At 44.1% G+C, this 72,089-nt stretch overlaps 2 long non-coding RNA genes across 3 annotated transcripts; one reads left to right on the forward strand and one right to left on the reverse strand.

Moving 5' to 3' along the window:
• The first annotated feature begins 17,512 nt into the window (after positions 1-17,512).
• Positions 17,513-45,777, forward strand: LOC138822109 (uncharacterized). Of its 2 annotated transcripts, none has more exons than XR_011370355.1 (3): positions 17,513-17,674; positions 18,061-18,126; positions 45,394-45,777. It is a non-coding gene; the product is annotated as an uncharacterized lncRNA (long non-coding RNA). The 2 variants fall into 2 exon arrangements; XR_011370356.1 differs by having other exon boundaries at positions 17,513-17,646.
• A 2,129-nt stretch (positions 45,778-47,906) lies between these two features.
• On the reverse strand, positions 47,907-56,242 carry LOC138822108 (uncharacterized). The gene is made up of 4 exons (XR_011370354.1): positions 56,107-56,242; positions 55,897-55,965; positions 50,583-50,693; positions 47,907-48,056 (listed from the first exon to the last, which is right to left on the reverse strand). It is a non-coding gene; the product is annotated as an uncharacterized lncRNA (long non-coding RNA).
• Between the last annotated feature and the right edge of the window lie 15,847 nt (positions 56,243-72,089).

Here is a 72,089-nt window from a genome sequence, read left to right on the forward strand (position 1 = left end):
CATAGTGATGAGTAGGTTTTATCCAGGTTGACAAATGAGAAAGGTCAACTCCCAGGAAGAAGGAGGCCCAGGGGCATTGGGAGACCAGGACAGAGCACATGGGGTGGAGGGCTCTGGAGAGAACAGGTGAACACTGTTGTCAGGTGAATTGCAGTGTTTTGTTGATGTTGTTCTTCCCACTGACCTTGGATATACTCTCTAGAACACCAAGTAGATTGAGCATGACTCAGAGAATGGGCAATGACTCTAATGCATGGCTCTTTCAACTCTTCCATTTTTCCAGGGAGCTCACTGCAAACCCAAGCTTTACTTACTTGTTATGACAGGGGCTTTCATCTTTGGGGATGGTACTCAAATCTGAGCCTGAGTTTTTATCATGCATCTTTTCATCTGATTAGTTTTGACCTGATATTTCCAATATGCCAGAATCTTTTAACAACCTGATTCAGTTATCTGATTTTTTTTTCTTATCTCAGTCTGCCTAGTAGCATTTGTAATTTCATCATGAAATCCTCTGGCTTGTCTGCATCCAACTCTGTGATAAAAGTATTAATAGTAGCCAGGCTCAGTATAGAAACTGCAGCCTCAGTTTTATTAAGATCTGGGGTTAACGCTTCCTAGGATGATCTTGGATCACGTTTGTGAAATGGACAAAAAGTATTAGTCACTGATTTGTGAACAGCTAGCTGTGGGCTCTTTCTCATGAGCATTAGGATTTCAGTGAATAAAGAAGTTATCTGTCCTTGGCATGAAGATGGATAGATGCATTTAAAGGAATACATTGGTGAAATGACGTCAGGGAGAATTTTAGTGCATTTTATTTTTTAAAAAAAAATCCTTAATCTCTGACATCATCCCCTGGGAGGTGGCCGAAGTCCGAGCGAGACACAGCTTCGCCTCTGGCCAGGGTGTCTGCCTGCCTCCAGCACTGTGACCATGTTAGTCACTGCTATATCTGGAGAGTGACGGTGCTGGCTGCATGGAGGGACTGAGCTCATCCCCAGTGACAACACCTCTGTCCCCGTCAGACTCAGAGCGCAAGTCTGAGGGCTGACTCACAGCTCCATTCGCACACTCTGCAGCTCTGAATTCACACTGGGTAGATGGGCTGGAGACGTGCCGAGGAAGGTGTGTGAAACACACATTTACCCAGTCATCGCTCGTCTCTCTCTCGCTCAGTATTTACCTGACAAACATGGCTACCACGCTCGGCCTATTCTCATGCGGCTCTGAGCTATTCGGGATTTAAAGACCATTATTGTTACTTTAATGGTTATAGAGTTATTAAACACCATTATTTTTAAAGGAGCAGTAAATGGCACATTTCCCCCTCTGCTTAGTGAATGTGAATGATTTGTTTATTAGACATCCTTTTTTGAAATTACCATTCATGATTTCTGTGAGAGTCTGGATTACTATCTAGTTTACTATCCCAAGTCTTCTTTCCTGGCACCTGAGGTTGTTCTAGATCTTTCTAAAGTTTGACCATATCATGATTGCATGCTACTGAGCGTTCTTATATTAATGTTCATGTAAAAATATACCACGAAGTCTTTGTCTTGCTTATTTAAAAAATAATGTCTCCCAATTGCTACAACTTTCTTGCTTATAATGGTAACAAGGATAGCTGTTTTAAAAACAAAGATTTTTTTGGGGGGGGGTCTGGTTGTGGGGCCTGAACTCTGGGCCTGGGCACTATCCCTCAGCTCTTCAGCTCAAGGCTATTACTCTACCGCTTGAGCCACAGCACCACTTCCGGCTTTTTTCTTTTTGTTTATGTGGTGCTGAGGAATTGAACCTAGGGCCTCAAGCATGCAAGGCAAGTGCTCCACCACTGAGCCACCTTCCCAGCCCCCCAAAGATTTTTTTTCTGATTATCAAAAGCAAACATGGTCATTGTTGAAAATATTTTAAACTTAGAAATATAAAAAAAAATCTATTATTAATTATATCATTCCAACACAGTTCCAACACTGTGATGTAGCTTAATTGAATCTTCCCCATGGAACACTTAGTTTTCACAGCTGTCATCATCTGTACAATTTTATATCCTCTTCTCATTTATCATTATATGTTACCTGATTTATGTCATTACATGATCATCAAAATAAAAATTGCTATGTGGATATAACTTTTTATTGATCATTTATGATGTTTCTTATAAATAATACCATGATGAATAGTTCTGCTATAAAGATATTTACTCTCTATCTCTCTTGGGTAATTTTCTAAGGATAAAGAAGTTATATTATTGTACCAAGGGGACATTTTTTAGGGTTTTTGATACATACTTCCAAATTGCTTTCTGTAATGGCTGAATCTCTTTATACTCCTACTAGCAATATGTGACAGTATTTATTGGCATGATTTAGCCTACGAAAACCATAGTTACACATTCTAAGGGAGGAAAATAGAACTCTATATTAGGACGATGGTGGAAGCATTTTCAGAATTGAAGCAGCTCTGGGACAGGTTCCACGTGCTCCTGGTGTGGAGTGCTTAGTGAATCCCTAGCCCATTCTCCCTGTTGGGACAAACCTCCCAGCAACACATCACTCAGATGAGTATTTTGTGAATGAACGACTTGCTCTGGTCAACTTTCCCAATGGCTCGCCACCGTTCCTGTTACTAGAAAACTACAATCATGTGGAAAGTGCAATGTCCTAGGTAGATAGGAAAGGCCCACAGAGGGTAGAGAAGACTTCTTCCAGTGAGCTAGCGGTCTTTTGCCTGTTGCAGCAATGAGAGTTGGTGTTATCTGGCGGACACAAGGCCATAGGACGGCCCAGGATAGTAGGTAGTTGTTATTAGAATCCAGTGCGGATACACCTCTGAGAATGCTTTCAGGACAAAGTGATATTTGAGTTGAGTGGCAGCCTGAAGAACAGGAGACACAGCCCTAAGAACTCTATGAGGAAACTGGGTGCCCGTGGCTCACGCCTGTCATCCTATCTACTCAGGATGCTGAGATCTGAGGATCACAGTTCAAAGCCAGGCTGGGCAGGAAAGTCTGTGGGACTCTTATCTCTAGTTAACCACCAGAAAACTGGAAGTGGTGCTGTCGCTCAAGTGGTAGAGCGCTTGCCTTGAGCTGAAGAGCCGAGGGACAGCGCCCAGGCCGAGAGTTCAAGCCTCATGACTGACAAAAAATAAATGAATAAATAAAATAAAAATAAAAAGAACTCCGCGAGGAGAAGTGGACGTGACAGGACAGGCGTGGTAGTCCGGAACTCACGAGCACTGTAGAGATTTCAGAAGAGTCAGTGTGACTCCCTGCTGGGATGCGGCAGGAAGTGAGGTGAGCAGAGTCCAGGGCAGGGACCCTGGGCCAGCGTAAGTAATTGAAGCAAATCTAGGCATCTAGGACCCCTAGTCCTTGTGAACAGCTACAAGTTTGAGTGAGACTTGTTTGTAGCCAGAAAGCCTTGTGTGAGATTTGGAAGGCAACTCCCTCCCCCAGTACTGAAAGCGAGGTGCTCCAAAGTGGTGTTTTTTGAGTCTCACACTGCCTGTGTTTCCGCGAGAACCCGTGCTTGAGTCAGCAGTGGCTTTCTCCGTTCTGGCTGGCAGCTGTAACTGTGCCGAAAGCTCAGCTGCAGCTCTTCGTTTTTGCACCTGTAGTCTTTCCAGAGACTTTCTAGGCACTTGTTTCCTTGTATCAAAACTTTTTGTGTTCTAATTACTTGGGACAACTGCTCTATCTCACTGTGTAACCTCTCACAACACAGAGGAGAGCGACCGGGTAGCTCCTAAAGAATGGGATGAAGAAGATGATGAGGCACCTAATCACAGCATATAGTAACCTCTTCCCACCCCCTACCTCATTTTACCTTTCACATGGTAGGGTTTGAAAAACACAGGCTAGAAGATGTCTGCTTTCTTTCCCTTCTGCACTGTGTCATTGAGAATGTAAGCATGCATTCAGCCCTGTGCTAAGACCTCTGCTGTGGACATCACTCTCTGCTCTTCGCAACATGGGCATACCTACTGCAGGTGTGGATGGGTCCAGAACCCAGGATACAACCACAGATCATGGAACTGACTCTTTAAAGTTGTGAAATCAGCTTCAGAATCTGTGGATTGTAACATAAGACAGAACATGACAGCTTGTGACACCTGGCTTGTCTCAGGCAGGAAAAGAATAATGGAAAAGTCATACTTGAGTTAAATTTAGATTTAATAGTAGTATCGACGAGCATGGTCTGTCCCTGGGCATCATCTGAATGCACGATGATGTTATAGAAAAGGATACAAAGGCATTGTCATGGGACACATCCTATAGCTTACTCTTCTTTCCCTCTACCACCCCTGACCACAACATTGACATTTGTCTCCTTTCTGAGCTTGTTACAAAAGCATCCAGGCAGAATCAAGGGGTCTGAATCCCAGGTACGTGGGAAGAAAGAGGCCAGGACCACAGTGTATTAAGGCGGCGAGGAAGAGGAAAACTGAAGGCAAAGATGGCTGCACCTGGTGGTGCAGGGGGGGCCAGGCCGTGCCTGGCACAGGCCTGGTAAGGAGAGTGAAAATGGTCCTGATACATAGGAGCCTAAAGAGGGGAAAGAAAATCAGTAAGAACCGTGAGAAATTGTGCACCTGAGACAATGTGAAATATTTTTGGGTTACATTTCTTTGCACGGTGATGTTCTTAGCGATGCTCAGACATCCTTAATGATGCTTTGATAGGGGTTTCAGGTAAAAAGATCTGTCTTATAAGAGATTTTAGTATGGGATTTTTTTAAATGAAAAAGAGGCAAAAAAGAAAAAAATAGAGGAGGAAACTATCCAGACAGTATACATTTTCTTGAACACCTGTTCTGTTATAGGCCTGGTCCTGAATCCTGGGGGAAAAAATGAGAAGATTAATGTCATAGTTGTTGCTGGACAGTGCACAAAAAATGGAGTTTCAAATGGGTTTGCATCAGGAACTGCTAGGCTTAAGTGCAAGAAGAAGTGTTCTTGAAGATTCAGAAGCTTTGAGGACCGCAGCCGTGTCTGGCATCACGCACACAGCCAAGAAGGACATCTGCACAGGGAAGCTGAGAAAGCGTGGGGGAACAAACCCCACTCATCTTGGGGAACAGTGGCATGAACAGACCGGCTGCGGTATAATAATAATGCGACAATCACAGACACGTGAAGCCATACATACTTACCTATTTCTGGAATTCCATAAATAGTTTCATAACCACGTACCTATTGTTTTTATATAAATATTGATCCAAATGTTGGAAAAGTGTTACCGCACTCAATCCTACCACTGACCCAGGTGTCTCCATTAACTACTGTGTCTCTTCTCACTTAATAGAAGACACTGAGCTGCCGTGAGAGGAAGTGATATCCTTGAGGGAGTCCCTCAGCGGCCCAGCACAGGTCTGGGGGGAGGTGGAGATGGTACCCCCAACTCATGCTGTGAGGCTCCAGAGAACGTGGAAGTAGACCTGCTGGGAGAGAGGCAGGGTCAGGTGGGGCTGGTAGCCAGGCAAGCGATTTTCACTGCACTAGGACTTTGGGGTCCGTGGACAGGCTGCAGTGAAGAGCAAGAAGGCGCTCATCTTGAAATCTCCATCAGAGCCTTTGTGAGGGACAGCGGAGTGGTATTGGTATGACAGGAAAAGGTGAATGCTTCTCTGTCCTTTATTTGGGGCTGTGTGTCCTGTGCATGTGCATATGTCCACAGGTGTATTAACACACAATGTTCAATTTCTAATATTCATAACCCACTAGCTTGTGGGGGGGGAGGGGAGATGTATGCTGATGAAGGCCCACGTAACAGAGCAGGTCGCCCAGATCCCCTCTACTACTTCAAGGCCTGCAATAATCAGGTGGGTTGTTAATAAAATGATAGATACTATTAAAAGGTGGTAGTGTTTCATTGTTGAAATTGACAGTGTTTAAGAGATGTATAAAAATTCCTTAAAATCTTTATGAATCTAGCCTAAAAGAAAAATAGTCAAAAATAATACAGTTTCAGTAGCTAATACGTTTTGATGTTTATGTGTTTATGGTAATCCAAATCAGGACTGCAGTGAGATGATCTTATGCCATTCAGTAAGAAACAATTTAAAAGTTGGATTTGGAGATAGCTTTGGGCATTATTGCCATTTTCACAACGTAATCCTCCCAACCCAGGGCATGGGTTTTTTCACTTCATAAATCTGCTTTAATTTCCTTTTTTAGGTTTTTAAAGTTTTCATTATAAAGGTTCTTCACCTCTTTGGTTAAGTTAATTCCTAGATATTTTCTTTCTTTCTTTTTTTTGAGTCTACTACAGCAGGAGTTGCTTTTCAGTGCAATACCCGTCAATATCCCAACAACATTCTTTAATGAAATAGAAGAAATGATCCAAAAATTCATATGGAATAATAGAAGATCCCAAATAGCAAAAACAATCCTTAGCAGGAAAAAACACTGCTGTAGGAATATCAATACCAAACTTCAAACTGTATTACAAAGCCAGAGTTATAAAAACAGCTTGGTACTGGCACATGAACAGGCCTGAGGACCAATGGAATAGAATTGAAGACCCAGACATGGTCCCACAGACATATGGCCACCTAATCTTTGATAAGGGAGCCAAAATTATCAGATGGAAGAAAGACAGCCTCTTCAACAAATGGTGCTGGCAGAACTGGCTATACACATGCAGAAAACTGAAGTTAGATCCTTATATATCACCCAGAATCAACTCCAAATGGATCAAGGTAAGAGTAGATTCCTTGAAAATATTACAGAAAGGGATAAGGGATATGCTAGGGCTCCTTGGCACAGGTCAAAACTTCCTAATCAAGATCCAGAAACACAACAAATCAAAGAAAGGCTGGATAAATGGGACTGCATTGAAGTGCAGAACGTTAGCATGGCTAAGGACATACATAGCTAGGAAGATAAGGAGAAATCCCACAGATTGGGAGATCTTTACTAACTATACAACAGACAAAGACCACATAAAAATATACCTAGAGCTCAAAAATTAACCTCCCCCCCAAAAAAAACAATCCTCAAGGAAATAACCACCCAATTAATAAATGGGCTAAAGAATTAAAAGAGACTTTTCTGGGGAGTAAATAAGAATGCCAATAGACACATGAAGAAATGTTCAACGACTCTGGCCATAAAAGAAGTGCAAATCAAAATAACGTTGAGATTCCACCTCACCCCAGTTAGAAAGGCTGTAGTCAAGAAAACAAATAATAGTACATGCTGGCAAGGATGCGGCCAAAAGGGAACACTACTACACTGTTGGTGGGAATGTAAACTGATTCAATCACTCTGGAAAGCAATATGGAGATTCCTCACAAGACTAAACATAGAACTCCCCTGTGACCTAGCAATCCCACTCCTGGGCATTTATCCAAATGAACAAAAACAAGGCCATGCTAAAGCTACCAGCACAACTGTGTTCATTACAGCATTATTTACCATACTTAAGATATGGAACCAACCCAGATGCCCCTCAGTAGATGAATGGATCAAGAAAATGTGGCATATATACAGAATGGAATTCTATGCTTCCATCAGAAAGAATGACATTCCCCTATTTGTAAGGAAATGGAAAGTGAAGTAGGCCAGACCCAAAGAAACATAGGCTCCATGGTTTCCCTCATTTGTTATAATTAGTATATGTCTAGGATAGTCTTAGCAAAGGATCACAATAGCTCAATAGCTATGTACATATGACCATATAAAATGATGTTAATTGAAATGAGCTCTGAGATATGGAAACAAGAGGGGTTTTTCATTATTGTTGTAGTTTTTAGTGTACTGTGTAAAGTTATTTCTTTTTTCTTTGATTTTTTTCCTTTGGTTTATCTCCTATTGTCACTGTTTTTGATTTTAGTACCCTATGCCTTGTATATACATTTACCCTATGTCTTGTATATACATTTACAACAAAACGGTGAGACAAATGATAAAAGGTGAACCAATGGAACAGTGATACTCACAAGACAATATGTTGGAAATGAACTTTATAACTTGGGGATGGGGAGGGATAAGAGTCAGAGAAAGGGATAGTGGGAGACAGATGAGGGAAGGGGTAACAGTATTTGACAAGAAATGTACTCATTACCTTATTTATATAACTGTAACCTCTCTGTACGTCACCTTTACAATACAATAAAATAATTTTAGAAAACAGTTGACAAGACAATGTGGCAGAGAGATCCACATCCTGGAGGGTTCTTCTAGTTTGCCTTTATGTGGACAAAGAAAAAAATCCAGTAAGCTGAAGAAAGTGCCAGCATCCCTTGGAATAGGCTCCCAGGCTCTCCTTGACCGACTGTGCTCAGCTCATTCTAGAAACTTGATGTGCTCAGCTCATTCTGCAAGACCTTTCATCACTTGACGAATAAGAAAGTCAGCTGAATGATGCTGCCACAGCCAGCACATGCCAGTATCAAGGGTGAGTTCACAAAGAATAGAGTGTTGGACATAAGTTCATCAGTTTGACACCACAGATAACTACAATCCCTATGAGCCACTTGACAAGGAGATGTGTCAGAATTTTGTCTGAGACTTGCCCTCATTATGACAGATAGTCTGAATTGTGAGGAGAGAGCCACAGAGCCCTTACTAATGCTAGGTAGTGAGGCCATAACACCTGTCCCAAATATCTCTTACCTGGGAAGGCGATGAACTTGCCTTGGGGTGAAACACTCCAGTCAGAGCAATTCATGTTTTCCTGCCCCGCGTCCCCTCATTTGGGTTTTTCTGAAAGTGTCTGGAACATTCTTGCTGCTGCTGCTTCCTGGCCATCATTTGGTCTTTTCTGTAGCTGTGGAGTGCTTTACCTCTCATCTTACCCTTGCTCTATAGCTTTCCTTTGACTCTGTCTAACTTCTTAGTATGTACAATCCTTGAGTTTCTGCACTGGCCTTGATTTCTTTTAGCTTATTTTCCCATTTTTTACTTCTCCTAAAGTTCCTTCTATTATTTACATGATTGAATTAAAAAAATTCTGTTTCCCTGATCCATCCTTCTACTTTAACCCAAAAATTTCAGGCCCTGGTTTGCTGTAACTTGAAATTCTCCCTAAAAACTCAAACTTGCAAGTATGACATCCAGCTCAATGCCCTTCTCATCCTGATCCCTTCCCTAAACCTCTTTCTTTGGTCAGTGAAACTCATTCCAGGTGGGATCAATATTTCAGTACAATGTCTGAAAGTTTTCCTACAGTTCCATTCTCAAGTCAGTTCTCAGTTAATCATTAGTTAATCATCAGTCAATCATCAGCACCAGATAAACCCACTGCTGTTTACCAAACAAAGCCAACAAGTGTAATGAAACCCACAGCACCTCTTCACACAGTGGCTAGAAGTCTTAAGAAAGACTCACCCTTGGGCAATCAGATGTCAAGTAGCAATGATTAATGTGTTCTTGTAAACCTCTTTGGTATCCTTTTATTTGTTCCTACTTAATGTTTTTGAGTTTTCAAAACTATCAGTAGAAATAGGCAAAGTGGACTGGGTAACTTGTTGATTGAAAGCCATCACTGAACTCTACAGACTAGGCTCTAAACTCTGAAAGGTAGGAAGTCTTTTCCAGAGTTCCCCTGAAGGAGATCTTTGGGCACTAAAATCAGAGCAAGAGTGAAGGAAACATGGAAGAAGAAAATGATTCCATGACAGACAGATAGAAACGATTTACACTTCACTCCCAGTAACAGGGGAGCTATTTGTCATGGATGGGTGAAAAATGAAAACACTTCTGAAATTCAAATGTCATGACACACTGTCTGCACTCAGTAGAGGTTCACTCTTCTTTCTGTAGTAAGATCTACAGAGAGAAAAAAAATCTGAAGAATAAATGTCAGGTGATCAAGGAAATTCAGTGGTTTTGAGGACAGGGAGGGGAAAGTAAGAAACATGTACAAGAACCAATCAGGAGGGAAACTCAAGCAAAGGAGAGCATTTAATGCTGTTTGTGAACCAGGGCTTGTGGCTTTATCAAGTGCTGGTTTCATTCTCTAAAAGATAAAGTGTCTGGGATGTGTGTGCCCTGGGAGACCACACCATGGCTATTTTAGAAGGAGATTGTTATCATAGCTCAGTGCCAAGGACAGACTCCATAGTCCAGTCAGTAGTCTGGGAAGATGAGTCAGTGTTCTAAAACATCACTAAAATAGCCTTCCATTTTATATGTATTGATTTGGGTCATAATTTAAAAATTAGCTATTAATTGCAGCTGAAATTAGTATCTGCTGAAATAAAATTAACCTATTGAAACACAGTGGATGTGTATAACAAATATATTTAATTAAAAGGAATGAAGGATTTTCATCTATACCTATCTCCTTGATTTAATATTGTTAACATCTTCATGTATTTTCTTCCATCTTTGATACTTTCATTGTACATGGTTGGAATTATACTGTATAGGTTATACTGGTTTTGTCTTTTCACAGTACATAGTTCAACAATTGCTAATTACTAGGCCACCAATTATGGTTGCAGATATTCCATTGAATATGTAGACAGATTATTTCATTACTCTCCTGCAGCTGATATCTGAGGACATTTCACTTCTATTTTGTGATAACAATAAATAATATAAGTACTATTCTGTGTAAAGGTTACTTTATTACAATTTTTTGAATTCTGTTTTGCTCATTACAATGTATATATACAAAACACATTATATATATACATATAATTTTTTTTGATCGGTCGCAGGGCTTGAACTCTGGGCCTGGGTGCTGTCCCTCAGCTCTTCAGCTGTAAGCCACTTGAGCCACAGTGCCACTTCTGAATTTTTCTGTTTATGTGGTGCTGAGGAATCGAACCCAGGCCTCATGCATGCAAGGCAAGCACTCTACCACTGAGCCACCTTCCCAGCCCCTTATTATGTATTCTTAAAAATTGGAGTTACCAGGTTAAAGGGTGTTAGTATTTTAAGACTTGGATATTGTCTTTTCTCTCTCTCCCTCATGTATGCATGTGTGTGTGTGTGTATGTGTGTGTGTGTGTCTGTGTAAGTATATGTATGTGTTTGTGTCTATATCATTTTCTTAAGCTTTGTCCCACTGTTCACTCCCAAGAGTATCTGCAAATTGGCCATATGTAGTTAGTCTTTAGATGCTGTTTGATACATTTGAATATTCTAGGCAGATTCATAGCAAACAAAGGCTATTTTTCCACCTGATGTCTGTGGAGTCATGTAACTTCTACCTAGCCAAGAAGCTCTGCAAAATGATAAAGCAGACGATTTCAATGAGTAGCAGCTTCAAAACACAGCGTGCAAGGGCTCACAGGAGGTGCAGACATTGTCACTTGAGGTGATGGGAGGTGTTAGGAGAGATGCAGTAGAGCGATGGAAGAGGTGATACTAGTCAAGATGCACTATACCCATAGATTGCAATGTTAAATTGAAACCCCTTTGAACAACTACTTACAGAAAATAAATAAATAAATAAATAGCCAATAAAGAGCTTGATCAAGAAATTAGAAAAATAAAACCGGTTTGAAACTTATTTAGCTTGGTGCCAGTGTCTCATGACTATAATCCTAGCTACTCAGGAGTTTGAGATCTGAGGATCGTGGTTTAAAGCCAGCCTGGGCAGGAAAGATCGTGTGACTCTTATCTCCAACAAACTACTCAGAAAAAGCCAGAAATGGTGCTGTGGCTCAAGTGGTAGAGCACTACCCTTGAGCAAAAAGAAGCTCAGGGATAGTTCCCAGGTTAAGTTCTAGCCCCAGGACTGATCTCACACACACACACACACACACACACACACACACACACACACACACACACACACACACACACACACACACACACACACACACACACACACACACACACAAACTAAAGACTAAATGAATAAATTATTGAAATGTCCACGGAGAAAGACTGGCCTTCTTTAGAAGGAAGCCTGAGCACTTGAGTGGATTTGAAGTGGGACACGAGCCGTTCTTATGCTGCCATTATTGTTTTACTTTTCCTTTGTCTACCAGCTACTTCCATAACCCCATCAACTAATTTCTACTGTTTTCACATTTAATCTGCCACGTTCTATGCCTCTGTACATTGTTGCTTATATGAAGAGTCAGCTCTCTCTTCTCCAAATGCTAGGCAGGGTGCAAACCCCATTAAGCCAGAGAATGTATGTTGTAAGCCCTTTGTTCTATAAAGCACACACATACACATGTTTTAAGATCCCACCCTGAAAAATATGGCCTTTGCTTAAAAAAATAAGAGAAGAAGACAGTTTACACTGCTATGTAGCAAAGACCATATTTTCTCGTATTTAGGAACAAAGACATGTCAGGCTTTATTGAGCACATCACTAACTATATAACTAGCGTTAAACACTCTATTTGCAACTGTTGCTGTGTATTTTCTGTGTGATTATCACCCCTAGATCTGCATCCTATAAAAAGATATTTCTGTTTGCTTAATTATAAAGCTCTTTATGAACAGGCTCCTCTGTAAATAGCCTGGTGCAGCTGAAATAGAAATATAATTATAATGAAGGCAGATGTTTGTGAGATACTGGCTCATGAAACTTGTTCAGAATCTACAAAGGAGAAACGTCGCGGAGTGTGTGTTTACTGTGGGCCAAAGCTGGGAGCAAAGAGTGTTTGCCTCTGTGCTTATTTTAGAGTGAGCTTATTTCCTTCCCCACAGCCAGGTCTCTAATTGGGAAGAGGAGTGGCTTACCTCACCTCCTCTTATTACTGAGCAGCCTAGGGGATTGATTTTGAAAAGAGACAGAACAAACCAAGACGAATAATGTCTCTGAACTAGTTTCAGAGGGACAAGGCCAACATTTTGACCTGGGCTGAACCATTTGTACAGCTTAGTTTGAGTTTTAGGTACATCAGGGGTGAGATATTTTGGTGTTGTGGTTAGGCTGACATGTTCAGGGATGGGAATTTCTTTCCTCCAAATATAAATCTTCTGGAAGTTAAAGAAATAAAAACTACTGTATGGACAGGAGAAGGTTAACAACAATGCTGACATATCAAGCTTTCCTCTCATAGGTAAATGATCTGATAAATGATTCTGAGAATCAAGGGAGAATGCACTAGTTCAAATGAGGTTTTAAAATTAACCAAAAAATCCCCCAGAAAATATCTGAGCAAAGCATTGTTTGTAGGCTGATAATCAGTTGTTTTATTTTAGACGTCTTTGATTCAATTCTTTCCAAATTCCTTTGTAAGGGGCCATGGTATTAAAGTCACATTTCTGTTTTTACATCTGTAGTCTGAGTCATTTGTGTGTTGGGTTTTTTAAGGACTTTGAAAATGTTTGCTTCATGTTTGAGATTCTGATAAATGAATGAACCAAAAAGTAGATGAATCTCCCTACAGTAACCTACCTATGGGTATATTCTTTGTGCTCACATTTTCAAAGACATTTACCAATGTGTACTGATATTTCAAAATTTATATCAGAAGATTAGTAGGCATTAATAACGAGGACTGTCAGATGTAAGTATGAACTCTTTTCTACATACACCCCATGTGATGACATATATGCACCTCTGAGATGCTGAATGCAAATATACTTTGAAATACCTTAGCGGTTCCAATTTTACTACTGGATAAAGTTGAGAATCTGATTAAAGAGAGTGGCTTATTTCCTCATACCTACTTAGGTTCTCGTATGCATTTGTTATGCCCTATTAATTCATTATATGTTTATAATTAATATAAAGTATGTACTATTGGCCAGGAACCATGTTTTACCTTCCAGCTACTTGGGAGGTAGAAATTGGGAGGATCACAGTTTAAGCCCAGCCTGGGTGAAACGTAGTGAGACCCCCATCACAATCAATCAGCGGGGTACCACAGCTGTGGTTTCAGCTACTTGGGAGGCAGAAGAAAGAGCTCGTAGTCTGAGACTGGCCCTGGAGGGGTGGGGGGATGGAAGAACTTGAAAAATAACTAAAGCAAAAACAGAGAAAGAGTTGGTGACATGGCTCGAATGGTAGTGTATCTGTCACTCAAGCAGGAATGAATTAAACAGTAAGTTGCATCCTTACAATAATTTACCTATGGCCAGATTCTATGTTCAAAACCACAGTACTGCCAAAAAATAAAACAGTATGTAGGTATATATTTATGAATTCATAATCTATAATCTATTACGTGTTTATACACACATACATATTCCGAACCTTTACATGACTCCTTCCTGTGCGTATATCATTTGCAAAATTATTTGCCGTGTGTACTGGGAACTAGACATGAGCAATTATGACCGCAAATATCCATGCTAAGAAGCAAGCTTCCGCGATCTTGATGAAGCAGGCTCAACTGGAGAACTGTCGTGCGCACACTCAAATGTCCACAATGGCCAGCACTGGGGAGAGAGTGGCTTTGGTACATCTGCTGGTAGCTGCAAGACCACGGGCAGCAGGTGTCCTTGGCAGGAAGAGCAGCATCAAAAACAGTGAGATGTTGTTCTCAGACTCTCCCAGGTGCAAGGCGGGTGGAGAGTCAGCTTTGTAGGAAGTGTGGACTGTGTGCTAAGTCTTATTATGCGTGGTCTGTGTGCATCATTTGTCCACCAAGTATGTTGTTAATTCTAGTTTTCAGCTGAGAAAGGGAGGCTCAGAAATATCAAGCATTGCCTATTTCTTGTGATAAATGTTGAAGACAAGGCTTCAGTATGGACATAATAAAATTAGAATCTGGATGTGAGTAGGATGTGGCCTCTTGCAAGATTCTTGATACAATGTTCCCAGTTTTTCTCCTGAGGGCGGACACCTGCGTGCTGCTGGTACCACACACTGCTCCCTGCTAACACACGAGCTGAATCTCTCTTCAAATGTATTGCCTCTGGTGATAGTCCTGTGACTTGTCTCTTGACTCATCCTCATCTACTTAAGAAAGAAAGTGTTTAGCCGTTTTATTGCTGATGACAAACTACTTTTCACTATGTGTTACGGGTACTGATTTTGTGTCATCTGCTTTATTATGTGGTGTTATGTCAGTTGTTGCATCATTCAAACTTTCCAGTAATATTTTTTTTTGGTTTTGTTTTCTATCATTTCAATGCTCAGGGCATCCATTCTCTAAAGATCCATGGAAGATTCACTTACATTTTCCTCCTTTATAATTTCTTTCTAGGCTGGGTGTAATGGCTCAAACCTGTAATCCCTGCTTTTGGGGAAGCAGATGTGGGGAGAATCATGGCTCATGGCAACCCCAATACTAGGGAAACCCATCTCAACCCCACCAAAAAGAAGCTGGAAATATATATAAGAGGCATGTACACGGGATTGTATCTGAAATGTAACTAAAGCAAAAATGGACTGAAGCCATGGCTCAGTGGCAGAGATAGCCCAAGTACTTAAAAAAAAGAAAGAAAAGGAAACAAAGAAGGAAGGAAGAAGTGACAGAAGGAAGGAAGAAAGGAGGCAAAGAAGGAATAGAAAACATATTTACATAATGCCAAAAGTACGAATCTCTGTTGTAAGGTATGAGGTGAAGATCAAATGTCGGTATAGTTGCTCTTCAGTTTTCTTGAACATGAATCACCCAGAATAATCCACCTCCCTCTGTGATGCAAGGTGGTGGTTGTGCTGAAGACGTTATGTACAAATCTTAGGACAGGGAAGGGTATGCTTTCTGTAGCTGTCTGGCCTCTCCTATTGTTTTAAATCGATTACACTGTGTGCACGAATACCACAATGCCTTTTGCTTGATTTAGTTTAAAAGTCGTTTTAATATTTAGTTAGATCACCTCTTCCCACGTTATCCACGCACACATATATTCCTCATTATGAATTTAGAATCATTGTGTGAAGATACCAAGCATTCTTGGTGGCGGTTTTATTGTGACATAGGCCTCGGAGGATCATCATCTTACTGACATTTTCAGTGAAATCTGACAGACCTAATGTGTTAGGACCCTCAAGGCAGCTTGGGGAAATTGCTGTGTTTTGTGGGGATCGATGACAAACCATCTGAGTCCCAGAAGCAAATGGGTCCTGCCTCCCTCCTGTCGCCAGGCACACAGGCTTTCTGAAAGCTCCTGCCTGGCTATGGATGAGTCTTCCTCCAAACCCCCTTCCCGGCTCAGGGTTATTTGACACAGCGAAGGCAGCTGGCAGTCTGGATCTGCAACAAGAAGGCAACGCTGCTGTCAGAATGTCAACGACCAGCTCCTGGAGATGGCTAAGCATCAACTCTGGATTCCCAAGTGAGGCAGGATTACAGATTGACCTTTCCCTTCTCCAAGGTCTCCTTTCCTCCTCCCTTGTGCTTTCTTGTCTTTAGCTTTTTCCTAATGGTACCCAGCTTTGAACTCAAGCTCATGTTATCGACCACTTGAGTCATGCTTTGAAGGTAGTTTTGCTTTCTTCATTTATTTTTCCAACAGACTCTCATATGTGATTTTCCCCCTGGCCAGCCTCAGACCATGATCCTTCAACCTATCCTTCCTGTGTAGCTGGGATTACAGATGTGTGTTACTGCACTGGTCCCTTTTGATCTCTCTCTCTCTCTCTTTTTTTTAAGAACAGCACCAGCACACACGTGGTATTCAGGTAAGGGGTCAGTAGACCTGCTGGGACCAGGCAAGGTTGGCACTCTACGTGGCTGGGAAAGGCCTGGGAAAGAGAGAGAGGAAAGAGCTAGAGTAGAGAGAAATCAGAGAGAGCTAGAAAAGAGCAGTGAGGGAGATAGGTAGCAGAGAGAGCTAGAATAGAGCAGTGAGAGAGCAGAGAGCTAGAAACGAACAGAGAGAGAGCTAGAATAGAACAGAGAGAGGGCTTTTGATCTCTTAACAGCTGGTTTTGTTCCACTCCCCCGGTGGAGTAACTGCTGGCAGGGTCTGAGCTGCTCCATGTGGCCATTCAGCAACAATCACCACCCAGCAACAGGCTAGTGTCTAAAGCTTGGGACCCACCCCGGTCTGCCCGCCATGCCCAATGTCTCCAGGGCACCCATTCTCCAGAGTTCTGGTCACAGGAGCTCCTCACCTTCCTGTGGATTGTTGAGAGCCCCCGAGGATAAGTGTTGCTCTGGGTTGTACCTCCTAACATTTACTGCATTCAGACTTACAACGTGCTCACAGTGGGCAGAGCACAAGCACCTGCCGCAGAGCCGCAGAGCGATGATGTGTGATGTTCTCCGCCCACAGCCTTTTTGAACATCTATGGGGAAAATGAGAGTGAGAACAAGGAATGGGGTGTGTTGGTGCCACTTAAAAAATGGAAATCTTTGGGTCCCCCGGAAAGTGGGGGGCCCCAGGGACGCCGGGCAGTACTCTGATTACAGCTGGGGTTCCTGCCCCCTCTGCCTCCCTGTGAATTTCACCCCCCCCCCCAGGAGCGGCTGAGGGGACAGCGACGGTCTAGCTTCTTTAGTTTTCGGATTTGTTTTCTCCAAGTTCTAAGACAACAGCGACCTAAAGGACGCAGAGGGGCGTGTGCTGTGGACAGGATTCAGGGCTGGCACTGTGACACTTGTCCTCAGCAGAGGGCACTGTGCTCCCCAGCCCAGGCCACAGGCAGGGGACAGCTTGCTCGCCTGCAGAGAGCCCCGGCTGGACGGGAAGGCGAAACAGCCTGATGCCAGCCCAGGCATGGCCCAGAGGGCAGGGAAGCCAGGGAAAGAGCAGCTCCGCTCCGCGGGCCTCGGGGGCTCCCCAGAGACAGCCATGGCCAAGCAACTTTTCAGACGGCAGCTGGAGGTCAGCTGGCCAGGCGCGCATCTGTGTGGTAATGGTGATGGGAGGGCAGCCAGAGCCAGCCAGGGGAGTGGGAAGGAGCAAACTCCAAAGATCATGAGGGTCCTGATGGTTCGGGTGGCCACAAGTCTGGTGCACAGAAGGGAGAGGAAGAGAGGAGAGAGGGTGGTAGACGGGGAGAGGAGGAGAGGAGAGTGGGTGGTAGACAGGGAGAAGAGAGAGGGTAGTAGAGGGGAGAGGAGAGGACAGTGGGTGGCAGAGGTCCAGACTCTCAAAGGCTGTGGGTGCTGGGAAAAGATCCAGCCCCTCCTGGGCAGAGTGGGGCAGGTGCACAGGTTTTAACAGCCCGGGTGAGTGGGCAAGTGAGTTTCCTGTTCTAGCCTCTTCCTTTTTAATGTTGAAATCTCCTCCTTCCAGGAACAACGAGGACTCTTTGAACCTTAACAGGACCTGTGACAGAAAAGCTGATGCAATCAACTTAAGGTAGGAAAGATTGATTGGTTGCTGATTCCAGATGTTGAGTCCATGGTCTCAGCTCCAGCACTGTGGGCCTGGGGTGAGGCAGAGCCTGAGGCTGGGAGGGGCCGGCAGAAGGTGGCTGTGAGCTTCCTGGCAGTCAGGGAGAGAGGGAGGGAGTGGGGGAGAGAGAGGGAGAGGGAGGGAGGGAGAAGGAGAGGGAGAAGAGAGAAGGACAGAGAGAGGGAGAGGGAGACAGACAGACATACAGACAGACAGATGGAGAGCAAAAGGGTCCAGGGTCAAGATATAACTTTCAAAAGCATGGCCCAATGTGTGTGTGTGTGTGTGTGTGTGTGTGTGTGTGTGTGTGTGTGTGTGTGTGTGTGTGTGTGTGTGATACATGTGTAGGAGGCATTGAGTATAGAGGTGTGTGTGGGTATAAGAGGTGTAGTTCTGTGGTATGATGACATGTGTACTTTGTGTAGGACTGCAGTATGTGTTTGTAGGAGGTGGAGTGGGTGACGTGGGCATGAGTGTTCCAGGCAGTGGAGTTGTGTGTATGTCTGTGTGTTGTGTGTGTGGCTGTACTGCTTGAGTTAAATACTGGGCCTAGGACACTGACCTCATGTATGGTGCTTAGGTGATAGACTTGTGTGCTTGTGTAGTTCATATGACACTTATGCATCTCTCAGGTTTACTTAACACACAAACAACCTTAATGGACTTAACTTACATCCTGTAAAAGGGTCTCGCACTGTTAACTAGTTTTGCTCCCACTTGAAGCCACTTGAGAAACGAAGCTGGCCAGCGAGCCCAGTTTCAGAAAGAAGTAAAGGAGCTCTCGTCTAGGAGAGAATGTCGCAGAGAGACAGAAGGTCGTAAGTGAGGCTCATGGTCTCCTTCAGAAGTCGAGATGCCTCCTCCTGTCTTCCTGGTCCACAGAGCGGAGGCAGGGAAGCGTTGGTTGATGGCCAGGCATGCTTGCCCGCTGTCCTTGGGTCTCACAGAGGTGCAAGGCCTCAGTTCTCATCTGAGCCCTCCTGTGCCCGACTTCCTACAGCCTGATTCTCAGGATGCAGTCAGGGGAGCAGGGGACTGGAGGGATGCGCAGACTTGGAGAGATCATGTGGGGAATTCCTGAGAGAGGAAGCTGTGGGTGGCTAACCAACAGCGCCCAGGGACTTCTCACGTGCCACAAACTCCCCATGTTCCATCTGTGAGGTTGCGCACAGTTCGGGGTTGTAGCATTGGCCCCTGGTGGCTACTTGGGTTAAAGCCATTTACACCCCACATCGTTGGAGTTCAGTTTTTCAGCTTCAAGGACCGCATATTTGATGCTCAATGACCAAGGGAGTCTAAGGGTGTTATTTTGGAAGCGTAAATATATTTTCCTCTCCGCAGGAAATAGTAGTGGACAGAACTGACTAAGCTCTCACCCCATGATTTTATCAGTGATCAACTTAGTCATTGATGAAACTGACCAATCGTTATACAGTGAATTCATTGGAATCATGTGACTGAACTTCTCTAGGATTAGGCTTGACCAAGAGTCCAGAGACTGATTGGAAGGTAACTTGCGTTAGACTGGTGGAGCTGGCTTCCTTTCTGTGTCACCGCCAAGTTGTAAGATGCTTTGGAATTTAAGTGCCTCACACCTGTCAGTGGAATCTCCGTGAAACTGTTGACTGAAAAAGTGACTCTCTAGGGCCTTCTCAAACCCTCTCTGGACAGCGTCTTTGGAAAGCCTTGCTCTTGCCTAATGCACGTGCTTTAAGCTTATTCTGAGGCTGATGAGAAAATCCTATGGTTTCCAAACCTGAGTGGCTTTCAGAGGCCAGCTGAACAAGCACTGCTGTCACCTGTGAGGAACATTAGGTAATGCTGGAGACATCAGCTTTCCCTCTCACAGGTCACCCAGTGGGAAAACATCAACTGTTATAAGACCTCTCAGTTCCTGGTTACTGCTAATATGACATGTTGATTGCTAAGATTAAATATATACAGCATCGTTCCATCATTCAAATACATTTTTATTAAATATCTACCTGTGCACTCGGTATAGTGACAAATAAATGAATTCAGACATATTTCCCCCCTTGATGAGGTGATAGCTCATAATTAAATAGCAGACAACAGATGGAGAATTGAAACTATCATGAAAAAGAAGCCCAGAGTTTAGCCAGTGTCTTCAACCTGGGTAGGACAGAGCCTGCATCCCTTAGGAAAATGGACTGTGAGCTGAGAGATGACGGGTGGAGGTAGTTTTCCCAGGGGAGGTGGAGAAAACACCACCATGGCATTTCTGTCTGTAGAAAGAGCTGGAGGGATGATCAAGGAGAGGTTCCAGCAGGCCTAGGCTTGAGAGGGTGCTGGGGGCCTGGGAATGGGGAGAGCCGGGGTGACCTGAAGTACTGGGCAGGTTGGGCTCATATCATGTGGAGCCTTTAACTATGCTGCCTTCTTGTAAGAGCTGTGAGTGGGAAGGGCAGGGGAGAGGAGATGGAACTTTCTAGCAGGTGGCAGAGGTGGATGTGGAGGTGGGAAAGGGGGCCCACAAGGCTCAGCCCCACAGCCCAGGCGGGAGAGATGACATCAGTGGAATTCTATGCTAGTGTAGGCATAGAGAATGAAGGAAAGGAATGTCTGAAAGGTTACATCTGGGTTTCCCAAGATAGCTGGTGATGCTTCAGCACGGTGAAATACTACATGAGGATGACATTCGTGGGGAATATCATCCTCTGCACACTGTCTCTGCAGATTGAATTCAAGGTGAAGCTGAAGCATTTTTCTGTGGCAAAGGGATGTCTGGGTTTTGAGGAGAGACCTGAGCCAGTGCTGGGAGGACTTGGGCCTTTGACATACCTGCAAAATCTGAACATAAGAGGAACAAACAGTTCCCAAATGCCATGCTTCTGCCGAGAACAAGTCTCTAAACCAGGGGAGGGGGGAAGTTCATCATGGAAGCCCCAGTAATAACTTATTTTAAGGTGTTCAATCATAAACGCTGCTGAGAGCTCTGAGGAGCTCCTGAATCTAGCTCCATGGAGGTAGCTGGATGCCTTTGTATCAGTTGGGTAAGTGTGGAGATGGAGGCAGACGCCAGACTGTATCTGAGTGGCAGGAAGCACAAACACAGCATGCCTGGACCTCGACACTCACCTCAGCGACACATGCCCACGGTCTTCAGGGAGGGAAACTGAGGTCCAGTAAGAAAAGTAGAGGCATGCTTAAAGTGTGAGGAAAGCAGCCAGGACATGTCTTCATGGGGTGGAAGCAATGGTGGGGAGCTGCTCGTTTCTGCGCTGGTTTGGTACAGAGAAGACAGTGGAACTTGACCTGATGCACCTGTGACCGCAATGGCCAGGCTCTAGCTCTGTGATGGCCCACAGTGTGGTTCAAGACTCATTCCACTTGTCTGCCTGGTAGCTCATCCAATCCCGGAGGCAAATGCCCACCCCTGCTCTCCTGCCTTTCCTTAGAGTTTGCAATAGATGGTTATACTGAGCCTTCAGCTCTCTGATAGGTTCAGGAAATGTGAACATGTAGGTTTTCTGATTTTTTTTTTTGTTGGATATAGAACGGAAGCAATGCTCTTTCCAGCTTTTTATTTACACAGTGTTAACCACAAGTTCCCTAACCTTATAACCTATTGTTATAAACAGATCATTGTTGTTTTTCTAATTTGAGCTAAAAATTTCTATCTTTTCTTTTGGAAAACCTGATTTTATTGTGTCACATCCTGAGTTACAAGTTTCTTTAAAAAATTATTATTATTATTATTATAAAAGTGATGTACAGAAGGGTTATGATTATTTAAGTGAAGTAAAAAATACATTCCTTTTTGGACAATGTCACCCTTTCTGTTGCTCTCTCAATCTTTATTATTTAATGTGTTTAGACCATTTACATTTAGTGTATTATTCATTTATTCGTTTATTTTTGTTGTTACTTCAGACCTGATTTTTTGTTGTTTAATTTGGAGGTAGAGTCTTTCAGACACTTATGTCCTTACCTGGCTTGAACTACAGTTCTCAGGATCTCAGCCTCCTGAGGAGCTAGGATTATAGACATAAACCACAGGCACTCTGCCTAATGAAATTATTCATGGCTTAGTGGTAAAGTGCTTACCTAGCATGCATGCAGCCTTGGGTTCGATTCCTCAGTACCACATACACAGAAGAAGCCAGAAGTGGCACTGTGGCTCAGGTGGTAGAGTGCTGGCCTTGAGCAAAAGAAGCTCAGGGACAGCACCCAGGCCCTGAGTTCAAGCCCTAGGACTGGCAAAAAAAAAAAGAATAAAAAAAATAGAGGAATTCTGGTTGCCAAGGAGGCACATGTTCTCATAAAAAACCCACTAGACCTGATGGCAGGTCTCTTGTCACACTAGGTTCTTATTAAAAGGCAGAAACAGTTCATCTATTTCAGCATACCCATGCCTTGCAGTATTCCTGGCCTATGGCATAGGCTGAGTCGTGGATTGTGGAAATCACACCCCTTATTAAAACCTTCACTCTGGAGTAGCATGCACCCGTCTAAGCACAGCATACTTCCCTGGCTAACGGTAGCTCAGCCTTTGAGCCCCTGGACAACTTCCCAAGCTCCTGTTCCTGTTCCTAGAGGGCAGCTGCCCTCGACACTGCCTGAGCAGCCGAAGGCCCCAGTCAACCTAGCTTCTGCAGTTGCATCACGGGTTTTCACAACCTTCTTTCTGAAACACACGTGAGGCTTGGCTGTCAGGCCACCACGAGCTGCTCACAGAACTACGTGTGTGGTCAAGTTTGGAAACTGTGGGTGACTGGTCTCTGAGCTGCGGGAACTGTCACCTTTGGGAGCCCTTTCTTGGCATTACCCCCATAGCACCCCAGGTTAATATGGTGAGTGTTAAGTGGGGCTTTTCAAACTTCTTCTTAAGCTTTGCCTTTTGTGTCCACATTCATGAAAGATCCTTCCCTTCTCCCAACCAAGAACCACTGGCGCCCTCTCCACTACTTCGGTGGAGTTTTATGGTTTCGTGGGGGGCATGCCTGAGTTTGGAGTAGCTCTTGATTTCCTTCTGCTTCTGAATACAGAGGCTCATCCTGGTTCTAGACAAGAACAAATTCACAAGGCCCCTGTCAGAAATGTAACCTTCTCCCCTATCTCCCATGTCTATCTCTGGGGCAAAGCCTGAATATTCTGGCTGCTTCAGACTTACCTCAGCCTCATCAAGTTGTCCGACCTTGCCCATCCTCTGTACACACAATGGAGCATCAACTACTTTCTAATCAGGTGTGTGTCCTCTTGCATTCTATGGTGGTGTTCTCACAGATTACAACCTCCTATGGGCAAAACATTCTTTGCCTTATAACTTTTGGCTTCTTAGTAAGCATTGGTTAACACTGCGCTGACCTCCACTCAGAGGCACTGCAAGCTTCCCACTTAGAGATTATATCACGGTGAAAAATATCTATGAAGTCAAGATCCAGTGACACCCCAGACATATTTTCAGGCACAATAGTGAATTCTTCCTCTGAAAAATACTGCCACAGAGCGTCTCCAAGTCTTAATACTTAATACTAGGAACAGGGAAGGATCCAAATGGGAATATATGTGACCTAATCAGCCATGAGTGCATTTAAGGGAGTTGAGGCAAAGGGAAGCTGTTAATGGCTAAATGAAGACTACACGAACTGCTTCAAGATGATATCCATTAGCTACAAGAATTAACAACAAGGCCAGCAGCAGCTAGAAGTTAAACACAGAGTCTTTGGGCAGGTGTTCCTGTAGAAGTACTGTCTGGGTGAAGTTGTGGTGGCCTTTATGGAATGCTGTGGTTCTAGGAGTGTCTTTTGTGAATATTTTGTTATTGGGCCTACAGATGTGCTATTGCCTTCTTCACAACATCTGGGCATTTTTCAAATGATGTTCTATGTTAGGCCACAATGATTTCATTTTGATTCTGACAATTTTCACCTGAAGTTGATCGTGGCAAGCTGGGAGAAGTGGTTTCAGAGGACAATGGAAAAGAATCTGACCCACCAGTCACGGCTGGTCTGGATCTCGATACAAGCTCTGGGCTGGGATTATCTTATTTGTAGCATAGGCCTAATAATTTTCTCTGCTTTAACCCTCTGCTTAACTGTCTGTTTGTGGGGAAATTTCTGAGATAATTTTAGTGTCTGATTAACCAACATTCATCTAGTCCTGAGCTCTTTGAAGACCTGGATTGCTTCTTGAGGGGACCTATGGTCTTAATGTTGCTATTTACAGAAGAGGTTGGCTTCTTCTGATTTCAGAGAAGGGGCTTATTAGAAGCAAGTCAAACTTGCTGGCCACAGTGGATTTGCATCCTTGGAAGGTAGACCTATGTCTTGTTATTATTTTTCCTTCTAGCATAATTGGCAATTAGAAAATATTTTGGGAACATAAAGAATATCTTAGTAGTAGGGAGATGGGGTCTTACTGTCCGTGACAGACTCAATGTCACGTTGCAGTGCAATCCTGAGGCAGAGGTCTGAGGTTTTACCTTACCTTTACATGCTCTGGTTTCCTTAGTCCTGAGGGTTAACTTAGCCAAGTGGGGCTGTGTCCCCAACCTCACTCACTGTTCAGAGAGGCTGTCTGTGTATCATCACAGCTTGAGTGAGGGAGAGAAGCTGGCCTGTTAGCCACTGTCTGCCATGCTCTGGGCTCCAGAGATGAAAACATGTCTATGCAGTATCACAAAGAAAGTTAGATCACCAGTGTCTTACTCTTAACCATGGGAATTCTTTTTGCCCCCAGCTGGCTTCAGGGTCCCTGGCAGCCTCACCACACCAGAATTCTGACAGTCCCAAGCTTTGTTCTATGCCTTCTGCCCGTGGTGAATTGCATCCTGCTTCTAGGTGACTCGGGGCTGACGCCGCTGTCTGTGGATCATTCTGCCTCCCTGAATTAAAGCATCCTTTGCTATAGGGTTTGTGTTTCCCTGCTCCATAGTTTATGATAAGATGGGAGCACCATTTTCCTTTCATTTGGAATTTGAGTGGTGCTTCTATTGCTCCACAAAGGAGACATAGATGCGTTGAACACAGTATCAGCTCTGCAGTATTCCTCCTCACTCCATGCCAAGCTATGTGTGCAAGGGTACTCAGTGTTCTTGAAGATCTAACTTCGCCCAGTACTTTATGTCCTTGGCTGTTCCCTCATTGAGCCTTTCCACCTCACCTTTAGGAAGTTTGGCATTATCATTTTCACCTATGGATATGGATTAAAAAAGGAAATTTGGGTTCAGGATAGTTGAAGAACACACCAGAACACCTTGCACAGAGAAGGAAAGTCCTCAAGGACACTGAAATAGTGATTGGTGAGCCAGGGCCTAAACACCAACTTCTGGGATGCCACAGTGATAGTCACTAATGTATAATGATTTCTGAGTTGTTCTGGAAATGCAAGAATGGATAATCATATGTCATGGCTTGGATGACTTAGTAATGTATTTGAGGAGACAAGATATTTGGACCTTAACAGGGAAGGATAGACCATAATCAATTACCAAAGAAGATCAAAGATGATGGATTGATGTTCCAAAAAGACTTTGTGATCCAGTCCAATACCATTATCTTCATATAATCCACGAGGAAACTCAAATTTATTAAAGTATTAAACATTGGCCAAAGCCACAGAAAAGCTATAAGAAAGCCAAGCCAACAAGCAATTCTTGACTACCTTAACTCCAATCTATCAACTATGTTGATACATCGTGTTACCTTATGGCTTATCAAAATCAAACATTGTTAGTATTTTAATATGTTATGGAATAAAGTAGCTTTTGCTTCAAAAGTGTCCTGTAAGTACTTTTCTATCCAGAGGAACAAAGCTGGCTTATTTATGGGAGTAGAGGTTTTTCCTCATCCTAAATTACACAGCAATATCTGAATGAGTCCACCAAGCTCAATGTCGTACCCAAATTTGTAATGTCAGTCTGAACTGGTATTTACAAATGAAGAGATGTTATTAGTGATGTAATTTGGTTAAATGAATATTGTGCCAAATTATCTCAAATTTATAACACTTATAACAATTTTATGGAAAATTGCTTACAAAATTATACCCTTATAAAGTGTACACATTAATAACACACCATCAGGACACATAAATTATATAAGAGTCATATCCTTTTGCAGTTGTATACATTGAATAATGTAATGTTTTTGCAAGAGCAAAAGGCATACTATGCTATTAAAACATACTGTCACTTTTAAATGGTACATTAAAATAACCATGGACAACCAGGACATATAAAGATAACAAAGATGATGTTTTTGTGCAAGATGAGTTTTTTCCTCTAAAGGGGAAAATAAAGAAAAGAATGGCCTATGTATATAAAGAGAATAAGAGATAAGCAATATATAAAGAGATAAGCAATAAGAATGGGAAATGCCATCTGTCATTGTTAGGAATATGTCTTTACTCTGGAATGAAACTAAGCACCCAAAGCACAAGCAGTCCCATTATCCAGCAAAATGCAGAAACCCTTCTGTCCATTAACTCCTTTCCTCAGGGTAGAGGTGAGTGCCATTCACACAGCTGGAGGTGAGGGGTCTACACACACTCGGGTAGTGAAGACATACTGCCTGGCCACAGTTCTATCAGAGCACCATATTATTTCATGCATCTCCCTCTGCTGTACTTGTTTGCTCTGATTCTTTAATGCATTTTCCTCCTTGCCTCTTATTCTTTCATCCTCTGAAGACTGTGGTGAATATCACTTTATCCTCCACGACTTTATGTGTGAGTTGCGATCACTATGATGCCTTTTCTGGTCCAAGTCATGGAATTACTGTTTCTGCACTTCACACATCAGTCACCCCCTTTAGTTAACCTGATGCCCACATTTGCCTGCCCAGTGTACTGTGAACCTCTATGAATCTAAACATTGTCACTATTACTCAAAATGGTGCACATTTGTCAAAAATTAATTTGTTAATTAAAGAAAGTAAACAAAATCTAAACAAGAAGCCAATGGGTACACATTTTATGAACCTTAGCATGAATGCTACCAATGGCACTCATTATGCACATGTAAGCTGGAACATTGCATATGTGTGTGTGTATACACACATGTATATATATATAGTGTGTGTGTGTGTGTGTGTGTGTGTGTGTGTGTGTGTGTGTGTGTGTGGTAGACCAGATGTCATTTTTTATATCTGCTAACATTTTATTTTCTATGAGTTAAAGACCTTTAAATGGGCTTTAATTGTTGATTACTTGTCTTCCTTTATTAGGATGGAAGTAGTAACTCCTGCAGTCAGATTTTCATTATTTTTTTTTATTGTGAAAATACTGTACAGAGGGGTTACAATTACATGGGTGAGATAATGAGTACATTTCTTATAAAGCATTGTAGCCTCCTCCTTTGTTTCTCCTTCTCATCCCATCCTCCCCCATCCCCCACCAACCCTCCTCACCCCCTACCAAAGTTGTAAAGTTTGTTTTCGACATAACGACTTGTACATCTCATTGTTGCAATGGGTATACCTATATCCCTATTTAAAATATTTGTTTTTTCCCTTCCCCTCCACAAATTATACTAACATCAAATACAGTGAAAGCAGGGGTTATACCGTGGGGGAGGGACATACAAAGCAACAAAGAAATAATCTTATAAATGTGTTAGAAACAATCGCATGAAAGAAAAAAAAACATTTGAATACATATCTTAGGGTTCATTTCCCTAACATCAACTTAACTGACCTTTTCTGGTTGACTCAAACATATACTAGATATTGCAAATAAGGGAAACCATGGGACCTATGTTTCTTTGGGCCTGGCTTACTTCACTTAATATAATTTTTTCCAAGTCTTTCCATTTCCTCACAAATGGGGCAATGTCATTCTTTCTGATGGAGGCATAGAATTCCATTGCGTATATATACCACATTTTCTTGATCCATTCATCTACTGAGGGGCATCTGTATTGGTTCCATATCTTACTTATGGTAAATAAGGCTGCAATAAACATAGTCATGCTGGTAGCTTTAGTGTGGTCTTGTTTGTGATCATTTGGGTAAATGCCCAAAAGTGGGATTGCTGGGTTATAGGGGAGCTCTTTGTGGAGTCTTTTGAGGAACCTCTATACTACTTTCCAAAGTGGTTGAACAAGTTTACACTCCCACCAACAATGCAGTAAGGTTCCCTTCTGTCCACATCCTCTCCAGCATCTGTTGTTATTAGAGTTCTTGATTATAGCCATTCTAACTGGGGTGAGGTGGTATCTTAATGTTGTTTTTTTTTTAAATATTATTTTATTTTATTTGAGAACATACTGTACAGAGGGGCTACAATTACATGGGCAGGATAATGCATACATTTCTTACCAAGCATTGCAGCCTCCTCCTTTGTTTACCCTTCACCTCCCTTCCCAGCCTCCCCCCCCACCCAATTATACCCCCCTCCCCCCCGACATTGTAAAGCTGGTTTTGACATGACATTTTGTACTTCTCATTGTTGCAACAGGTCCACCTGAATCCTTAAACGATTTGTTTGCCCCCATCTCCTCCACATGTTATACTGACATCAAATATAGTGAAAGCGGGGGTTACACTGTGGGGGAGGGACATACAAAGCAACAAAGAAATAATCTTATAAATGCGTTAGAAACATATGCATGAAAGAAACGAAAACATTAAAATACATATTTAAGGGTTCATTTTCCTAACATCACATGATCTGACCTTTTCTGCTTGACTCATACCTATACTAGATATTGCAAATAAGGGAAACCATGGGACCTATGCTTCTTTGGGCCTGGCTTACTTCACTTAATATAACATTTCTTTTATGGCTAGAGAGGTTGAGCATTTCTTCATGTGTCTATTGGCCATCCTTCTTTCCTCTTCAGAGAAGTTTCTCTTTAAGTCTTTAGCCCACTTATTTATTGGGCAGTTGTTTCTTTGAAGATTTGTTGTAGGGGGATTTAATTTTTTGAGTTCCAGGTATATTTTAGATATGAGACCCTTGTCTGTTGCATGGCTAGTAAAGATCTTCTCCCAATCTGTGGGCTAGATTTTCATTATTTGTTAAAGAAACTTTGTAGGAAAAGTCACTCAAATCATATTGTGACTTGAGTCATTGACAGTTGAAAACTCAACTTCACTCTGATCAAAACACATGCCTCTCTTTCAATCCTTCCTTTTCCTTCCTTCCTTCTCAAAGATAATTGAGTGCATTCCAGTCACAGGGGTAAATTATACACAGACAGACACACACCTCTACACACACACACACACACACACTCATATCCATAGATGTATATATATATTCAATGAAACAACAACTAGAAAATTTTCTTCTTTGACAGAGAAAGCAGATGCTCACGACTACTTACACTTCTTTCCTTGTAGGCTACACAGATAGACAAAAATTCATTTTCCCTGGCTGCTTTAGGGGCAAATGATGGTATTTGGGTAGAAGTGATATATGCTATATTCAAGTGCTACTTAGATCGTTCTGCAACTTCACCTGAGTTTTCTCTCCTTGCTGCCTGCTGAGTGGATTTAGCAGATTTAGGAAAGGACTGTCTTTTCCAGTCCTACCTTTTCACAGCAGAAGACCTGCTGGGAGAATTTGCCTGCATGATCAGAGAGGGCAGCAAGGCCCAGTTCTCGAGGGACTGTTCAGAGTCGTGGAAGTCAAGATGGCACCATCTGGTCTCACTGCTTCTAGCTTCATTGTTTTGCATCTTCCTTCAGGGTGATCAGTTACATGGAGGCCATGGTTCTGGCCCAGGTGGCTTAGATCAGCCTGTGAGCATGCATGGACCTGGGGCCATGTAAGCAGACCAGGCCCATTGGAACTGTGCAGCGTCAGCCCTCAGTGTGAGCTGTGTGCAGAGGTACCCCAACGGTGCCATACACAGTCTAAAAACAGGATAAAGGCGACTCTCTGGCAGTAAGGCTGGGACAAGCCCAGCCATCCTAGAGGGTAATACCCTGAGCTGGTGGGGGCCTGCAGAACAGGAGCACTGCTGAGCCACTCATCAAATTCGAGCATCCCAATGTGAGACACATTTCTACACTTTAAAGCTGGACAACCTGTTGTGTCAGTATTACCCATTGCTGAATCTGCAGAAATTGTCTATGGCTATGTAACCAATCACTCTGATGGGTCATGTTGGAAAACATCGAACACTTACTGGGAATGACTCATGCTGGCCATTGGAATGACTTAGGCCTTCAAGGCTGGGGGTCTCTCATGGGGCCACAAGCTCACTCTTGCTGCTTGGTTGGGTTCTTTTTGGCTATTGATGAAAGAGAAAGAGACAGAGGGAGAGAGAGAGAACAGTATCTTGACTCATGTGCCTCTTTACAACGCTGTTCACAGCATGGTAGCTTGCCTCTCCTCAGTAAGGAGAGGGAGAGAGAGGAAGAGAGAATGGAGAGTGCTAGCATCCAAGATGGAAGACACCATCTCGTCTATAAATTGAGATGGCTTCCATGCTCGGGGACTGGTCTTCGACTCCCTCTTTCATTCCATCACTTCTGCCATGTTAATCTCTGTCAGAGAAAGTAAGGAAGTTCTACCCATACTTTGGGAGAGGGGACCACATGGAGGCACGAAGGCCTTGTGGTGCGTGGGGCACTCGGAGCAGAGCACACGTATGAGGGACGACGCTTATTCCTGAGGATGAGAGCTGACATGGAGCAAAGACTCAAGGGGTGCAATCAGACTTTCCTTGGCGAGAGCCTGTCCACATGGCCATGGAAGCCACAGAAGCCTGGTCCCCGCAGCATCAACCCTGGCAGGGGTAGCCCTGACTCAGGGGCTCTCATTCAAACACCAAGAACCCAGCCCCCGAGTTGTTGCTGCAGGACTGAGAAATGAAAGAGCTAACATTTCCTTCCCATGTCCTACGGGGCGATATTCTGTTTGCTTTAAAACCAGCTCTCTTGATTGTGGTTTGAGTGTATGGTGTAAACAAAATCATGGCAGGCAATTGTACCCGGCCTGACTTTTGCAAACTACTTTTGTATAGGTGAACACTATCCTGTTTCACCCAGACAAGCACTCTTCTGATCTGAAGCATATTGTTCTAATCATATTAAGTATGCCATAAAATAATCACAAAGAAATTAATATGAAGTTAATCAAGGGCAGAACTCAAATACCTTCAAATCCAGGATTCCAGAAAAGGGGAAGTGGACAGAAGGAAGAGGGTGTAGATGGGAATTACAGAGCTCAGAGCTGGTCTGAACTGGCCATTGTTAAGTACAATATGGCATTGGCATTGACTAACCACATTTGCCAACCCAATGGTCTCCAGTTCGTGAGTCCCAATTCTAATTCATCATATTTTATGCATTCTACTTCTGCCCATCTGGAGTGACCCAAAACTTTACTGTTACTCCCTGTCCCCCATATCTTAGGAAATTGATCTGACCCCAGAGATACAGCATCACCAGCTACACAGTCCCCATGAAGCACAGCTGGCCACCAGAGCAGCAGCGGGGGCTGGAGGGTCCACAGGTCTGAAGACTAAACTGATCATAGGAACACAGAAGTGAGTGAGGCTGTCCAAAGCTGGCTTTCCTTTCTTCCATTGGTGGGACTTCCAGTCAAAGATCTTCACCTCTCCCAGCCTCAGACCCATGGTGGAGGGACTCCGTGGGATGTTGAGGAGTTGAAAGGCTGGTAAGGTCACTCACGAGTCCATTTCCAAAAGGGATCAAACATAGAGATACATACGTGATGCGTATACACACATGCACACACATACATGGACACACATACACATGAAAGCACACATTCATTCTTACTTACATACCTGCTTCTTGATTGGCAAATTGATCATTGATTTTGAGACTGGAAATAGCAGCAGATCTTTATGGGTCTCCAGTTTGCCAATTGCAGAAATTCTAGAAGTCTTGCCCTAAGGTGGCTGTGAAGTAAAATGTCACCAATTTCTTGTTCAGTTCCACAGACTAAGCCAAATGGGATCCTTGATAGGTCTACGGCGAGCAACAGTGAGGACACGGGGATGTTTGCAGCTCTCCCTAGCCCCAGGGGCACTCCATGGTGTGGATGCGTGATGCGTGTTCTGTGTAAACTGCACTCATGGCTGAACCATGTCTCTGTGCTGGAATGTTATTTGCACAGCACACAAGTGGGTAGTGGAATGAAACCTAATTACACATGTCCTTCTCTTCTGATCCAGTCCTGTCCCTGCCCCGCTGCACCCCTCTACATAGTATCCAGAGGGGGTATCGGGCAGCCAGGCTGCCTGCCTTGCATCTGCGATGTCTGTGAAGGGGCTGGGGGTGTGATTCCTCTCAGGAAGGCCCCGGGGGGTCTGCACTCTGTGCTGGTGGCTAGCTTTGTCCTGCACTGTCAGGGTAAAACCCTCTTTCTGCTCCTTGCAGATCTTTTGAGTTCAATCAAGCGGAAGCTCATTTTTTCCCCCCTCTCTCCCCGTTTCAATTGCCAACTCCCAAGCCAAGTCTTACCTCATTTGAATAACAGAATCCCTGGACCCTCCATTTACTCCTGGGTGAGCCAGCGGTGCCTCATTTCTCGCTGCGTCTCAATTGTAGGGTAGCATCCTCTGGCCACAAACTCCCATCCCGACTCCAGCCCTCTTCCTGGGAGGCGCACATGAGCTCCACCAACTTCAAATAATTACTTCTCCTATTCGGTAGGGATTCCGTCTATGAGCTGTGATGCCCTTTCGCCTTGTAAAATGGAGGCTGAGCAACTGGGCTCAAGGGAGGTGAGAGGTTTGCTCCTCTGTCATTGCTGTGTCAGCCAGGACATGAGAGGTGACTTAGTTCCCTGAAAGTCCCACCTGGGTCCCTGGGGGGGGGGGCCCAGTTCCATTTGTACCAGTCATAAGTATTTTTTTTTAAATCTCACATCCTTTTGGCCTTCACATAGAATTTTTACCTTATTTTTGTTGCCAAAGCTTTTGATATCACTTGTAAGATCACAACCCAAATACAATGGCAATGCAGAGATGGATTTCCCAAGACAGCCTGAAGGGTCCAATACAGAAAACACGCATGATGAAACTAGAGGGAGAGTCAGTCAGTAGTGTGTGCCAGAAAAGCCCGTTCGCTGAATGAAACTGAACTGCTTGTTACAATGTGAGCATTCTTGCAATCAGAGCAGAAAGGGCATATGGACAGTAGAAGATTTGTATCAGCTATAAGAGAAAATACCAATTCCAAGTCCCATGTTGTCTAAACTTCTGTCTTGGTTTCTTTTCTCTAAGAACATCCGCGGGCATGCACGGAAGGCTGTTCTTCTCCCTCTCCTCACATACAGGTTGCTGAACTTCCCTGGCTTCTTGCCAGACCCAGGCCACTCTCCCTGGATGGCCGATGGGTACGTTCTCATCGCAGTTTTCCTTGTTTTTCTCCCACCCTGCTCCTACCCAGGGCTTCTTCCTTCCACAGAATCAGGTGGAGAGGACCCAGCCAGGAGCAGCTGTGAGTTTGGGATGTTTGCTGTGGTTTCTGTACATTCGCCCAGCGCTGAGCAGCTGGTCGCACAGGCAAAGCTCCCCGACTGGGCCAGTGTGCCGATGCCACTCGCTGGCAGCTGTGGAGGAAGACAAGGTGGGGAATTGAGGTCTCCCGTCACATCCACCTCCTGCCACCACCAGAGCTGCAGGGGCAGCCTCGGCTCCCTGCTCAGCCCCCAGCAGCCCCGGAATCTGCCAGGGCTGAATGGGAATGGCAGCTCAGGGGCCAGGGCTGGAACTCATCCTGTCCTATGGACACGGGAGCAGGGTTGCTGCTTTGAAATTTTCATATACCATCTCCTTTTATTGTCCCAATGCCTACTTGTCATCCACCTGTGCATCTCCTGCCAGTGCGCATAAGATAGTTTGGAGTGAAATAAAATTTCGGGCAATGCTGAAGGAAGGAGGGAGTCGAGAGTCGAAGCCATGCTTTCCATGGGACCTTTGGGGCGAAGGTGTTCCATGGCCCGGAGGAGGAGGATGACCTCAGCTCCGACCTTTCCTGTCTCCTGGATCAAGCATCAACAATGCCAAGGGCTCTAGCCCAGCACGTGCAATAATAGGACAACCTTGTGCTAATGTTTCAATGAGCTAATTGAATCCCAGGAGGAAAGGCTCACTCCTGTTCTAGGAGATGTGTGTGTTTTGTGTTGTTTTCAGACCCCTCTGCCCAGGCCACTGAATCGGTGAGTGGAAGATTTTAGAATTTAACATCATTGTTTATGGCTCTGATTTTCTCTTAGGTTTCCTATTCTTTTGGAGAGGGTGTTTAGAAGTCTGAGGAGTGGAGTTAAGAAAAACCCCCATACCAAGGAAAGAACTAGGAGCCAGCCTAGAGCAGGTGTACCCTCAGCAAGTAGCATGCTGGGTGATCTCAGTGAGCTTGTGCACCTCTCTGTGCCTGGATGAAGAGCTCCAAGAGTGTGACATTGAATGACTGAATTCCTGATGTGCCTCTGAGCGGAAACATTTAGAAATCCATGTCATCCTGACAAAAGCTTTCCTGAGACAACCCCTTGAGTGGTCCAGCCTGCAAATCTCAGATTCTCTCTCCGCCGGGATTCTTGTCTCCTCAGCCTCTCACTCCTGAATAGCCTGTTACAAAAGCGGAAAGGGTAAAAACAAAGATAATGAAAGACGATGGAAAGAGTGAATCAGTCAATAAATCCCTCACTCCATACACCGAAAATTATCACCAGCTGTTGCCCAATTAAATGCAACAATCTGGCGGTGTCCCAGCGCTCGCAGGAGAATGATGATGCGCACGGTGTCTGGCTCAGCCTCTTCCACGGGAGCCCGGAGAACTGCAACAGAAAAGCACCCTTCCCCATAAGCTTCACTTGTTTTTTGCCAGAAGCATTCCGACACAAAGGTTTGGCCACCAGGCAGCTGGTCCTGTTTGCAAGTCGTGCCCTGGCTTGTGTGTACACGGGCCTCTGACTTCATGTAGAAAGGAGTTCCCAAGGGTTCCACGGGGCCACGTGCAGGAAGACAACCTCAGGCTCTTATGAACGCTCCTCCTAACTAGCAGACAAAGGCCACACCATCAGGTCCATCCGTCCATTTCCTTCAATTCGCCATGTATTTACTGAACATCTGTCTGCCAGGTAGATTGCTCTATTTCCAAGAATAAAAAATTAATAATCCTGCCACAAGGGAACTCAAACTCATGTCATTGACATTACAATAGAAGGATGTGTCAGCCAGCTCTATGTCACTGTGGCAAGATGGCTGAGGTACCCGGCTTTAAAAGAGAGTAGGTTTATTAGGGCTCATGGTTTCAGTCCTTGGTTGGCCCTGTGGTTCAGGGCCTGGGGCGCCACCTAACTGTGGGAGCTTGTGCTGCACCTCTCAGTGCATGCTCCCAAAGACCTAACTTCCTCCCACTTGGCCCCGCTTCTAAAGGCTCCCGTGTTCCTCACAGTGCCAAGGCTGGTGATCAGCCTTCCATACACAAGTCTTCAGGGGACATTTCAGATCCAAGCTATTGCATGGATCACTTTGGAACTTGGATCAAAAGAGCACGCTTCAAGATGCATGGGGCATGAGAAGAAACTTGGAACTAGATGAGAGCTGGGATGAAGACTTGGCTATTACCAGAATTTGACATCATCTGTTTTCCCCTCTGTCATTATAGCTCTTGATTTTTGGTCTTGTTGAAGACGTTTGTTTCCTACCCCTAAAATTGTCATGGAGACATTTCAAAGGATGGAGACATTTCAAAGGATGGGGATATCATGTGATCTTATCTTCCAAACCCATTTTAATTTTGCCTTTCACCTTTAGGTGTCTTGATTGTTGTGTATGATGTAAAAGGAGTGGCAAAGAGGGGTATGCAGAAACGAAGGGGGGAAGGGTGAGCAAAGGCAGTCACTGTGTAGTCTACACTGATGTGGAAAATGAACTATATAGCTGTAGGCAGGGACAGGAGGAAGAAACAGAGGGATTGGGGAGAAAGCGCAGGAAGGGGTGACATTGTTCAAATAAAGAAATGTGCTTATCACCTGACTTATGAAATGGTAACTCTTCTGTATAACAACCTTAACAATAACAGCAAAATGGAATGCGATTTCCCCATACATGTACCCACTGGCCAAGCACCGGTGCTGGGTAGAACATGAGCTGGGGAGCACGTGTTCTGCTCTCACACCGAGGGGGATGGGCATCCAGGGCTTTCCACTGATTCCTACTGGGAGAGCAAAGGAAACTCTATTCAAGGTTCCCTGTAAGTGGCTTTTCATCATAAATAATTATAGAATTTCACCAGATTGTTTTTCTCTATTCTGTTCATATGGATTTTGTTTCCTTATTCTATTAAAGTGGTGAGCTACATGGATTAGATTGTTAATGCTAAACCAATCTTGACTCCAGATATAAGTCTATCTTGTCCATAAAGTGTGTGATGCATCTATCTATGTGTCTGTTTATCTATCTATCTATCATCTATATATCTAGTGCATATATGGTATGCATTAGAAAATCTGGAATACCATATTTTTAGGATGGTTGAATTTATGCTTAAACACCAGCTTGTTCTGTAATTTTGTTTTACAGGCTCAATTGAGTTCAGGGGTCAGAGTGCATCCAAGTTCTGGGCTTGAATAGTAATTTTTGTCTCTTATTATCTGAAATATTTTGGGAAATATTTGCTGAACTTTCTGTTGAAAGCTATCTGGGCCTGGAATAGTCTTCACGGGAAGACAAATTCATCAAAATTATTTGTTGGTTTTGTTAGACTGTCTTTTGAAGGACTATGCTCACTTCACTTAAACTTTGGCATTGGCATAAAAGTGTAAGTCCTCAGTTTTTTTTTTTATTTTGGACTAACTCTGCCTCCTCCTGCTTCTCCTCCCCTTCCTGGATGAATATTGTCACAAGTTTATTTATCCTTTCCAAGAATCAACTTTTGGCTTTTGTGTTTCCTTGCTGAAATAAAAAAAATATTGTTTTCTGCATATAAAACTTATTTTCTTTTAGTTTTACTTGGGGTATTACTCTAGTTTGTTGACATAGATATCTACTTTATTGATGTTCCTTTTTTAAACTTTTAAATATATAACACTTAAAAGTTCTCCATGTTTCGACATGGTTTTTAGCATTTTTATTTGACATATTTTCTATTTACCCTTATGAATTATAATTCCTCTTTTGATTCCAGGATTCCTTTAAATGTAGTTTGAATCCCAATGAGATCTATTTTATAATCATCTCTCTTTTATTTTTGACTTCTAAATTGCTATGAGAGGCTAGGATGGTACACCCACCTTCATTCTAACTCTTGCGCTTTGACATTTGACTTCTCGAATCTGGAGTCATTCTTCTCCATTGATATTCAGGAGCACAGTTCTGTATCGGCATTTCTGACAGTCAGTCTGGGCTCTAGAGGGCAGCTGCCACACAGGCTTTCCTGCAATGCTGATGTTGGCCCAGCAAGATGTTCTTTCTTGCTTTGACAAACAGAGTCTCCAAAGCTTTCTGGGATGTTTGATTGACATTTGTTTCAATTCTCCATGTTAAAGCCCACGGTTTTCCATAGTGTATTGATTTTCACAAGCTCATTTCTCTGGGACTTTTTCACCCTTTCTTCCATGACTGTTCTGGGAATTTCTAAGATTTCTGCTTTAGTCAGAGAAGGCTGGTGGTGTCTCCTAGATGTGAGGTGCCACCGCAGTGTACCAGCAGCATTTCTTAGGGAACTCATGATTTGTCATGATGAAGCTCACCTTTGTCTTCCTTGAGGCTTCACTCTCATTTCAATCTGACCTACTGCAGCTCCTGCTGGTAGAGATGAACAGATTGTAAGACTTGGAGCTACAGCACTTTACCCTCTCAGCAGGCCCAATATGTTCCACTTTGCCATGCTGAGAACACCATGGTCACTGATCTGGTGACTGGAGGGTTGGTGGGAACAGCATCACAGAGGGGATGGAAGGGTGTCTGGAGCCTGTTAGCCTGGGGTTTTGGCCGGGGAGGGGGTTGCTGGCTACTTCTGCTTTCCCCTGGGTTTGGGCAGATCAAGGGGTTGTCATGTTCAATGGCATCGACGGACATGCCTCATCCTTCTCTCGGAGAGCAGTCTCTCCTCATGCTTCTGTCAGTGTCTAGTTCCCAGAGGCAGGGGCTTCACTGCCAGTTGGCCATCAGGTTCTCCAGATCCATGATCTCCCTTTGTCAACCAGCTTCCACGGAAGAGTCCTGGGGCCATCACTCAGCTCCCTTAGAAAGTGCAGTTGAGAAAGTAACTTTGAGCAGAGGACACTGATTTGGGTAGGTCCTTGGGATCAGTATCAATAGAATTGAACAAATAGACAAGTTTAACTGAAATGCAGTCCACACAGAGGCCTTGTTTCCCACAGGGAACCTAGGGCTCATTGCTGACTTGCCCAAAGCCAAGAAGCCTGTATACATCTTTGCATTCATTGGTCAGTCACTGGCCACAGCTTGCCCCCAGAGAGAGGTCAAGGGCCTGTGTGAGATAGCTACACAAGTGGAGGGTCATTCCTGAAATGAATGATGTAGCACTGAGCTCTCAGAAGCTGGTGAGTTTCTCTGGGAAGGACTGGGAGGTAATTTCTTGAGCTGGCAGTGTTTCAGATTGGCTTCCCATGATGTGAGGAGGGTGGGTCATTCATGCTGCATTCTGATGAGGTACTGTGGAATGATTTGGGAGAAAGATCAGTGTGGCTGGATTTGATTGACATGTTCCAGGAAGGTTCATGTTCTAGAGAATGTGCTAAAAAGATGTGCACCAAGAGTCTTCAAAGATGAAAGTATACATCTTAGGCACACATCTTGGTCTCTCTTCTGTTGAGCCATCAGGAAGAAACGGGGAGGGAGTGAATGTCAGTATTTGCTGTTTAGTCTCCCAGTGTGTGGTACACTGGGGTAGCAGTGCAAGCAGACCAAGGTGCTTAGCAATTTGAAGTGCAAACACCCCATGGAGCCTCAGAACAGTGGCTGGGAAGACCTCGCATGGAAACATTTCTTTGGCTCTTCATTTATTCAAGTTCTATGCATAGCCAAAGAAAAGAAAAGGTTGGAAGAGATACTATTCCAATTCTAGCTAGTGGTTACTTGAGATGAAGATATGTGTGTGCGCTCCCACACGTGCGTGTGTGCGTGTGTGCGTGCGTGTGTGTGTGTGTGTGTGTGTGTGTGTGTGTGTGTGTGTGTGTACTCCTCAAGAAAGATGGAGACAGAGGTGGGGAAAAATGGTTCAAGCTGAGCTTTAACTAAATTTGTAGCATTTTGTTTCTTCAGCTATTTCTGAAGTACATTGTTATTTGTATTTTCTTTGCTATGTCTGTATCTACTATTTATGTTGATTCTACTATTTTCTCAACGATTGCAAGAATAGTAAAAATATTTTCCGTAGTCATTTATTAGTTGAATGAATGTTTATCAAACACACCTTTATAGGAGGGAAAAAATAAACAAACTAATCCCACATAGGCACGGCTTTGCTTTCCAGTGAAGTTTTATTGCCATTTATGAGCCATTCTTTTTGATCTGACCTCCCTTATGATTTTGCAAGGTATCAGGGGTAATGCCTGCAGGACTTGTGCATTTAATGAAAATGTGAGGTTTCAGCTAAAAGATGCCTATTTAACACAAAGGTTTTATTTCTGCCATGGGGCAGAGCATCAGCGAGTTTTGATGCTGATTCTACTAAGTTGTCCCTGTAAGTTTTCATGCATCATGATGTTGAAAATAATACTAATTGCTGTGGTCTGACTGTTTGTATCCCTCTACAATTCTAAAGTTCAAACTCTAACCCCCAGGATGATAGTTTCCGTTGATGGGGACTTCAGAGGGGAATTAGGTTTAGATGAGATCATAAGTTAAAGTTCCCTATAAATGGAATGAGTATCCTTTATGAAAATGGCTTTAAGAACCCTTTACCCTTCTACCACCCTTTCTCTCAGGAAAAGACATCATCTGTACACCAGAGAACAGGTTCTTACCAGACAGAGCATGCCAGCACCTTGGCCTGGGCCTTCCCAATCCTCAGAACTATGAGCCAAACATTGTCATTGACTGTAAACCACCAGCCTGTGGTGTTTGGTTGTAGTGGCCTGAATTGACTGAAGTACCAGTCATACCTGAGTTTTACTAACTGATTCACAGTGATCAGACTACTTCCAAAGTCCTTCCCAACCTACAGGGCCTTCTGTCACAAGAAGATGACTATTTCATTCATCAAAACAGGTCAGAAGAGGTTGTGTTGCTGTGCGTTGTTCTGGCTGCCTGCTGACGTGGAGAAACCCCAGCCTGGGTGAATGCACAATGGCCGATGGGATGCCTGCAGTCACTTCCTAGTGAGATTACAAAACTAGAAGTACAAATGATGGATTTAATGATGAATGATAAACAAATGTGAGCATAGGACACAGGAGGTGGAATGGAAGTGTTGGTAGAAACTGTAGGGAAATAGCTGCTATGGATTGAATGTGTTCCTCAAATTTCATACTTTGGGAATCTAATCCCCAATTTCACACACTGGTATTTGGAGGTGAGGACTCTGCGAGGCGTTCAGGACTAGATGAGGTTTGTCGGGGGCTGGGGAGGGGATGCATGCTGGAAACGATACTTTATAAGAGGAAGGGAGACACAATCTGACACATTTCTCCATCTCACCATGTGACACCCACTACCTTGTTATAATGCTACAGAAAGGCCCTCATCAGATGGTGATAAACTCCCTAGCCTTTAGCACTATGCAGCACCAAGGAAACGCTCTATTCTTGGGTTTTGGGTATTTTGTTATAGCAGCACAGAACAGACCAAAAACAGTTCTCACCAAGGATTTGGTTTAGGCTGCTTTTACTCAGACTTCAAAAGCAGAGAGAGAGAGCTCCTCCATCATCTGCTTACCTGAACAAGAGTGATGGGAGGTAAGTCAGGTAATAACGGAGGTTATCATGATGTGCAGGTGCAGAAATGAGAGCCCAGGGCCCTGGTGTGGGGGCGTACACCTGTGGTAATAGCTACTTGAGATGCAGAGAGATGAAGGATCCTAGTTTCATGTTAGTCTGGACAAAAGATAGCGAAAGCTCAGTTCAACAAAGAAGTTGAGCATGTGGGTTCAGGCTTGCTCTATCACCTCTGTAGGAGGCATAGGCAGGAGAATGGAGTCTGAGGCTGGCCGCCAATGAAGATATGCTTTATATGAAAAATAACTAAAACAAAAAGGGTTGGGAGCCTGGTTTAAGTGCCTAGAAAGTATAAGGACCTGAATTAAAACCTTAACATAGTAGACAGATGGAAGGAAGGAAGGGAGAGAGAAAGGGAAAGAAAGAAGGAAAGGAATGAAGGAGATAAAAGAGAGAAAGGAAGAAAGATAAATGAAAGAAAGGAAAAGGAAGGGACAGAAATGCAAGTTAGCAGGAGAACAAGGGAGAGTTTTAGTCAGCAGACAGAGATGTTTCTCCTTTCACACAATTTCTCATTTACAAACCCGAACTGCCACCCAATCCCTACATGAGTGCAGGGTCTGTGGAGTTTCCTCCCATGATACCACAGACATCATGGCTGGTAACCAGCAAGGAGGGCTGCTGGAAAGGAGAAGAGACCGAGCCAAGGGGATACACAGTAGGATTATAGGGTATGCAGGAATGGGACAGCAAAGTAATTTCCCTCTCCAATTCCTGGGGTCTATCATGACATTTCTGAGGCTTTGTGTTATCTCCAATAATCAGTCTTAATTGCAGCCTTCCCAGTGGCCCACATATCCTGACCAGTCAGTGGGGTGCCTTGTTGGCTGGAAGTGATCTCTTCAGCTCCCCGAGAAGCTCCTGCATTGTGATGGGAGAAACAGAATCCAAAGAACTTAGATAGAAAGGAAAGCTGCATTCAGCAAGAGCCGGAGTTTAAGTTATTGTCAGTAACAGTGGTAGGATGTTGGGAAATGTTAGTAGCTCTGATGTAGGAGGAGGTAAAGTATCAAACAATGCAGACATAGGTATTTGATTCTTGTTGATTTTCCTTTATCCTTAGATACTACTCAGACTTTGTCAAATAATATAATTCTGTCTCAAATAACATTTGAAAACTCTTTTATTAAGGGACATCGGAGCTGTCATTAAGAACATAGGTACCCTACCAGAGGCAAATGGATTTGTATGTTACAAAATTTATCCTTTTAGCTGCCAGTTTCCAAGGGATTTTTCTCCAGAAATATATTTCTTATTGGGTGCTCCATCTCTAAGTTTGGAGGCCATATGTTCTAGGTATTCTGGGAAAGATCTAGATTTCAAATACTCTATCCATTGTTCCCAGAAGCATAGTAAGAAGTAGCAAAGCCTACCTCGTAGTGGATGTTTAAGACCTGGGGACATTTAGAGTGTGATATGCATGAAGTCATTTATCCTTTGTGGCAACTCTTTATATGTATATACATATATATGTATATATATGTTGACATATATATATATATATATATGCTACTGTAATTTGCTATATTTTGAAACTAAGACTTAGAAAAGATGACTTGCTTCCAACCAACACATGATAAAGTTCTCAGAACCTGTTATTCTAATGACTACCTTTCTTTGGGGATCAATGAAGCTCATATCTATGGATGTACAAGCTATGTCTTGTGGTCAGCAGAATTACAAGATGTTCCCCCAAGTCCTTCCCCACTGTGTGCATGACCCCTGTGACTCTCTCCACTGGGCTGTTAAGAGATGTCTCCTCTGTCATGAGACTATCGGTCAACTGACCTTGGAGAGACTAGGTATGCTTGCTTTAAATGGCAATCTATTTAAGGCCCTTGAAAATGGCTACTTTTAAATTGGGGAGCTTTAAAAAGAAAGGGGATCTATGAGTAATGGACCTGATTTCAGCCTCTCAGGAGCTTTGGCCCTGATTGACATTTTTTGAGAGAACAAACCTTTCCTTTGTCAGTCTCTGCAGTGAGCAGAGACTTCTGACCTCCAGCTTTCAGCAGGAGGACCATTCCACTCCAGCACTCCAGCGGAAGCTGCGTGTTCTAAGACACTGCCTGTGGTCGCCTCTTATCCAGTGGGTGTGGGGACAAGTCAGTTGGAGACGGTCCATATCTTTGGTAGTGATGACTAAGAAGACCCAGAAGAGGATGTGAAGGAGGAGGAGGAGGAGGGGTAGGGAGGAGACGGAAGGACTGAAGCCTGGGCTGGGCCTCCCAGGGGACAGCTCTGGGACATAGCCAGATAGAACGGCTGAAGATACAGTCAGGAACATTTACTCCATAGGAAAATAATAAAAGTTTGAGAGCAGCTGGGATCTCTGATGTCAAAAATCAGAGGGAGGAAGGCCAAGCACAGAACCTTCTGGAGAGCCTCCATTTCTCTCTCCCTTACTGGAGCCAATCAAATCTCATCTTTCCTGGATAAAGAACAAGTGGGTGGCATGCACTTTGTTCCACTGACTATACAAATAATGGAAAATGAAAATACTAACAACTGCAAATCTCATCATGATTTATGATGTTTGTAGAATATAAAATGTTAATGCTTGACTTGGAGGTACTGTGATGTTTTGTAATGCTCACGGAGCTCTTATTGTGACCCCTTAAACAAGATAAACATCATAAGACAGATTAATGCATATTTCAATGAGCTACTTTTAACCAAGTTCAGGTCTGTGACTTAGCAGTGAAGGTCAAAGATGCTCTTTGTTTTTAGCTGAAATTCTGTGCATTGTGATTTTCTGATTTAAGCAAACCTGGGAAGTAAGTTCCAATTTTGATCTGAACATGAATGAAGAGACTTCACATTTAATGATAGCCTTGAAAAAAATTACATAAGTTAGTTAAGTTTTGTAAATAAAACGGAATACTATTTTTCATCCAATTGATGGCTGAAGAGGGAGTGGTCAGTTTCACATGACCCTGGTGTCCATCACTGAACTTTTCCCAGGATATACCAGATTTGCATCCAGAAGCAGGTGGAATGGCTTCAGAACTCACCTCAGCCATATACTGTCCCTAAGACTCTGCTATAATCAGTGGTTTTATAACACACTTGCAAGGCTTTTAAAGGCTAAAATAAGCAAGCAAAGGATCAGCAAGGTCTTGGTGGATGGGTGAATAGCTATTGCCTGGACTTCAGGTGTCTGTTCTTCACCCAAAAGGAATGGCTGTAAACTCCAGTTCCTGTCTGTTGCTTTTAAGCTCATCCTCTCCAATAGTAAAGTAAGAGCTCTGTGCAAGTGACTGTACCAGTGCGTAAGAGCCTCTTGGGAGTCTGTAGATGAAGAGGGGGAGTTCATAAAAAAGATTCCTAGCATTTCCTTTGCTTCAGCTGCTATCTCTGACATATGGAAGGCTGCAATTTCACAAGGAAGTGAAACCTTACCTCCTACCAGGTGCCAATATATTTTAAGCAAGGAGATATTACAACTGTAGAATTATTGAAACCTTGTGTTCTTCCCCTCCTCTTGCTTGAAGCAGACGTAAAATGTCACATTTTTGAGATGACATCATTGGGTCTAGCTGTAACCAAGGTGATGCGGAGTGTGGCTCTGGGGAGGGCTGGCGTGGGAGACGGCGGTAAACGTGTGGGCTGGGGGAATCTAGAGGACAGACGTATTTTTAGAGTTTTGTTATGCAGGTCTGTGCTGGTTTCTTAAAACATTGTACAACTCTTAGCTCTCACACAAAACGGACATTTCATGGCCCTGCATGCTTCAAAACTTTCTTTTAATCTTGCTATTATGTTTTTTTGTTTGTTTTTTTTTGTCAGTCGTGGGGCTTGAACTCTGGGCCTGGGTGCTGTCCCTCAGCTCTTCAGCTCAAGGCTAGCGCCCTACCACTTGAGCCACAGCACCACTTCTGGCTTTTTCTGTGTATGTGGTGCTGAGGAATTGAACCCAGGGCCTCATGCATGCGAGGCAAGCTCTCTACCACTGAGCCTCCTTCCCAGCCCAATGTTTTATCTCTGAAATTTCCCCCGAGATTAATGTGCTGAAGGCTTGATCTCAATGTAGCAAAGTGCAGTGGAAGAGCTATTAGGAAGTAATTGGGTCATGAGGGGTCTGACCTCAGTGCATCAAGCCATCGATGGACTATCCTAATTGGATGGACTGTGGGAGATGATGGAAGCTTGAAGGAAGCAGGATCTTGCAGACATGCTCTTGGGACTGCATCTTGGCCCCCCCCCTCTCTCATTCTCCTGAGGGCTAAGAGGTGAGCAGCTTTGGGCCATGCTGCATGCTTCCCTCGTGGCATTCTGCTTTACCGCAGGCCCAGAAACAAAGGAGCCCAGCAAACATGGACTGAGACAGACTGTGAGCTAAAATCAAATCTTTTCTCCTTCATTGTTTTTTTTCAGATTCTTCTGTCACAGGGACAGAAAGCTGACCTACACACCTGCCTTTTCCTCAGATCTCAACATTCTAAAGGGTAAAGACCAGGAGGTCAAGAAAGTGCTCGTGTCCCTCCATGTACATGAAGTCAGCTCATTTTAAGTGTCTAATTCATGTCTACAGCCTTCTGTGCATCTTGGAACTCTTCCCATGCAGCAAGAGAATATCAGGATATATATGATCTACTGACATAAGATTACATCTTGGCGAAGTACATTATGGGCTTATGGGTATGTGTGCATGTGTGTGTGCATGTGTGTGCATGTGTGTGTGCGTGTGTGCACATGCATGTGTGTGCGTGTGTGCACGCACACGTCCTCTCCTAAGGCCTAGCAGTACCCAGCATTTGTTCTCTCCCTACTTCTGCCCTTTCTCATCCCTGCGGCAGGAGACCGCTGTCATCTGGTAGGAATATTTACCCGCTGGAGCTGACTTGGCCGAGCAGCCATGCGTGCACATCTGGAGTCTAGACTTGGCGGCTCTGTGGGCAGGCAGGCTCTCCTCCCAGGGCTCCGTCGCCTGCGCCCTGCTCTGTTGACATAACTTGTGGCTGCCTCCTCAGCTCCAGCCGCCTGACTCCAGTCCCTTCGTGCCCCCCGCCACACCCTCGCTCTGACTGCATCCTGACACCAGGGGATCTTCCTCTCCGAAGGTGGAAAGGAAGGGGTCCACAGTAAGGTGAAACCTGAGAATCGGGGATCCCATTTCAGAGCAGATGGGAGGGGGCTTTGACTCAGAGACCTGAGGTTTGGTGAACTCACTAAGCGCAAGACAGAAAGTTTCTGATGTGCTGAGAAGGACGAGGCTCCAAATGAATAACTGACAGGGGTCCAAATGCTGCAGTCAGCTGCTCACCAGATGTGAGGTCTGACAGGTCTCTGAGTTTCAAAGTCACTAAGTGGCCGGGAAGGGTGTGAGACTCTTTCCAGGAGGAACACACACCTGAATTCAGGTAAGATGCTCACTGTCTGCTTTAAAGGGTAGATGAAAATGAGGTCTTTCCCTTCTAGAATATAAGCCACATACTCAATGGAGTGTGAGCCTTTTATGCCAGAGAAGGGCATCCGCTTTGATCTGTGCTGAATGTAAAGGGTACTTGTGTTTGTCCGAACAAGATGGGGCAGAGTAGGGGATGGAAAATCTTCCTGTGAGGGGAGAAGTTTGTGTAAGTCATTCCAAAGCCATACCTATGTTTGCACCTCAGGTAACCCAGAAAAGGTAACCACATTCTTGTAATGGTGACATTTCCTATATGTGAGTGTCCTTTCATTATGGAAGATGAACCACCATGAGCTGGGACATTGGGTATTGGGTTGATGACTTTAGATACAAGCAGGAGTCGATCCTCAGATGGGGCCCTGTGAAGCTATGTTTGGCTCTTGAGATATTCTTCACACATCTGCATGCTTTGTATGCTCATGGCAATGGGTCACTCCTGGTGCATTTTCTGCATGTGGATTCCATAAGAGACACTGACAAAGAAGTAATTTATGCACCTAATTAATTGTATTTGTATTAAAACGACACAACGTAAATTCCCTGTAAAAATAATTATGGAGATGTCAACCCAGCAAACAAAAGCAAGTCTTGAAGAAATTACTGGTTTCTTTTGGAAAATATCTTGTGTTATACACAGGTCTGTAAACCTCAGCCTTACAGCCCCCAAGACAGAAACTGTTTATCTTCTGCCAAGCCTAAAATATTTACTCTCTGGCTCTCTCTACTGAAAACATTTGTTGATGCCCGTAGTTATTTAAACAAATAGATACTCAAAAGTGTGGTTTACTTTTATATAATTAGAAATATCTGTCTGTAAAGTCTTATCATATTCTCTGGCTTGAAATCTGTCAAATGCTTTTCATTTCTTCTTAGTTTGCCTGGGTTGTTGTTATAAAACACCATACACAGTGTGCTTGAGTAACAGACATTAGCTTTTCCCAGTTCCTGAGGCTGAGAGTCCAAGATAAGGTATGGACTAGTTGGATTCCTGACCAGGCTCTCCTTCTGGCCTGCACTGAGCTAACTCCTCCTCATGTCTGTGCACAGAGGAAGGACAGGGAGCTCTTCTTTTCTCAGGACACTGATCCTTCTACATCCATCATGAAGAGTCTCCACATGGCCTCAACTAATTACCTCCCAAGAACTCCACCTCCAAATACCATTACAACGAAAGTCATGGCTTCATATATGAATGCTGAGGGTGTCCCAGTGCTCAGGCCGTGCCAGCCACACAGAAGGCCTTTCCCCTGTGTAGAATGCCCTTCCCTACTTGATCTTGACATCACAGTCCAACTTCAATTCATGACCTCCTTTTATACCCATTTCCCACTCTTAGGGTTTAATTCTAAGATTCCATGATTAAACAGACCATTGAACACTTAAGTGGAACAGGGTTTATTTGATCTGGGCTTTGAAGAACAGCAGACAAAAGGCTACAGTGTTTAGGCCCATAAAGTGAGCACCCCTATATCTCCTGGGTTGTAATCCCCCCCCCCACCAGGAAACCGAGTCTTGCAAAGGGGCAGCCCTGGGCATGTGAGACCGAGCTGGAGCCACAGATCCACTTTGCTGTTGACCAGATGCCAGTCTTTGTGAAAGTACTGTGATTTGTGAGCTGCAGTGCTCTTGCCTGTGGAAAAGGAATCGCCACTGAATTGCTGCCATTGCATTATTAAATCATGCTGATCCCCTGCCTAGTTACGCCAAGCCAAATCCAAACCATCAACCACACAGGCCTTGCTCTCCACGCTGGTCACCTGTGGTCAGTGCCCAACTCAGTGAGGTCTCCTCCCACTTTATTTCTCTTCAGGTAATTGTCCAACACAGAGCACCTAAAACTACAGCTGGCCAAGTTGTCTACAGCTTTAATCCAGTTGTACACCATTGCTACAAAGAGACATTTAGAGAGCTGACAGGGACCAACAATGACAGACTTTTTTTTTTTTTTTTTGTCGGTCATGGGGCTTGAACTCTGGGCCTGGGCGCTGTTCCTCTCAGCTCTTCAGCTCAAGGCTAGTGCTCTACCATTTGAGCTACAACATCACTTCCGGTTTTCTAATGGTTTATTGGAGATAAAGAGTCTCACGGACTTTCCAGCCTGGGCTGGCTTTGAACCATGATCCTCAGATCTCAGCCTCCTGAGTAGCTAGGATTATAGGTATGAGCCACTGGTGCCTGGCATAACAGACTTTTAACTTAAGTTCAGCTGGAGTTGAATTTAACAAGTTATCACATTCCAATTGGTTAACTAGTGGTAGAAATCTAGCAGGTTGACTACACCTAGCATTTCAGTTTCAATAACCTCAAGTTATATGAAAATACAATGAATCAGAAGGATAATTTATCCCCTTTTTGTTTAAACATCATTGGCTTGTTACGTTCATTAAATAAAAATTTAAAACTAAGTACTTTCATCATCAGTCCATTAAAATATTTGAGGTTTTATCTTGATAAGTACAGTGTATTTTAATGATTGGGAATGACATATTTTTAATATTTTTAACATTTTTTAAGGATTATTTTTAATTTTGGTGAAAAATGCCTTGTCTCTGTTAACTAGTTAACTGTTAACTGTTAACTCTGTTAACTTGCTTCTTTCTGATACAAGGGGGAAAAAGCCAAACCCCAGAAAGGTAATAGCTCAGTCTAGTCATATGAGCTTGCCAGGCCACAAAAAATTTGTATCAGAAAGTTTTTGAGATGTCATCAACCAGCCTAGAAGCAACACCTGGCATTGGCCAATGAGTACAATGTACATGTATATACATGAGTGTGAATATATGTTAATGCATGAGTATGTGTATGTGTTTGTTCATGTATGCATGAGTGTATGAATGTGAAGTATGTGTGTGCAAGCATGACTGCACACTCTAGTGTGCACGTGTATGTGTTTGCACCCACCAGGACATCTAAGTGTGAAGTATCCTGATGCTTGCAGATGAATGAACACTTGTGCCTTGGATAATAGAACTGACCCCATTGAAAGCTGGGGATAAATGTGGAAATCTTGTTCCTATTGATGGTGACACGTTCCAGCATTCCCTGATTATACTCTGCCTTTCGATAGAGGTCTTGCTGTGTGAGCAGCAGGACCTGATTTTGAGTCATGAGCTGCTTTCTCCAGTATCTGGATTCCTTCTGAGCCTGATGGACAGAGGCCAGAAGTCTGTAGAGATGCTGGCTTCTGCCACACTCGATCTTGACAGGCTGGCTTGGCACATGGAGTGGGAGCATCTTCATTGTCAGCAGAAGTAGTACAGCAACAGCAGATTTTACTTTCCTGTGGCCTCTGTGGCCTTGCACTGGATTTCTTCTCATGGAGACAAAAAAATCATACCTATCTAATGAGGACTAGGCTCAGAGGTCAGTAGTTGAGGGCTCAGAGAAGAGGTTATTATTTGATAAAAGGGCTAAGTGGACCAAGGATACTAGTGTAGGGACACAAAGACACGCTGGCCTTGATGAAACCAGTGATAGAAATGGTACCTCCAAATTCTAACTAGGGCTCCTTCTACCTTCATGTGTTTTCTGGTGTTCAGAGAAAGAGATTCACCTCATTGACCTCACTATGGGCAGTATCTGACCATCGCCTTCCCACTAATTAACTCCTATAGGCTCATTGGGAACATACTTAATGGATCTCTAGAGTCCATAACAACATGAGTACAAATAACAAGAAAAACAAATGCATGCGTGGTACCCTGTAGTTAAAACATTTCACCAGTTTTCACACCAATCACTTCGTTCATCTTTCAAAAATGAGATTCATTAAATTCCATTTTACAGATTCAAACTTGAAACCAAACATAGCTGGCATGAGTACACAAGAGTAGAACCCAGTGCTTCCAATTGTTTTGTGACTTTTGTCTTAATGTTAGCACAGTGAACAACTTTCCTTTGTGTAGATTGCCAGACACTCCAATGCTACTAAATGACTTGCAGCGCTGTGTCTCACAGCAGCTGCTGGGTGGCACACACAGGCACGTGCCACAGCGCACCTTGCAGGCATGATTTATCCCTTGTGGCTGTGACAGGGTGAAGGGGCAATGAAAGGCTATCAGGAGGTATTTCGCTGGAAGCAAAGAGTGGGAAAATGATTTCATATTCACTACTAGTGGGGAAAACCTGGGTTCCAACTCTGCATATATCCACTCACCAGATATGTGACAGCTGGAGCAACTGTCCCACTTCCGGTGGAACTTTCTTAGTACAATGAAGGATGTTTTCAGCAATGACTCAGGGAAGTCAGCTCTCAAAGCCCTTCTCTCTATGAATTGAAATAGACATTTAGTCATCTTAAAGTCTTTGTAATCACAAGTTGTGGTTTATATCCTGCCTGTCCAGCATCAAAGTGATATTGGCATTACCATTGTTATGGACATCTAGAAAGCCGGGAGTTCATCTACTATGATGGTTGCTTGTGTGGGGGTTGGAACTTGACCACAGTTTCAGCGCATGATCTTAGCCCTGAATATGTAGATATTTCTTGGGATGGTTGCCAAAATGTATGAATGACAAGTCTTCAGAACCACATACTGTACTGAGAGACAATATTGGCAGAAAATTCATATTGGTTAGTGATAACCTCTTACTTGGGCAGAAATAGATGGCCATATTTGCTCTTGTGCTTTCTTTTCAAACAATTGCCCTTACCTCTGGCTCATACAGGCTGGTATTTCTTACAGTATGGTATCAGTTCTGGAACCCTTCCAAGTAAGATTAGAGATGGTCCTGGAGAAACAGGCAGTATTCCACTGTTTGCTAGCATAAGAACTTCTAGAAAATTCTAGTACATTCTGTTAAAGATTACACTTTTATCTCCACATTTTCAGTACCCTTGGGAGGCAGACGAGTCATCACTTATAAAATAGGCTTGGGGTGTAGTAACAACAAACTCTGAGAATAGGGGACCTATGTGGACAGGACCTTGTGTGGGAGGAATACTGTTAGGAGTTTGGTAAGGTTGGAAGGGAATAAAAGGCTTCTTTTGAATTTTAAGTATTCAAATGGTTTAGAAAACTCAGGCAGATGAAAGCAAGCGAGGGTGATGTAACAAAGGCTCACAGAAAACAGATGGTCTGCAGCTCAAAGTCTGTGCGTTAAAATCTGCATTGGCCAGCCTGACCATTGGTGGCTGACGCCTGTAATCCTATCTACTCAGGAAGCTCCATTTTGAGGATTGCAGCCAGAAGTCTGTCGGGTCAGAAAAGACTGTGAGACTCTGATCTCCAATTAATCACCAAAAAGCCAGAAATAGAGCCGTGGCTCAAGTAGTAGAGGGCCAGCCTTGGGTGGAAAAACCTAAGGAACAGTGCCCATGCCATGTGTTCGAGCCTCAGCACAGGCACGAAAAATATGCATTGGCCAAAAGGACCCTCACGTCTTCTGAGTATTTATTCAACGGGAGGAAATGAGACTAAGCTCCCCCCCCCCCCCCAGAGCTGGCAGAGCTGGTCTTAGACAAGCAGGAATTGCTGAGGTTGGGAGTCCTGCGGTCCCCAAAGGTTGCTTGTAGAAGATGGGGCTGTGCATCTGTTGTACGGTTGAGCCCACTTATCAGGAGGGTGGCTGAGTTCAAGGCTCTACTCCCTGAGCATCTTCCTGCTTTTTCTGGGGTCGAGATGACCGCAGCCAGGTGGCTGAGCTGTGGAAGGATGGGCAGCTGGGCACCTGGTTCCTGTGTACACGGATACCAGGACGGGGACATTCAGTACTGTGGCTATGTTACGAATTCGATTGTGTTTGGACTATGGCCCTGGAGGCCAGTGCTGAGCCACAGAAGACAGAGCTTCTCTAGCCTAGAATCTGGCAGAGCTTTCTGTTTGCAGGCTCCGTCCACGTTTTTCTCGATGCTTCCGTGCATGTCATGTGGGCATGGACAGCCAGAGCTCTGGGGACTGAGGTGCTATCCTATAAAATCTTTGTCCCTAGTTCCTGGCACTGAGTTCCTGCAGTGTGTGGAATGTTCTGCCTTTGGTTTGCTGATGAGGTGTCATGTAGAGAAATTTCTGGGGCTAGATAGCCCCATGGAGGGGAGAGTGGGATGGTAGCTCCCGGAAAACTGGCAGCGATTAGTGATTGGGGAGTGGATTGGCAGCCCTTCAGCTCTGGGGATCAGAGAGGTGCTAGAAATTGAGGGAAATCGCCAATGTCCAAGGCAACTTCACAAAACTCCTCAATTACGAGGTGCACAGGGAGCTCAGATTAGGGTTTCAGGGCGTAGGGTCCCCGGAAAGGTCTGGGAGCCCCATGCCTTCCCGCTCTGCCTCTCCCTTCTCATGGTTCACAGGGGCTAATGCTCAATTACCTGTGGTCATCACCAAGAATACAAGCAACAACAGATTCTAGTGTGGATGTGGGGACAAGGAGCACAGTACACAGTGGGCTGGAATGTAAACGGGAAAGCAGTTTGGAGATTCCTTAAAAAATGAAACAGAACTACTCTGGCGATGCCACTCTTGGACATTTATCCCAAAGATTACAAATCAGGAGACAGTGAAGCCAGACGCACAACCATGTTTATTGCTGCACAATTCACTATAACCATGATATGGTAACAGCCTATGATGCCCCTCGATAGACAAAAAGATCCAGAAAATGTGGTACATTTTTGCACAATGGAATTTTACTTATTAGGAAGAATGATATCATATCATTTGCAAAGAAATGGATTGGCCTGGAGAAAACATGTTGGGTGAAATAAGTTAGGCCCAGAGAGACAAACCACACGTTTCCTCTCCTAGTGGAAGCTAGAATTAATTTATACAGGTACAAATAAACATAATGAGGTGGTATACAACTGTGTGCAAATCTATTAACCAAAGTATGGGACATACAGGGGAGAATTCGGTTGGTGAAACTTCTTAGAACAACTAATGCACTATCTAGAAACATGAATACCAGGAAGCTGGCACTTAAGATGTCGAGTGGGAGAGTGGTAAAAAAGAAAGGTGGATGAAGAAAGGAAAGGGGGGAAATGTGATAATATTCAATGCATGTCCTATGGAAATGAGGAAAATCGGGGGGACGGGTGGGGTTGGGAGAGAAGGGGGACTGGAGGATAATGATGCTGATGCATTGTACTCATAAACACACATGTGTTGCCCCACCACTGGAAGATGGTAAAAATATAATAAACAAGAATTGGGAAGATGCAGGATTACTTAAGCAAATGCACAAAAGCTTCCCCCATCTTAAACAATGTGGTGTATTAGCTGGAGGGTTTCCCAATTTCAGGTTAGGAAAAGCAGCATATCATAACAATTTTACCTTCCAAGTCTTGAATACTTGGGAGGAAGCTCATTTGGCAAGTAAATACATTGTGTATACCATGCATTTATGGTTAGGACCTAGAGCTCAGTGTAGTGATGAAGATGTGAATAGCCTTTGAAAGACAGGCAGCAGCACAGACCTGGTTGTAATTTCTTCACTCAGTTAAGAAAAGCTTCCCTTAGCCATGAATACAAAGCATGCCAATGGTATGCCGTCTTCAGGTTGTACTGCCAACCACACAAACTTCAATCAATTTTTTTAAAAACCCGATCACCAATCAGACTGGACATGAGCTAGTAGCGTCACACAGGATGCTTGATGTGGCCCCTCCACTTGAATTCTTAGTGCGATTTTACATTTGAAACACTATCAGGTAGTTTTTCCAGGTAGAAATGGAATACAATTAACTTGCTATCACTCTTCTTAGTTGCAATTAGAGTTGAATCAGATAAACATATCACTGGATGAAAAGAAAGGAAAACTTGGGTTCCTTCAGCTAAGCTCCAGGAAGAGCTCTGCAGAGAACTAGAAGGGGAAATCACTTGCATGTCCTCTGCTTGCCCCTTGGAGTGCTTTGGAAACGAAACTGTAGCTGAAGCCACCTTGTGGCTCCACAAGGCCACTTTCTTACTTAGCACATGGGAGGCAGCCCCTCAGGTTACCTCAGCCCCCCCAAAAATCTCAGAAAAGTGAGACTCAACCCAGGCGTGGAGGCTGGGTCTCTTCAATCCCAGTGCCTCCCAGCAGTGGCAATCCTAGGATGTTGTGGCTACACGTGCATCCTTCCTTCCTCTCCTGGATTCCTAGGAGGAAGAGAGGTAGGAAGACAGGGCTGGACTTCCCTCAGAAGAGATGAAGCTGGACTTTCAGACCTGAGGCTGGAAGCTTCCACAGCCTGGAGGACATTGCAGGAAGGAGAAGGAGCCCCACACTGTCTCCTTCTCCGCACAGCCCCAGGCCTGCTGGTAAACCCGGCAGGCCCTGCCCATTGTCAGAGGCAGTGGCTGGAAAGCCAGGGAGGGAAGCGCTCCCTTTCTGCCAGCGTAGCCACACCTCTGAGCCCAGACCCCTGGGTGCCATTGTTTGTCCCTCACATCTGCTTCCTCATGGTGGAACTGGGGTGGATGCCAGTGGACCATGAGATGAACACAGTACCTGCCGATAAGAGGCCACAGTCTAAGGGGGTCATGAAGATAAAGATGTAGGGCAGTGCTCTGTGCTGTGTTGTCCCAGACACCACTGCTTCCATGTGTCTACCATTGTCTCCCTGGCTCATGAACCCAAACCCAGGGATCATCAATCTAAACCAGGGACCTCAGCTGAATACCAAGCATGCCTCCATGATGAAGATGGAGCCCAGAGCCTTGTTCTAGGCTGGTTTTCACCCCCCCTTCCCCCCTCCGAGCCCGTGTGAGTAGAAATGGGAACTAAGTATTCTTATTGACAAAGGCAAGTAGCACCCATTTTCCTGGGAACACAGCCTAAGACCTTGATGAGCATGTCTTCTTTATTAGAAAGTCACACCAAGGCAAAATGTCTTCATGGTACAGTGAATATTGTGCAGATGGTTTGAAATGGAGGTCTTGTTGCCTTCTAGACAATTCTGAAAGAAGTCGGTTTAGAGAGGAGAGAGCACAGGATATTGCGGGCTCAGAGTTAGTGGGATCAGCTTGTGGTGGGTCCCAGATCCTTGACAGTCAGGGCAACCTTGGGTATGACAGTCTACTCTGGAAATTCCAGCTCTTGTTTCTAAGCATGTTTGCCCAAATGTAAGTTATACATTTGATTACATGCAACAGTATGTGATGTATTCTCTGAAAGTACCCCCCTCCTGTGGTGCTACCAGAACCTGTCCTAAAATTATTTAAAATTGAACCCATTTGATCCCCAACAATCTTATTCTATAGCATTATTACTATTTCTATCTCCAGGGTGTGCCCTGGTCCAGAAGGCCAGGTAAATTGTCTTGAGTGCAAAGTGAAGGGAGTTGTGTGTTTCCCCACTATGATGTACTCCTTATGGTCGAATCCTAATTATGGCTTAAACCTCTTTCTCTCAGAACACTTACTGACTGGCACAGCAAAAATGCAATGAACATTAACAGATTACAATAAAGAGTTTCTAATGACAGCTGATTATCTGAATCATTTCAGTGGATCATTACATACTGTGTTTCAAAAATCATTTCTTTGACTCACCAGAGTGCTCCTTGCCCACCTCGATCTGCCATCTGGGAAGGTAAGAGATGACATTCTCCATCCTGCTTCCTGCAGGAAGATGTATGAAACAGACAGTGTTTATATGCTGGACAAAAATAAGGGTGCAATGATTTTCTTGAAAATTTGAGCTATGAGAACCAGTTCAGATGAGAAAAGTCCTGAAAATGAAGAAAGGTAACAAACAACAACCTCAAACTTTCTGGCACAGGCTAGTTAGCAATACATTGTGAATTAATGTGGCGTTCAGAGGAGCTGTCTTTTCCCATCTTCGGTCCCTCCACATTCCCTCACCACCCTGCTCGCTGCAGTGTGTAGCCAGGGTTCTGCCAAGGCAAATGTGGACTCTGGCTTAGCGTGTGAATGGGTGGGCATTGCGCTGGCCACTGCTGATAAGGTTGTACAGCTGTGTGCTCCCAACCCAGCAGGCACTGTGGTGAGCCTGGCCGTGAGTTGGTATTTAGATAAATTGAGCAGTATTTTCCAAACTTTCTGTGCCATATGTCCATGTGCGAAGAGGATAATGAGTGTATGTGCTGCAGTAGCAGCATTAGACTTGCACAACAAAATAACCTTTCCAAACCAGCAGGACTGCAAACACCACAGAAACAAGCCTCACTGAACCAAAGCCGTCCCTACCAAAGCCATTGTTCTCATGTGCAGAAATTTCCACTACCAGAATGTCTCACATGACTGGACCAAGGGAGTCCTTGTACAGTGCTTTTCTGATAAATGAGACTTCAAAATGTCAGTGAAGGTCTTTATAAATAACATTCATTGTCTTCTCTGCCTTCTATATAATCTCTGATGAAAAATAACCAAGGGACTCACCAGTACCAAATTTACGTCTTTGAAAAGTCTTAAATATGATGGTATGCTCTAGCTGCTAAAACAAAAATACCACAGATTGGGTGACTTGAACACTGGCACTCATTTCACATGGTCCTGGAGATTGGGGGCTGACATTGGGGCACTGGCCTTGTCTGCTGAGACTTCTGACATCTAACATGAAGAGGTTAAAGATGGCCACCCTTTCCTCAGATGGCAGAGAATCAGAGTTCAGGTGTGTTTCCATCCTAGAAGAGCACCAGCCTTAGGGGATGAGGCTCCCTTCCATCCTGTGTGGACCTTCATTACCTCCCCAGGCCCTGTCTCCAAATGCAGTCAAAATGGAGTTAGGGAATCAATCTATGAATTTGGGGAAGAGAGGAGAGAATTTCATTCATTAAGGTGATCTTATTTGGCAGTAATAACTTTACAGATGGCATGAGTTGAGATACAGTCACACTGGATTAAGATGGGCCTTATGTTAATGATATCTTTATAAGAATGAGAGAGAGAGAGAGAGAGAGAGAGAGAGAGAGAGAGAGAGAGAGAGAGAGAGAGAGAGAGAGAGAGAGAGAGAGAGAGAGTCTTACAAAAACAAAGACAGAGATTGAAGTGATGCTACTACAAGCCAAGAACCACTAAGTATTGCTGGCAGTGAATTTCTCATTCTGCATGCCTGGGGTAGAATCTATGCTGCTGGCAAGCTGACTTCAGACTTGTGTCCTTCTGTCCTCCACAACTACTGGAGACTAGATCTGCTGGTTGAGCCCCCTCACTTGGTGGTGATTTGTCATGGCAGGACCAGGACACAATTGCATGGATGTTCCATCACTGTGATGACCGTTATGCCATTCGACATGGCGGCCGAGCAGTGAGCAGGCTGGGAGGTCTCTGGGTGGACTTCCGGTTGTGTGTGGTGATTATCATGTAGGACACACCAGTGAGTGGTATTTGATGAAACTGGCTCTTGCTGTCAATTGGCCTCTTCCACCCCGCTGGGGGCCTGGGAGATGGCATGTTAGCCTGGGATGACCAGAAGGGACGCAGAGCTGGCCTGAGACATGACTTTGGTGGTACATGATGAGCACACTGTGAGTGTTAGCTATTGCTCATCAACGTTGAGGTGGCTGGTGTTTCTTTCTTCTCTCTTTTCTCCCCTCCCCTCCACTTCTCTCCTTCCTTTTTCTTTTACCAGCAGAGAACGGTTTACTTTTTTGGAACCTTTCCGAATCTATCAGAACCTTTGAGAGAGAGATGTATGTTATTGCTTTCATTTTAAAGACCAGAGAGGAAAGACAAGTTTGTTACTTCATTAGGATCATTTGGCTCAGATACGATCCTTCTACAACTCAGCCCTTAGGACCAGGCTGAAGTCTTCCACCTACACGACTGGGAGCGTTGCTAGAGAAGTATAAAGCATCTGGGGTAGAGAGGTTATCCAGGGTTGCTAGTCTCTCATTGCATCTTACATTGCATACCACGTTCTTATTGGTGTTATTATATTTGAAAGCCAGTCAGGCATTCCTACAAGGAATGCAGACACATTTGCTTCTGTGCTTGGCTCTGGAGCTGTAGCAGGCATGGCCTGTATCATGGAGCTATGATAACCGAGGAAGACAAGCAATAAGGAAAGAAATTTCTACAACAGAGATGAATGCCGTGACAGCAGAAGTCAGCACTGACTTTTGATGTTTAAAATGGTCTCCGGGAAGGCTTCCCAGAGAAGGTGACACCGAGTCCAGAGCATGGAGGATGGAAACTGCTGTCTAGGTCAACAGGAAGGAAAGACCATTCATTCAGGCTAGATGAAGAAGGGGAGAGTCCCATATTGCTCAGAAAAAAAGAATGGAGGGTCAGGTACCAGGGCTCAGGCCTGTAATCCTAGATTCTCAGGAAGCCGAGATGTGGAGAATTGCCCTTTGAGACTAGAAAAGTTTGTGGGGTTCCATCTCTGAAATAACCAGCAAAAGGCAGGGCTGGAAGTGAGGTTTACCTGGTAGAGTGCCAGGTTGGGAAGTTTAAGATTGTATTCAGCTCCCAGAACAAGAAAAAAAACCCAGATAGGGAGGAAAGAAGAAAAGAGAGGAAAGGAGGGGAAGGGAAGGAAGTCTTTAATTTATAGCCGTGACTTAGAGAGTGGAGTAGGGCTGTAGTGAGAAGTGATAAATTTGGCAAGGGAGGTAGGTGCCAGGCTAGAAGAGCTGTGAGCCCTCTTCATGAATCCCTGCGTATCTTAAGAGCAATGGGCAGCCATCAAAGGGGCTTCCTGAAGAGGAGACATGGTCCGATCGATGCAGCTTAGAAAGTCCACTCATCCTGCTGGGAGAGCTTGGGTTGAAGCAGGGGCTTTGCTGCACATGAATCCAGGTGAAACGGTCAGTCCAGCTTGGGTGGCGAGTAGCCCAAAGCAAGCAGGATGATAGGGTTGACAGGATTGGCTGAAGATCTGATGGACAGCCTGCTTAAAGGTAAGGTGAGAATTAGGAAGAGTCAAACACAGTTTCCCTTCGGAGACTGTGAACGTGGTGACTAGACCCTTTGCAGTCACACTTGCTTCAGTCTGGGTGCATGGGTGGCGTGTCCCAAAGGCCAGATCCATCGGGAGGAAGAACCTAGAGGGAGGTCGTTAGGTCATTGTCAGTGTGCCCTGGAAAGGGACCAGAGACTCTGAGACTTTCTCTCCCTTTCCGTTTCCTGACTCCAAATGCAACTAAGCACTCCTGCAGGCCTCTGCCAGATGCCATGTCCATCATCGCAGGCCATTTTGGTTTTGGATTTGACTCTCCCAAGCCAAGATAACTCTCTCTTTAATGAATAGCCTGCACCAAGCATGTTGTTATGGTGACTGCACACTGACTTACATGGCAACCACTAGAGAAGAATGAAAAAGAAGTAATATAAAAGCAAGGCAGATTCCGTGGAGTGGTAAGGGAGGAGCAAAATGAGTTGGGGTCCTTGAAGCCCATCTTCCTCTTCCATTTTTCTCTGGGTCTCATTTACACAATACATTTCTAATGGCTCTGTGTGGACCTTGCACTTGGGAAGCTGGTTTGGAAGTATCAGTAATTTCCTTCCATGCAATAATTGTTCCTATAGTGTCTTATGAAACAAATTTTCTCAGGTGCAAATGACAGGCTGAGGTTTCGTTAAGATGCTAAATGAACTGACAACTGTTGAAGACAGCCAAGATGGTAGACAAGAATTTACAGAGGAAAGAACCATATTCCTGGGAAGGCATTTGGTAACCTTCAAATGTCTCTGGGGTTTCCTGAAGGTGACTTTTAGGAGATGCACAAAGTTCACAAAACAAGCGTATTCCTTCCTGGGTGCAGGAAGGGCTGCAGGGTAGAATGAAGTGAAAAGGACGTGACTTTCCACGTTGAGGTATGTGTCAGTCAGCTCTTTGTTACTGTAACAAATCTCTATGGCAATCAGTTTATAAAGAGGAACAGTCTGATCGGGCTTCTGACTTCAGTGATCTTCCATGTCAGTTGGCCCCATTGCATTGGCCCAGCATTTTGATCAGGTAGATAGGGTTTACAACAGCCCACCTCATGGCCAGGAATGAGAACGAGGGGAAAGGGCATGTGATCTATAATCCCTGCCAACAGCTTTCCAACAGGGCCAGGCCTGTGAGCAAGCCTTTAATGTAAGGCCCTTCAGAGAACATTCCATATGCTAGCAAGGTATAAATGGCAAATAAAAGGTGCTTATATCTGGATTGAACCATGTGAGATGCTTTCCTCCATATAGCTGATAAACATATCCAGAATGTCCCATTCTTCATTTGTGAGATAGCTTAAGACCTATGCCATTGACAAACTTCAAGAATACCTTCTTTAATGTAATTGTTGCCATGCGGTTTGTGAGATCCCCAGAAGTCCTGATAAAGCACATGGTCTGTACCCTTTGCAGAGCTGGCCTGCATTTCCCCACTCCAAGCTCCTGGCCACCATTCCTCTCCTTATCCACTTCCTCTGTCACTTGGGGTGTTTTCAGACCTTAGCTACTGTGGAAGATGCTTCTGTGGGCACAGGAAGCAGACATCTCTTCGACAGACTGATTGCAAGTTCTTTGGACCTGAATCCAAATATGTAAGTGGCATATCTGGGTCATATGGTAATGGGCTTAAATTTTTTGAGAAACTATCATATTGTTCACCCTGATGGCTGCGTTATTTTCACTTCTACTATAATATATGAGCTTTTTGGTTCTCCACAGCTTCTGAACATGGTTATCTTTTGATGGCTGGATTGCAGCAGTCTCTGCAGGCTCGAGGTGAGATCTCGTCATGGCTCTTTACAATGATGATGGCACTTAGCATTTTCTCCCAGATGAGATGATCATTCGCAGGTTTTCGTTGAAAAACAACTACTCATGTTTTGCCTGAATTCAGTGTGTATTTCAGATACACAAATAAAAGGTTTACAAATACATTCTTCCATCACCCTGGTTGATTTTCATTTTCTTCTGGGTTACATTTTTTGACTGTGCAGTGAGTGGTGCTTGAATTTGAACATGACCCACTTGTTTGTTTTCTTTCTTCCTTTTTTTCTTGTGCCAAGGATCTTTTCTCTGTTTCCTTCAAGGAGTTTTACCAACTCAGCTCTTATCACTTTAAGCCTTTTGTAAATTTTGGGTTGATTTCTATGTATTATGTAAGGTAAAGATCCAGTTTCATTCTTTTGCATGTAGATACTCAGTTTTTATCATCCATCATTCCCGTTGGGTGCTGGTGGCTCATGCCTATAATCCTAGCTACTGAAGAGGCTGAGATCTGAGGACCTTGGTTCAAAGCCAGCCCAGGCACAAAAGTCCCTGTGAAACTCTTATCTCCAATTAACCACTCAAAAACTGTGGCTCAAAGTATTAGAATGTTAGCTGTGAGTAAAAGAGCTCAAGGACACCACCCAGGCCCTAAGTTCAAGCCCCATGACCCCCCCAAAAGAAAGAATTATAAAAGAGAACATTCTTTACATAGTGTGAACAATTGATGTCTTTGTTGAAGACAAAGTACCCAGACCTTTCTCCTTCCAGGTTACATATGTTCATGAGTATTTTATTCTTTTCATGTTATTATAGTGAGATTGCTTTTTAAAACTTCTTTTTGTAATTTACTTTTAATGTATAGAAGCACATTGGTGTGGTACCCTACTAGGTCCCATAATTCATTTATCAGTCAGTGCTAAAAGCTTCCTGAAGGATTCTTAAAAATGTGGGGTTTGAAGGAAAACTGGTTCTGTTTGGGTTTTGCTTTATTTGTGGTAAGATCTTGTAGAAGTATTTCATGGAAACTCACCTACATCTGTAAAGTAGAGATAATAAGATTAGGGTGAAAACTTTTAATTATATATAACCTGATACCTGGCACATAATAAACTACTCAATACTTAATATACAATAACTATTGGCATGATTTCTTGAGATTTTCAAAGTTAGAGCATCTTCAACTTGAGACAGAAGGCTTTTTATGCAATGGCCCTTACTGAACGTCTTCTGACATTCACAAAGCAAACAAAGCAAGCAAAAAGCTTCTGTACGGGTGGAAACATTTCCAACTTAACCCAAGCCAAAATCATTCACTTATTTTGGAAAGTTTCTTTAAAAATTCATCAGGCTATTGTATTTGGGGTTGGAGCATAATTTGGCTTGAATTATGTCAGTACAAAATAAATAAGTGTAAATAAATAACAGAGATACTCCTTAATTTCAGAGTCCAGGGAGAGAAGGGTGCTCTGTACTGCTTTATGAACATTGAGTTGGTTTCCAGACAGTCCCTGAATACCAGGTCCTCCTGAGAGCAGCTGTGGTCAGACAGGGACTGAAGGTAGGTACTCAAGTGGAGAAATACGTGTCTCAGACCACCTAGGAATTGTGAAAGTTGCCACCAATGGGCATTTCTGTCTGCCAGTGATGGAGCTAGAAGAGGAAAAGAGTTGAATCAAAAATCCTGGTGGTGATTTCTTCTCTCTTCAGTATTTGGGAAAACCATGATCTAATTTACAAACTCTGTGGACATCACTCATCTATTCTCCCGGGATGTACCAGCCCGTTCGGAGACTGCCCACATTACCAGCGGAGGGTTAAGATTAAGTGAGAGAGAGAATCTCAGAGTACAAGCCAAGATGCAGACCGGGGCCTGGCATTGTCTGCAGTCTCCTACAGCAGACACCCTGGTTTTAATCAACAGCGGGTTCCTGGGGTCTGCTTGGAGTCAGCCACAGCCATTGTGGGAAGTGAAGGGCGCCGGGCTTAATGGGTTCTGAGGCTGTGTCTGCATTGAAGTCAAAGCCCAAGGACCATAGAACCCGACCAGGCTAAGTCTGGTCAGAGACAGACTAGGGTAGCCAGAGAAGGGGGCTGCCTTCCCCGCAGGCTTCTTAACTCACCAGCCGTGTGGGGTGTGTGTGTGTGTGTGTGTGTGTGTGTGTGTGTGTGTGTGTGTGTGTGTGTGTGTGTGTGTGTGTGTGTGTGTGTGTGTGTGTGTGTGTGTGTGTGTGTGTGTGTGTGTGTGTGTGTGTGTGTGTGTGTGTGTGTGTGTGTGAAGCTGCTTTCTTTAAAGTGATGGGAAAGGAGGAAAGTCTGGGGAAGCTTCAGTGTGGAAGGAAACATTATGTTTACAAATGCCAGGCAGTAATTAGCATATTTCACAGAGCGGAGTCACTCTGTCGGCTTGTCTTGGTTGGAAACCTCAGGGCTTTCTTGTGGCTCAGCCTTCCCAGGGCAGGGTAGACATGGAGACTCTGGGAGACACCCCCCCACCCCCGTTGGTAAATAGTTGATTTCATAGTTGAAAAAAAAAATCTCACACTGAAACTGTCACCCCCTCTTGTGGATCACAGATGGTGAAGAACTAATTTGTTACTGTTTGATAACTGCTTTTCTGTATCAAAGCTCTTATTTATCACTCTGTGGGGGAAACGACAGACTAAGAGCAATTGTGTGTTTTCTTTCCATTTTCTTGAACTGCTAGCCTCCTTGCTCCCCCTCACCCCCCACCCCACATGTTTCTTATTTGAAATATAAAATTGGGAATTCTTTGCACATGTTGGCTTGATTGAACTCACTTTCTGGGGGTTTTGAAGAACGCTTCTCCGGCGCAGACTGGCAGTCTCCCTTCTCTATCCTAGTTAATATCCCCAAGCTATGTAATAGCATTCAGGCCAAGCTCTGCTCTCTCAAGCCACAGAACGTTTCTAATTAGGTATGTAAATCAAGGTTTTGCTCTTTATGGCTACCAGGGAGCCGGACGGACCGCAGGGCCATTCAGGTTACATGTCCGACACCCACCGAGTCCCTGTGCGTCTGCAGACCTGCAGCTGCACTTCTCTGTCAGGCCTGCCTCCCGCATCCTCCCCTTCCACTTTCTGAGACGGCTGGGAAGTGGGGTGGACGGAGTGTGCACATTCTACTCTCTGCAGCTGAAAACTTTGGAAAGAGTCTTGCGTTTTCCACAGTCTGGTCTCAGCTCACCCAGCCGGGAATGTCTTCCACTGCCTGATGCCAGCATTTGCAGGACATGTCATCTTTCTTAACTAAATACACCTTTTCTGGAGCCTTACGTCTTTGAGTGCTATGGATGTGTGTATGTCCTATAATCATCTTCAAGACTCTTGAAGGAACAAAGCAGCGGCTGCTCTCTTTGTCCTTCTGTTCTAGGTATCTTCCTCAAGGTTGCTTTTCAGTAGTCAGGGTGACTTTTAAAAGAGTACTCTGTATATCCTATGCTTCACCATGCCCAAGACACTATGCTGAGTGCTGTGAATACTGTGCCTCATGCTGTGCCCCAGGGTATGAGTTCTGGCATGAGTTCTCCCCCATGAAGATCCCCAGTGGGCTCGGGAAATCTCAGCTAGTACTGAGCATACTGCTTTTCGTATATGTTTGCACCAGTGGCAAAGTTTAACTGATAAACTGGGCACCAGAAGGGATCAATAGTGATAAAATGGGACAACTAAAACAATATCTTATTATGAAAGTTATGTGCCTGTGGGCTCTCTCTTTATGTATCTTAATTCTTCATTGCACTAGAGGATGATTTGGACTTTCCGTTGCCCGTAGCCCATTGACATCACCAAAGTAAAGTGTGGGTACCGTAGCTAACTGATGTGGATAATCAAACTTCGACCTAGAACGGTGAGGAGTTGTCTGATAGACAGGAAGTAGGTCTGCCTGACGCCACCACTCCCAGACAGGAGGTAGGTCTGCCTGACGCCACCATTCCCAGGCATATCACTTTTTTATTGATAGGGAACTGTGTACACATCACCATTCAAATCAATTCCCCTTGGGAAAGAAAGGAAAATGCCATGGAAAATATTTTGTTCTCTTCACAAAAAGGTTTCCTTGGCATGTTTTCCCAGCACAGTCATTGTCGGTCACATCGTCACCAGTAAGGCATGAAAGAAGTTCACAGCCAGGCCTCCTCCCTCCGCAGATGCTCAGCATGGAGACAGCCACCGGAATGCTAAGCTCTGTTTTGCTCTGTTTTCATCGGGCTTTCTTTTCGCAAATAATCACAACATGCCAGCGTGTGGGAGGGAATATTAGAGACAATGGCTTTGTGAGCTGATGGGTGCGGATGGGTCTGCTTTGGGTGACTTACGTGCATAGAACCTCCTGCAGGCTTTGTCCACAGAACCCCTCTTCCATCTCCAATCCTCTATCTTAAGAGCACAGAGGAAAATGGCTTTGAAAATTGGGATGACACTGATGGAGAAGCATTGCAATCTATGAACTGCCTTGCTAGAGGGCAAAACATAGTCACTACATTTCCTTAGAAACTAAGAAAAGCGAGGGAAGGAAGGCAAAGGGGAGGGATGGGTGAGACTGTTGGCAGGGGAGACATTGAGCAAGATGTACTGTATTCACAGACTGCTTTATTGAGTGGCAACCCCTGTGTACAACTACTTACAGATAAAAATAATATTCCAAAAAATGGTTTTCTCCATGTTGAAATTTAAATTGCCTACTCCAACTTCACTGCGTTATATACATATATACATATACACATGTATGATTATATATGCTATAGGATACCTATATTATATATATATACATACACACATACATGATCATATATGATATTTGATACCTATATTAGATATAGGTATATAGGTGATGTAGAGATAGATGATACAGGTACAGAATATAGACATAAATGTAGATGTAGATGATATAAACGTACAGATGGAGATAGATATTGTTAGTACTGGGGTTTGAACTCAGGGCTATGTACTTGCTAGGCGGCACCTCTACCACTGAACCAAACTCCTGACCTTTTTTTGCCCTGGTTATGATTATCTTGGGGGAGATGAGGAGGTTGAACTCCCATCTTGTGCTTGTTAGAAAGGCACTCGCGCTGTAAAGCCACATCCCCAGCCGTGACATTTGCCGACTTTACTGAGGTAGGGTCAGTTCCTGCCTGAGTGTGGCTTTCCCATCCCGAGGATGATACGCAGACACCGCCGTGTCCAGCTTTTCCTTGAGAAGAGCTCTGTGGAATCCTAGGCTGCCTGGACTGGCCTTGAACTGTGATCCCAACCATCTTAGTAGTGAAGGGGACAGGAGTGGGCTGTTGGTGCCTGACTGCTGTTTTGAGACAGGGTCCTGCTTTTGGTCAGTCTTCTATTTTACACTTCCCGCCATATTTTGAGATTTCTAAGGCAGGTTCGTGGATATTCTTTGAGCCATGTCCCCTCACTCCCCAGGGAAGTGGTTTATTGCAGGGTACCAGGAACCACACCCACTCCCGGCCTCGCCGTTGCTTCCCACGTGAACTCTTGGGCTGCCCTTCGCACAGATGGAGTTCAGACTGTGATCTGAGCCAGTAATTAACGTGTAGCTTTGAGAGCCCCTCCTGACCTTTTGCTACTAGAGAAGAGGCTGATGATGATGATGAGACCTATGTGCTCATCAAAACAACAGATGTTTAGAAGCTACTTTATCTTTGGCAAAGACCCTCCACGAGTTCTTATGAAGTTCCCACAATTCTTGCTCATATCAGTTGTTGTCTAATGCATCCGTGGATGAAGAGGGATGATGGGAATTGCAGAGAGTTTACTGGACTTTCCATAACTTGTAAATAAGTAGGCAACAGAACCAGGGAAACTGTTATCTTCCAAAGACTGGAGAGAGACACTTTTCTACCACCCAATGTATCTCTACACTCATTTTCAATTTCTTAAAAACACAGAACTGACAGAAAATCTGCCTAGAAATGCCTGGTGAAAGATGAAAACAACGACTGAAACGTGCATGCAACGCTTCTGGGGGACTGTGCAGCTGTGCAGCGCAGCCATCTCTGATCCTCTTTTGGACTGTCAGAAGTGCTCCAGTTTGTACCAGCAGCTCACTGCATCTTCCTCCATCTTGTCTCCTCAGAGGGGCCCTGGAGCTGGGAAAGAGCATGATACAGGGCACAGCCTCTTGGTGATGGATTTCTAGAGGGGAGTAGTATTCAAAGCATTCATGAACTTTCCATCTAGAGCCACCTAGCAACTCCAAGTGAGTGTGTCCTCATTTCAAAGCCAACGTCTGAGCCTTGGCCCTTCCATGCTTTTCTGTCCCCCTCTAGCCCACCCCAATTTGCTCCCTGTGCATCACAACTCTTTCTCTTTGATTCAGGATCTCTTTTCTTATTCAGATCTGGACACCAGGCTTGGGAGGGTCCCATAGTCCAAGGTTAGTCAGGGCAAAGAGTGCACAACATGCTAGTCCATCGCATGCCACTAAAAGCACAGCACTGGTGGATTATTCTTGTCTTCTGAGCTGTTAGGATTCATAAACAAGATGATCTCAGTTCATGCAGGCCTAGGAAAAAAGAATAGCAAAATGCTGTTCAAAAGTAAGATCAGCAAAAAGAGCTGAGGTGTGGCTTAAGTGGTAGAGTGCCTGCAGGGCAAGCCCAGGGCTCTGAGTGCAAATTCCAGTGCTCCCCCAAGAAACTTTGAATACTGACATGTTCTACCAGCTTCCCTCTATGCCTTCATTCCTTGACTAAACATGTCGCCACATTTAATATTATTTTGAGCAAGAAAATTGGCTTCTTTTGTATAATCCTCCTTCCCATCAAGTGCCAGTGTGGATTCGTTCCCCAGAAAGAATCCAGAGTACTTTTCTGCAGCATTGTTGGTCCATGCAACGGCAACCCAATCTTATCTCTACAACATAGAGAGAGCAGAAAGGGGGCTGTGCACAGCCCTTGAATATGTTTATATCCTTACATGGGAAACAGATGTGGATAGAAAGAGAAAGGATGTGTTTTCACAAAGCCAAAAGTATGTGAGAAATGTTCCAAACGGTCACGAGACTGCTCCGCTAATCCCCACGGAGGCCCAGGCCTGCAGTGCGTGTGGTGTGCGCTTTGTTTCCACTGGGCTTCTGGAGTCTTCACGCCCTGACCCAGGAGCTGCCTGTCAGGCAGGATGTCATTAGGGTACCTGGGTCTGCTGCTTTTCTCCCCTGGCAGAGGTTTTATGACCTTGAAAGTATCGGTTTCCATCTAAGTGGAGGATTATAGAGACGGTTCACCAAAGCAGTATTTGCTGGCATTTTAACATTACACATTAATAATTTCTAAATTTCTGTTTGGGAACAGGAAAAGGGTCATTTCAATGGTTTAAATATTATTAACTTGCTTAGGAAAAGCCAAAGACCTGAAGCTCTAATAGACTCTGCAGCTGACTGGAGGGATGTATTCAAGTTTTCTTTCTATGTTAGAAATACACCCATGGATGCCCTGGTAGAAATTAGAGAAGCTATTGGCTCTGAAAAAAAGAACAAACCTGAAATCTAGAAACGCAAGGCATGAGTAATATGGCATTTCCAGAAATCAACGGATTCTCTAAAATGATAGATGAGAACTTCCTCTACACAACCATTTTGGACTTATGGCTCCAATCCTGTGTTTCTTGCCCAAGATTATAGTAAGGGCTAAATCTTGTTATGACAAACTGTAATAGATCATCAAAATTCTTGAGTTACACTTGGAAATCTGGTATGCTAATGCTCCTTGCTCTAAAAGAGATGGGAACTTGGAAATGTCTTTGTGATACTGAGAATCATGACTATAAAGCTATTTGCCTGATCTGTCCAATTCTTTCCACTTCTCAAGCAGGAAATATGTGGGCCTCAAAAGTTACAAATTGTCCAGTGAACCTAACCTATCACAATATGCTCATAGGTCTAGGAGGGGGATTGAGACCCCTTCCACCCCCACCCCCACCCCCCGATTTCATATCTATTTGTTACTCTTCCAGTGAGCAAACTAGATTGGAGTCTTGGGCTACACTGAGTGAACTGAGGCTAACTCTTCCCACCAAGGTGGGCTCAGGCTGGAGGCCGTCTGTGCAGAGCACAGACCCAGCCAGCTTTCTAGAGTTATTGGCTACATAGGGGCCATTCTAGCCCTTGGCCACTGACTAAACGAAAGAACCTACACCAGCTCACCATCATGCACCATGCTCAGCAGGTGGGGCTGTGAGGTGTGGAAACGAGCCAAAACATTAGCAAGCTTCTGAATTCATCTCTAAGTTGGAGAAAATGCCTCTCCTGAAGGGGAAAGAGATAGAAAGACTTAGAAAAAATCCCAGAGGCTGGCACTTTAAAACCTAATAATTTATCTCTCTTCAATGAAAGGTGACTCAAATCCTTTGGGAAAATTCAGGTATATGTACATGTGTAGGTAATATATACATATGTACATATGTTTATATAACCATTCATACTCATATATACATATGTATACACATGTACATTTATACACATATGCAACTATATATACATTATATGTTTTCATATGCACATGTATGGATATTCATATACAGACACATAGGGCAATTTCTTCTCTATGTTTATTTCAGTGAACTCATCCTGTCCCGAAAATGATTAACTTAATTCTTCATCTACTGAGCAGTAGCATACATCTGGGGAGATGTACAATTTTTCTTCTGTTAGTATCTGAAGTAGGGCATGCACTCTTTCATAATGCAGTGGAGATCGATTTTATAACCTGGCCAAATGCTGTCTAGGCTCTCTCTGAAACTTCATATGCTGGGGGTGTTTGTGAAGCTTTGTTCTTTTGTGAAATAAATTGTGTCTGTGAACTGCTTGTTTGGTAGCTTAGTTTTAATCTAGTTCTACCCACGAATCGTAAAAGAAAATACTTAAGAGAATTCTAGTATGTATGAAAAGGATTACCAGAAATTCAGAATACAGGGGGAAACAATTTGTAGGGAATTTTTTCAGGGTGATGTTGTGTTTGTGCTCTTGATTCACTTGTGCTGACCAGGCTGTTCAATTTCATATCTTTACTGGGGTGGAAGTTAACTTCCAGCCCTTTTTCTGATAAGATTCAAGGAATCCTACCCATAAGGTTAAAAACAATCACCAAAGTTAGATCAACCTTAGAGAAATATATATACACACACATAGTCTCCTAGAAATCTTGTCTTAGCAACCTCATTCATTAATTTATTCACCTGTATTGAGCTCCTCCATCTCCTTTGCTTGCTCCGGTATAAATATCTCTGTGGCTTCCTCAGTAATGATGGTGCCTAATAAACCTTTGGCACCTCTACATATTCATATGAGAGTGGATTTACATGAGAATTGTGTTTCTTATCCTTTAAAAAATTTAGACAACAGCAGTCAGGAAATAACCTAGTCTAGAGGCCTGAACATTTCCCCCTTGAACTTTCTGCACAGTTCCCTGAACAGTAGTCTGTTTCTTTGTGTTTTTGGAGAGGTATTCCGTAACTTCCAAGGAAAGACTTCCAAAGAAAAATGCACAGCTCTCAGCACGTGCAGTACCATCTGGTTGGAGACCAGCCTTCAGAGAACACAGGACAAGGCAGAGGAAGTGCAGTTAGACACTCTGTCATTTGGAAGCAGTCACCACAGGGTGGGCAGAGTCAGCTGGTGCTCCTGACCTTGGTAACAGCTGTACGTGGAAGTCTCACCACCCTGCCACAGTTGTCTCAGTAGTCTCCCATCAGATACATCTGCCCCACATGCCTGGAGTTGGCTCTGTCCACTTAATGCAGCATTTTACCTACCTGACCCTTTTCTGGTTGGGATCTGTGGTGTCAAGGCTCTGGCACTGTCTGTGCCCACCAGGATCCTACTCTGCCTCAGAATGACACAGAACTGTGAATCTACCTTTTCTGATGTTTTCCATCACAATTCACTTCCCTGGCTTCACTATTAGATGCAAAATATGCTCTGTGCTTCAAAGTCTGCTTCCTGCTGTTCTAGTTTTTCTTTCTGGGGCTTCTCTCTTCAAACTGCACTCCCGTTCAGTGGGTGTCACAAAGTGATTCACCCCTTTTGTTTTTTTTTTTTCTTTTTTTTTTTGGTCCAGTTGTGGGGCCTGAACTCTGGGCCTGGGCGCTGTCCCTCAGCTCTTCAGCTCAAGGCTAGCGCTCTACCACTTGAGCCACAGCGCCACTTCTGGCTTTTTTCTTTTTGCTTATGTGGTGCTGAGGAATCGAACCCAGGGCCTCAGGCATGCAAGGCAAGCGCTCTACCACTGAGCCACCTTCCCAGCCCATCACCCCTTTTGTTTTTTATACCTAAGTCTTAGGGGACTTCAACTCCCCAAATAGGCCAGCTAATGTAATTTGTGAAATAAAATAAGTTGGGTTTTTGGGAAATCACACATGCCCCAGTCAGTATTTCTACTGCTCTGAGTGGCACTATCTTTAATGTCTACCCTGCTGTGGCTGAGACATGCCGCTAGTCACTGAGGAAGGTCTGTATTTGAACACAAAACAGGACATTCATCTTTGGAATGACTCCCAGGGAAGTTCCTGGACCTCCCTAGTACCAGGCAGTGGCCTCTAACACTTGTAGAAGCATCTTTCAACCCTCGATGGATATGGGCAAACCATCACTCTTCCTGATATCTGGTTATTGGACACAAGTCATTTCTTCCTTTCCTAACCTTTGCCATTAGATTCTGTGGTCCTGAATTCCAAAGAAGTGGATCCTTTGGAGGCTAAGAGTGCTGTGAAGAAGGGAGGAGCTGAGACTGCTCAGCACGACCCCAAAGCTCTCCAATGCTGTCCTCAGCAGCCCTCCCGAATGCTGTCCCTCTGCCTGCTCTAGTGCTGTGCTGCCAATTGCGATGTTTCAGCTGCTACTGAGAGCCACAGACAAGGCTGGCAGTGGGATGTCCACCACCCACAGTCTGAACCAAGCATCTGCTGCTGGAAAGCAGTCCTGAAGATACTTTTCCATTGCCTCTTCAGCTGGAATGGACCGCTGGAATGTGCTCATTGACCAGCCAGAGTACCAGGAGTTAGTTGTACACTAGAGCACATTGCAATAATTTTAAATTCTTAACC

This window comes from Dipodomys merriami, unplaced genomic scaffold, assembly GCF_024711535.1.
Source record: "Dipodomys merriami isolate MVZ:Mamm:240054 unplaced genomic scaffold, mDipMer1.0.p SCAF_99, whole genome shotgun sequence".
Taxonomy (NCBI): domain Eukaryota; kingdom Metazoa; phylum Chordata; class Mammalia; order Rodentia; family Heteromyidae; genus Dipodomys; species Dipodomys merriami.